The sequence below is a fragment of the Sarcophilus harrisii genome, chromosome 4 (genome assembly GCF_902635505.1).
Source record: "Sarcophilus harrisii chromosome 4, mSarHar1.11, whole genome shotgun sequence".
Classification (NCBI taxonomy): Eukaryota; Metazoa; Chordata; class Mammalia; order Dasyuromorphia; family Dasyuridae; genus Sarcophilus; species Sarcophilus harrisii.
The window spans coordinates 101,308,292-101,376,963 of record NC_045429.1 but is presented as its reverse complement, the minus strand read 5'-3'; the positions used below and the strand labels follow the sequence as shown (position 1 = coordinate 101,376,963).

Below are 68,672 nucleotides of genomic sequence, written 5' to 3'. Positions count from 1 at the left end.
CTTCCTTCTTCCCTTTTTCTCTTTCTTTCCTTCCTCACTTCCTTCCCTTCCCTTCTCTTCCTTCCTTCCTTCCTTCCCTCCTTCCTTCCTCTTCCTTCCTTCCTTCCTTCCTCCTTCCTCTTTCCTTCCTTCTCTTCTCTTCCTTCCTTTTCCTTCCTTCTTCCTTCCTTCCCTCCTTCTTCCATCCTTCCTTCTTCCTTCCTTCATCCTCCTTCCTTCCTTCCTTCCTCTTCCTTCCTTCCTTCCTCTTCCTTCCTTCCTTCCTCCTCTTCCTCTTCCTTCCCCTCCTTCATTCCATCCTTCTTTCCCTCCTTCCTTCTTTTCTTCCTCCCTCCCTCTTTCCTTCCTTCCTCCTTCCTTCCTTTCTTCCTTTTTTCCTTCCTTTCTTCCTTCCTCCTTCCTTCCTTCCTTCCTTCTTCCTTCCTTCCTTCCCTTCTCCTTCCTTCCCTTCTTCCTTCTTCCTTCCTTCCTTCCTTCCTTCCTTCCTTCCCTTCTTCCTTCCTTCCTTCCTTTCTTCCTTCCTTCCTTCCTTCCTTCACCTCTCTTCCTTCACTTCTTCCTTCCTTCCTTCCTATCCTTCCTTCCTTCCATTCCTTCCTTCCTTTCCTTCCTTCCTTCCTTCCCTTTTTCACTTCCTTCCTTCACTTACCTTCCCTCCTTTCCTTCCTTCTTCCTTCCTCTCTTCCTTCCTTCCCTTCCTTCCTTCCTTCATTACCTTCCTCCTTCCTTCCTTCCCTTCTCTTCCTTCCTTCCTTCCTCTTCCTTCCTTCCTCCTTCCTTCCCTCTTCTCCTTCCTTCCCTCCTTCCTCTTCAGGAGCTTCACCATAGCACCACACATCGCTGTCCTTCCTCTTGCTATCCCTCCATTACCTACACCTTGCGCCTTCCTCCTTCCTGAATCCTTCAGACGAGTTCATTCTTCATTCTTACTTCCTTCACTTCCTCCTCTTCCTTCTTGGTTCTCTCCTCCTAAGGGTCATTCAGCTTGCATTCCATCAGCTTCCTTCCTATCCTTCCTATTTCTTGTTCCTTCTCTCACTTCCTTAGCCTCAGACATTTCGGTTCATTCTAGATCATAAATGCAACATGAAATCAACTTCCAATTATTTACATTTCCTTAAGTCAGGACTTGCTTCATCCATGATCGGTACTCCTTCTGTCCTCTAAGATGCTTCAGGCTTCCTATCTTCCTTCCACTTTATATCTTCCTTATTTTCCTGTGCAACTTCCTAAATCAGCCTGTCCTATACATTTCTTCTTACTTCCTCTTGACATATCACTTCACCTCACTTCAACATTAGTTCTTCCTACTCTTAATCAATTCCTTCTACTCCTAGATGGGCTACCTATGATTAGGGGCTAAGAGATGATATCTAACTCAGTGTCTTCTAACTTCTGATGATTGAAACTTACAGAGTCACTCTGTGACAGTCTGAGCCTAGGCTAATACACAGATTTTTCTATGGGTTCTTGATTTCACATTATCATCTTGCATTTTCTTGGTCTAGAACTCATAAGTTCTTCAACTTCCGTTCTCTTTAATTTTTGGGAATTTAATTCTTCTACAAACATTTATAAAATTTCCTAAAATCCTGGATCTGTGAACGTAGAAGCATTAATAACTTTCTCATTTTTCAGAAGAGGAAATTGACTTATCCATGATCAGTACTTTCTTATGTTTAAAGGTGAACTTGAGCTCTTTATCTTATTTCATTTATATCTTTTAATTTTTTATTACCTTTAACTCTAAATATATCCCTGCCCCTTTCACTCCCTCTTAGGAAAAAGAGGGGGAAGAGTTCACCCAAAGCAGCCAACACATCAGCTGTTTTGGAGAGTAAATCAATATACCACACCTAGAGCGCCCCACCTCTGAAAATTGGAGAGAGTGGTACATTTTTTCAATTCTTATCCAGTGCCAAGTTTGGTGACCTTGGATTTTTCAAGGGTGTATTAGTGGAATGTGAAGTTGGGCAGGCTCTACCCAGTTGTATTTCTATTTCTTGTGTTGCTACATGCTCAACATGGTGCTGGGCTCTGGAGAGACTCAGGGAAGTTTAAGACTTGGTTTCTATTGCTAGGGACATTACAATGTCCATACATGAAAAGAACAATAAATATAATGAAAATAATTTTTAAAAAGAATCTGAAGGATCTTGGGTTTGAATGCTATGGAAAGTCAGAAGGGGATATCAATGTGGTTGGAATGAAGAGATGCTATAAGGAATGGGTGAACCTAATTTCTTCAGCATTCAAAGACTTAAAGAAGGAACCAAACAGGACCTGAACCCAGCAAATAGCATGATATCTGCCTGACTTAGAACCCATTTTAACCTCATATGACATAGTGGCTATGTAGAACCTAGCAACAGCAAATTAGAAAGTTTCTCCCCAAGAGAATGAATTCCCTTCATCTAAGGAAATGGGTTTGACCTAGAGGGTTAGTGGGGGAAGAGATGAAGTATCTGAAAACACAAAGAGTCAGCCTAACTTTCTGGATATAGAAATTGGAAGATTATGAGAAGTCAAGCTCTGTGACAGTGAAGGGAGTATTAATGATGATTAGGGTATGGGAAAATTCAAGAAACATCTATTATATACTTGCATTGTGCTAGGTGCTGGGACACAAAATGAAGGATGGAGTCCCTGCTCAAGGACCTTAATATTCTGTAGGTGGGTAAGGGAAATAAAAAAAATATTATACACAAATAAGTAAATATAGGGTATTGGAAAGTAAATCCAGAGTAATTGTTGGGGGAAGGAGGGATTTCTAATACCTGTGAAAGTTCAACCTGAGCCTTGAAGAAAGGAAAGAGAAGAGGAAAGATATAAAGTTTTATGATGTAGCTATGTTCTAGCCACTGTGCTAAGTACTTTACAAATATTATTTAATTTGCTCCTTATGGCAACCTTGGGAAATAAGTGCTATTATTATTCCTATTTTGTAGATGAGGAAACTGAGGTAGTTAAATGAATTGCCCAGAGTTACACAGCTAAGAAATTTTTAAGGCTGGATTTGAACTTGGGCTGGTGCTCTATCTACTGTATCACTTGGATGCCGAGAGTGAAGTTGATTGAGTCAGGAGAATATCATAGACATGAGGAATGTGGGTCAGATGATTAGAATATCACAGGGAACATCAGGTAGCTCAGTTTTGCTATAACATAGAAGGAAAATAACATAAAATAAATCTGAAAAGATGTTATTACTTATTATTCATATGCGACTCTTCATGACTCCATTTGGGGTTTTCTTGGCAAAGGTACTGAAGTGATTTTACATTTCCTTCTCTAGTTCATTTTACAGATGAGGAAATTGAGGCAAATAGAATTAAGTGACTTATCCAGAGTCACACAACTAGTAAGTGTTTGAGGCTGGATTTAAACTTGAGAAGATGAATTTTCCTGTAGGCCTGATTGGAAAGATAGACTGGATCAGAGGTTTTAAGAAATTTAAATGCCATGCAGAGAAATTTGCATTTTATGCTAGAAGTAATAGAGAATCACTGAAGTTCTTGAGCAAAGGTTGCCATGGTCAGATCTGTACTTTAGGAAAATCAATTCAATGTGAAGGAAAGATTGGAAAGAACAGGGAAGCAGGGAGAACAATGAGGATGCTCCTACAAAAATACAGGTGGTCAAATGAGATAATATTCGTAAATCACTCGGCACAGTGCCTGGCATATTGTAGGTACTTAATGAATGCTTACCTCTTCCTTCCCTCTCATAGGTAAGAAGTGATGGAAGTGATGCATGCATGATTGGAGAAAAGGAGACAGATGATGTTCTGGAAAGAGAATTTTCCTTCAGAGAGGGCAGTTCCTATTAATTTCTTACTCATATCAGTCAGTCAGCCAGTCAGTTTTTTAGGCAACAAACATTTATTAGATACTTATTGTATGGCAAGTTGTGATAAGCACTCGAGATGGAAAGACAAAAACACTATTCCTACCCTTATATAGCTCACATTCTTATGGGAGTGTCATTTAAGTAACTACTTACAAACAAGGCACACACACATATATAATACCTATATGTATACACATATATGTAAGTGAGTATGCAGAGTTGGGGAGAGGAAAAAGAGATAGGAAATGGAGAATAACAAATTTCAGAAGAAAACATAAGTGTCTGAGGGTCAGTGGAGCTTTGATCTGAGTCTTGAAGGAAACCAAAGAAACTGAGGCAGAGGTAAAGAGGGAGAATTTTCAGGCATGGAAGACAATTAGGGCAAAAGCATAAAGAAAGAAAGTAGAACAGGAAAGAACGTTTAAGATCATATAATCAGAGGTTCTTGATCTTTGTAGTGTCATGAACAGACACTGGTGAAGCCTAATGATCCCTTCTTGGAATGATTTATAAAATAAAATATAGAGGATTACAAAAGAAATCAATTAGAGTGAAATAGTTATAAAAATCAATTATTATTTTATTAATAATTTAATTATTATTAAAAAATAAGTTCACCTAACCTAGTCCAACCTTGCTGATTTTTAGATGAGGAAAGTGATGTCCAGTGAGGTAAAGAGCTCAGCCCAAATTCACCCATTTGCCTCTTCTCAGGTCACATCACATTTTGTTTGCAATGGTTTTTGCAGGGCACCTATCTCAGAGCAGGATGGAAAATGATTCCTCTCTTCGCCTTATGTTTGCTTCAAGGTAAGTAAAGGAGAGAGCCTGGGGGTGATTTTTAGAATTCTAAAGTATTCAGATGGTCAGGCTGGTAAGACTGGTGATTCCATGTCTCATTCCTGTACCCAAAGACAATCTGTAAAATTTGAGAACTTCTGATGCGCATCATGATCGCAATCAATTCTTGGCCTATGTGAAGAGGGAGAGTAGTACCATGTAGACGTTGCCATTAAAAGTGAATCAAAAAAGATGGTTCTCAGACTACCGGACTCAAAGTGGATGGGCATGTTCCTCCCCTATTGGGAGTCATGAGTCACTGTTTTCAAATATGCCATATACAATTTCTTTATGATCTGTTTTAGAATAGTTCCTAAGTCCTTTTTTCTTATGATTAAAATAGATTTGTTTTACTTGACAATGCACATCTGTTAGAAGATTTTCTTTTCTATTTCCCCCCAGTGAGGGTGTGTGGGGGAGGAAGATAAATTATTTTTAAAATTAGTTTAATTTAAAAACAGTTTTTAAAGAATAGACCTCATCTACTTCCACCCCACCTCCCTTCCCGCAGATATTAGTGCTTTGAAAGGTCCAAGACTGGTGGATGGAGACCCTGGGGGAACAGTTACCATTGAATGCCATTATACTCCCAGCCCAGTCAACAAGTATCAGAGGAAATATTGGTGCCGTCTGTACCCTCCTCAGAGAGTCTGTCATACCATCATCTCCTCCAACTTCTTCATCAACCACCTCTACCAGGGCCGAGCGACTCTTGTGGACTTTCCCAGTCAGGGCAGATTTGTAGTGACCTTGACCCAGTTGATACCTGAAGACTCGGGATACTATCGCTGTGGCATTGGACCTAGAACAGACATGCTCTTCTTCAGCATGAATCTGACCATCTCTACAGGTACAGGCTTACCATACACCGCCATGCTTTATAGTGAAACAAGAAGAATTCAGGGGGTAAAGTACAAGGTCTGGAAACAGCATTTAGATTAAAATGCCGACTTTCCCACTTAGTACCCCAGTGATTGTGCCTGAGGCACTTCATCCCTGTGGATCCTAATTTTCTTGTTCAGAAAAATGAGAACACTGGATTGGATAATCTTTATGGCCCCTCCAGTTATGATTCTGTGATATAGAGGACAGTTAATTCCATAGCAATAGTAGCATAAAGTTACAGTTTTTTAAAAATGTGGTCTATAAAGGCTTAAATTAGGAAAGTGGTCTGAAGAAATTCTATTTTTCAGTAAATCTTTGACCTTTCATAATATCCTCTCCTTTTACTTAGGGAATTCTCCTGGGTTTGTCCAGCAACTGTGTTCTGATTGACCAGATTCTCTACTTTTACCAATCAGAATATGGAGGAGTCCCTGAGAAACTAGGAGGGAGGGACTAGAACATTTAGTAGTCGCCATATCACGATTTGCCTTTTGGTCACAAAGTATAATCTAAATTGGGTGGAATAATATTATATGGGGTATACTTATACTGAATTCGTCAATCAGAAATGAGGGGAGCCCTAAGAAGTAGAGAAGGGACTGAAGAGGGGTCCTTAAAATCTCTGGTTAGTATGGGACAGTAGCATCTGAAGGATAGTGAGCATCTGAAGTGCATGTATGTTATAGCCGAAAGATTCTAAGTGGTAAGTTCTGAGAATTCAACATTTGGGGAAAAAAGTAGTCCCTCCAGAAGAATTTATAGGCTTCCTTTGACCACACAATGGGAGCTCTGTAGTCCAATTTGTTTCCCTTTTTGATTTAATGTGGCAAGGAACCTCAGAGATAAATATAATTAATACTCATCTTAAATTAACTGATGCATCCCAAGTACCCGACATATCTATTATTCCCTGGTTTTTCTAGTTTAGCTACACATTTTCTCTGACATACATACACACACACACACATACACACACACACACACACACACACACACACACATATATATATATATATAATATGCATGTAAACACACACATATTGTACCTGGGATGGTTTGGGAAAACGAGTCTTCCTGATTCCAAATCCAATGCTTTCTCCATTTTATGCTGACTCCTCTCAGATTGCATGATGGAATCTGAGAGTTGGAAGTGATAATTTAGTCCAGTTCAAATGCCAAAGGCAGCCACTATACTCATTATGATCCTGGAAGTAAGCATCATATTCCTCATTCTACAGACAAGGAAAATAAGCCTCAGTCACTGCTCCATAGTCACATACTAGTAAATATCAGAATCTGGATGCAGATCCAAGTGTTTGGACTCAGTCCATCTCTCTTTCCTCTATACCACACATTCCTCACAAGTCTATCAATTATTCATAAATTGAGTTGTAAGTTTGTTTCATCAAGAGCTTTCTTCCCAACAACTAACAGCTGTTGAACTAAGGGAATGGGAATTTTGAATGAGTGATTGGGGAGGAAAAAGGAATAAATTTGAGGAGCAAGGCATTTCTGGGACAGAAAGGTCTGAGGAAGTTCTAAGCTATAGTCTCTGGGAAGCCAAGGGGTATCATTTGGGCAGTGGATGATTGGGGATAGAAGGAATCCTAGAAAATGGGATAAGGGAATAGAAAGAGATGGCTGCTCACTTCCCACTTTTGCTCTATGTGCTGAATTAGAGACTATTGATATTTCTTTAAATTTGTATTTTAGATAGCATGTGTATTAATGTAATAATTAGCTTGATTGTGATCAGTTTACCAATCTTCAGACAACTTAATGTAATTCAAATACATTGTTATTTATTTACACCTGTGTTCTTTCCCAACATCTCAAGCCAATCATTCTTTAGACTCTGCCATCATCACAATTCCCTCAAGCATCACCCCCATGACAACTCTGGCTACCAGAGGTCAGACTATGGAAACACTTGGTACATCAACTTCAGTTATAGGTAGACATGTCCTTGACACATCCTTGGTTGTAAAGAAATGGGAGGCAAGAACTAGCAGAGAAGATACCACTCCAGCTGAAGTCACCCAAGCATCAGGAACTACTAGAGCAACAACTACAGTCGCAGATGGACAGAATCTTGATACAACCCTACTTGTAGAGGGATGGGAGGCAAAAACCAGCAGAAGAGATACCACTCCAATTGAAGTCACCCAAGCACCAGGAACTATTGGAGTAACAACTATAGTCACAGATAGACAGGACCTTAACACGACTGTATTTGCAGAGGGATATGAGACAAGAACCAGAAGAGATGCCTCTTCAGCTGAAGTCACTCAAATACCAGGAGCCATTGGAGTAATGACTACAGTTACAAGTGGACAGGACATTGACACAACCCTACTTGTAGAGGGATGGGAGGCAAAAACCAGCAGAAGAGATACCACTCCAACTGAAATCACCCAAACACCAGGAACTATTGGAGTAATAACTACAGTCACAGGTGGACAGGGCATTGATACAACCCTACTTGCAGAGGGATGGGAGTCAAAAACCAGCAGAAGAGATACCACTCCAACTGAAATCACCCAAACACCAGGAACTATTGGAGTAACAACTACAGTCACAGGTGGACAGGACATTGATACAACCCTACTTGCAGAGGGATGGGAGTCAAAAACCAGAAAAGATACCACTTCAGCTAAAGTTATCCAGGTACCAGAAAGCACTGGAGCAACAACCCCAGTTATAGGTGGACAGGTTCCAAAAACTACTGAAACAATTTCATCTCCTTGCAATCAGGTCATTGATACAACCTTGACTATAAAAGAATGGGGAACAACAACTTACAGAGGAGACATAACTCCAATCAGAGTCACAAAGGCCTCAGGAATCCCTGGAACAATCACCTCAGTTGTGAGTAGAAAGGGTACAGGAACTCTTAGAGAAACAACTCCAATTGCAGGCATCCAGGATCGCAACACAAATCTGGTGGCAAAAGGACAGAAGGCAGAAATTAGTAGAGGAGATCCAACTCTGGTAAGCATCACTCAGCTACCAGCACAAGTTTCAAGCAAAAATATACAGCCTCCAGGAAGCGTTAGAGTAACAATTCCAAATACTGATGTCTGGATTCTGGAAACCGCAAGAGCTGCAGATTCAATTCCAGAGGTACAGACTTCAGGAGCCAAAGTAACATCAAATATAATGGTCTCGAAAACAAGGGCAGAGACAAAAACAATTGTAGGAACCATTAGGGAAAGAAGATCAACTATCAGAAGCACAAATAGGCTAACTAGGGGAACTGTGGATACTAGAACACATCTGATTACCACTAGAAACATCCCAGGAATCATCAGACCTTCAACAATGGTTAGAGACAGTCTTAGAGAAGTAACTCCAGGTATATACCGACAGACTCTGAGAACCACAAGGGCTACAGCCTCAGGTGCGGATATAAGTCCATGGTTCTCAGGAACTATTAGAAAAGGGAAAGCCTCAGCCTTAGGAGGAACAGCTGCTATTGGTAGAGAAAGTCACTCTGAGGAACCACTGAAAAGAATACCAGGAGCAACACTCCTGATTCCTCCCAGCAACAAGCCCTGCATGGAGATGTAAGAGCCTATACATTTCTTTTCCAAAGGTATACTCTTGCCATTCTGCCCCCTTAGGTCTGTTCTCTGGACCCTTCATCTTTGCCTACTCATCTTAAAATTAGATGTAGGACTGATGAGAAGTACCTTGGATTTGTGATTCTTTTCTTCTTTTCTTTCCTCAGTCCACTAACAAAGACAAGGACAATAGTTGTAACAATGTTTCATCTCAATTTGTCACTTCTTTGCCCTACTCCTTCAAGTGTCTCAGTTGAGACCTGTATACTGGAAATTTCCTTGTCTTTTTTTCCTTCTCTTTCTTTCTTTCTTTTCTCTCTCTCTTCCTTCCTTTTTTTTCTTTCTTCCCCTCTCTCTTCTTTCATTCCTCCCTTCCTTTCTTTGTTTCTCCCTTCTTCCCTTCCTCCTTCCTTCTTTCCTTTTTCCTTCCTTCCTCCCTCCCTCCCATCCTCCCTCTTTCCTTCCTCCTTCCCTCCCTTCCTCCTTCCTCCTTTCCTCCTTCTTTCCTTCCTTCCTTCCTTCCTACCTTCTTCCCTTTTCTTTCTCATAGTTTAATTAGAGAGTTTTAATCATAAAATGAAAAAGCCAAAGACAATGAAAATATTTACTCCAAAACCTACAATTTGAAGTATCACTGAGATCTAGAGAGGTATATTATCTTGCTCAAGGTCACAAAACTAGTAATTTTTATGACTGAGAAAGGACTAGAACAGATCTTCAGTTCCTAATCCACTATAATTTCTGACATATAATACAATCTTCCACTTAGGATGTGACTGGGCATCTCCGGCAAAAAGACGTCCTTATACAGGGCAGTATGGGAGAAAGAGCCCTAGACTGACACTGAAGAAACTGGAGTCACTTTCATCCTGACTTTGTGACTAGCAAGCTATGTGACCATAGGCCATTGACTTTGGCTCCCAGTGCCTTAATTTTTTCTTCTGTAAAATGAGGGAGTGAGACTAGATGGTATGCAAGGTCATTTCTAACTCTAAGTTCTAGGATACTCTGATTATAAGCAAGGTCCTTCCTGGGTTCTCCCCATTTCTTATCCTTTCTCAACTCTCCTTCCTCCTTTCTTCCCCAGTTTGTCTCCAGACCAGCAGCGTATCTCCCAGATCCTGATCGCTTTCTCTACTGTGTTGCTTCCAATTGTTCTCCTGGTTCTTTTGCTACTGTTAAGAAAGCTTCGAAAGAGGATCTGTAAGTCCTTATAGAGTGTTGGGAATGGTAATTTTTAATATAATTTTTGATGCTACAAGGGGTACATTTATGGCTGATAGGGTAACAGACTAGGGAATGAGGGAGGGAAGCTCTCCCCTTATATTTTCTGTATTTCTTTAATCAAGTCACTTACTTATCTGATCCTCAGTTTGTCAATCTATACAATGCATACAATCATCCTTTCTCATTTCCTGCTTCCCAGGACTAACAGTGCTAAAGATGAAGTTCTTTGGAAGCTCATAGGAGTCTTAAGATTTCCCTCTTGAAGGAAATTGAGAAATTATTGATTCTAAGTCCCCCACTTTATAGATGAGGAAGTTGAAAACAAGATAAGGGAATTTGTTTTCCAAGGTTATATGAGTAAAAATCACAAAGCTGAGATTGGGATCTCGGCCTGCCAACTCTATCATCTAGTTTGTGATCACAAAATTTGAGATGTCTTAAAGCTCCTTCCTCTTCCATTTTTCAGAGGTATTGGCGTAGGGAGGGAAGATCTATGGATATGAAACATTGTGAAAATTGTCAGATTTTTTTTTCTTTCTTTCTTTTTTTTTTTTTTGTTGAGGCAATTGGGGTTAAGTGACTTGCCCAGGGTCACACAGCTGGGAAGTGTTATGTCTGAGACCAGATCTGAACTCAGGTCCTCCTGACTTCAGGGCTGGTGTTCTAACCACTGCACCACCTAGCTGCCCCAGATTTTTGTAATGTGATGATAAATTTTGCTATTTTTCTCTTATTCTTCTTTTTAAAAAGATTATTTGTTATAAGCAATGTCTCCTCTAGGAGAAGGATTGAGGGTAATTTAGGTTATGTAAAAACAAAACCCATCAATAACATTTTTAAAATATCCTAAAGGAATTGTTAAATGGAAGCTTGAATGGTCTCCAAGTCACTCTATCCCCACTCCCACGTATATACCAGGTAGAGAAAGAAGAACAGAAAAGAAGATGAAAAGATGAATCAGCCAAAGACTATATATTCGGTGTGCTGGGGCTGAAATTTTATTATAAATCAGGTCTTTGCCAGTCTAGGAACCAGAACTAAGTGTTAGCAAGTAAAGGGTCATATAATACCTGGAACTGAGGCTGGGGGGAAGGGCCTAAATGGGGGGCAAAGGAGTGTCCTGAGTCCACAAACTATAGATTCTTTAGTCCTGACCCTCTGCTGAACATTCTTTGTTCTGGGGCCCCAAACTGTTTCTTGGTGCTTTGAGAATAAATTATATCTTCAGGGGAAGAGCTCTAAGGAGAAGGAATTTGCTAGATCCAGTAACCCTCATAAGGTCTTCTGTGTCTATGCAGCTCTTTGGACCCAGAAGCCCACGGTTGGACCCAGAATCCAATTGACTAACTTTCAAGATTTCTCTGAGATGCTGAGCTTGAAAGCACAACCACTTCAGGAAGCCTAATACTTCTCCACAATCGTCACCACACATGGCAATCAGGGTGGGTAGGGGAAATCAGTCTTCCTATCTGTGTTAGTTTGTGCTCCTCAGAGGAAGACCCAGGACCAGTATTTCTTTCCTATGGTCAGAGAAGGAGGCCAAAGGAGCTGGAGTTCAACCTAGCGAAGAAAAAGGTGAGGTTGTGAAGACTTAATTATTCTTAAATCTAGGAAGATGTTAAAATGAAGGATGCTCATTAGTTTTTTTTTTCCTACCACCAAAGAACAAATGAAGATTTTAAATTTCACTGTGATTCCAGAAGGAACTTTGAAACGAAGAGAATTACTGATCCCTGGAAGAGGGTACTAAGGGAGGCCATTTCATCTCTATGCCCAAAGTTTTAACAATTATGATTTCTCCTTCCTTCAAATCTCCTGATTACTTTGTAATTCTCATGTGGTATTTTTTATATCCAAATTTATGCTGTAGCATTTGTGTGAATAGTTAGTCTATCATTCCCCAAAGACAGATTGTTAATCCCCTGAGGATGTCTATTTGACCTTTATATCTGCCATAGTGCCCAGATATACAGTAAATACTCAATAAATACATTATCTTGATCAATCTTGTGTGGGATGAAGTTATTTCTGTTTATTCTAACCTTCACTGATTTCCCCCTTTTCTCAACTCCTCCAAAAATGTGGAATGAAATTATCTCTGAATATTCTAATCTTCACTGATTTCCCCCTTTCCTCAACTCCTTTAATAGTTTTCAAATATATCAATAAAATTTTTTGATATTTTTTATTTATTTGTAAATTATATGCATACTTCTATGCTAATTATTATATGCCTTCTAAAATTTACCAAAAATTTTAAAAATTTAAAAGCTAAGATAAAGGTGAAGCAATATTTGGTCCTGGAATCATTAGGGAGTCTTTAGAGTTTATTGAGAAGTGTGTGTGACATAATCAGACCTACAATTTAGGAAAATCACTTTGGCAGATGTATCTCATCTGGCACGAGAATGCTAGAAGCTGATAGGAGGAGAGAAACAGATCAGAGACTAGCTCAAAAATCCTGATTGAGAGTATTAAATAAGGTGATAACAAAGTGAGTTAAGAAAAGAAACAGATGGGACAGATGTAGAAGAAGAGAAAATAAAATTTGGCAACATATATGGGTTACACATATGGGGTAACAGAAAATAAAGATGACAGTAAGATAATGACTAGAAGGGTAGTCGTGCTCTTAACATCAATGGGCAAATTTGCAAAATGGGTAGGATTGGGAGGAAATGCAATGCAATTATAAGCTTTTGTTGTTATCTGTGCTTGTTCATCTTGTGGGACTCACTTGATTTTTTTGTGTGGTTGCTGTTGTTTTTTTTGTTGTTTTTTTTTTTTTTGCCTAGCTTATTTTTTAAAATGGTATTTTTCCAATTACATGTAAAAATAGTTCTAAACATTCATTTTTATAAGATTTTGAGTTTGAAATGTTTTTCCCTCCTCTTTCCTCTCTAAGACATCAAGCAATCTGATATAAGTTATAAATGTGCAATTATTGAAATGTATTTCCACATTAGACTTATTGTGAAAAAAGAAACAGAACACAAAGGAAAAGACACACAAAAAAAATTCCCAACAAAAAAAGTGAAAATAATATGCTTCAAGATGCAATCAGACTTCTTACTTCTTTTTCTGAATGTGGATAGCATTTTTTATTATGAGTCTTTTGGAATTGCCTTGGGTCAGTGTATCGCTAAGAAGAGCTAAGTCTAATCAAAGTTGATCATTGCACAGTGTTGCTGTCACTGTGTAAAATGTTCTCCTTGTTCTGCTCACTTCACTCAGCATCAGTTCATGTAAATCTTTCCAAGTTTTTCTGAAATCTGCCTACTCATCATTTCTTATAGCACAATAATTTTCCATTATATTCATATACCACAACTTGTTCATCCATTCGCCAGTTGATGGGCATTCCCTCAATTTCCAATTCTCTGCCACAAAAAGATTAGCTGTAAATCTTTTTGTACATGTAGGTCCTTTTCCCTTTTTTGTGATCTCTTTGGGATGCAGACTTAGGAATGATTGATATTCGATTGTCCTTTGGGCATATTTTCAAATTGCTTTCCAGAATGATTGGATCACAAAATCATTAACAATGCATTAGTATTCCAATTTTCCTGTATCTTTTCTAACATTTATCAATTTTCTTTCCCATCATATTAGACAATCTGATAGGTGTATGATACTTAAGAATATTTTAATTTTCATTCTTCTAATGAATAATGATTTAGAGCATTTTTTCATATGACTATAGATAGCTTTAATTTCTTCATCTGAAAACTGTCTGTTCATATCTTTTGGCCATTAATCAGTTGGGGAATGACTTGTATTTTTATAAGTTTGATTCAATCCTCTATATATTTGTGAAATGAGGTATTTATCAGAAACATTGGCTGTGAAAATTGTTTCCCATCTTTTTGCTTTCCTTGTAATCTTGGTTATGTTTGTTTTGCAAAACCTTTTTAATTTAGTGTAATCAAAATTATCCATTTTGCATTTTATAATGCTCTCTATCTGGTCATAAATTCGTCCCTTCTCTATAGATCTGATAGGTACTATTCCTTGTGCTCTTAATTTGTTTATGGTATTACCCTTTATGTCTAAATTATGTACCCATTTAAACTTTATCTTGGCATACAGTGTGTGATGTTGGTCTATAGCTAATTTTTGCCATATTATTTTCCATTTTTTTCCCAGCAGTTTTTGTCAAATAATGAGTCTTTGTGCTTATCAAACAATAGATTTATAGTAGCCATTTACTTCTGTGTCTTGTGTACCTAATCTATTTCACTGATTCACCACTCTATTTCTTAGCCCAAAACAAATAGTTTTGATGATTGCTGCTTTATAATATAGTTTTAGATTTGGTATGATTAAGTCATCTTCCTTTGCATTTTTCTCATTAATTCCCTTAATATTCTTGATCTTTTGCTCCTCCAAATGAATTGTTTTTATTTTTTCTAGCTGTATAAAATAATTTTTGGTAGTTTGATTAGTATGGTAATGAATAAGTATGAAAAATGTTCTTAGCAAATAGACTCCTGAATATTTTATAGTGTCTTCAGTTATTTTAAATGGAATTTTTCTTTTTATCTCTTGCTGCTGAGCTTTGTTGATAATATATAGAAATGCTGATGATTTGTGAGTTTATTTCATGTTCTATGACTTTGCTAAGTTGTTAATTATCTCAAAAAGTTTTTAATTGATTTTCCAGGATTCTCTAAGTATACTATCCTATCCATAATCTGCAAAAAGTGATAGTTTTATCTCCTTGTTGCCTATTTTAATTCCTTCAATTTCTTTTTCTTCTCTTACTGCTAAAGCTAACATTTTTAGTACAATATTGAAGAATAGTGGTAATAACAAGCATCATTGTTTCACCCCTGATCTAATTGGGAAAGTTTCTAACTTATCTTCATTATATATAATGCTTGCTGATGGTTTTAGATAGATACTGCTCATTATTTTAGGGAAAAAAAGCCATTGGTTTCTTTGCTCTCTATTGTTTTTCATAGGAATGGTGCTTTATTTGTCCAAAGTATTTCCCACATCTATTCAGGTAATCATATGATTTCTGTTAGTTTTGTTATTTACCTGGTCATTGATGCCAATAGTTTTCCTAATATTGAATCAGCTTTGCATTTCTGATATAAATCCTATCCAGTCATAATGTATTTTTCTAATGCTAAATTGCTGTAATCTCTTGGCTAATGTTCTATTTATTTTTTGCATAATTATTCATTAAGGAAATTGGTCTATAATTTCCTTTTTCTATTTGAGTTCTTCATGGTTTAGGTATCAGTACCATATTTGTGCCATAAAAGATATATGATAGGACTCCTTCTCCCCCTATTTTTCCAAATAGTTTACATAGTATTGGAATTAATTGTTCTTTAAATATTTGGTAGAATTCACTTGAAAATCCATCTGACCCTGGAGATTTGTTCTTAGGGAGTTCATTGATGGCTTGTTAAATTTCTTTTTTTCTAAAACTGAGTTAAGTATTTTATTTCCTTTTCAACTAATCTGGAAAGCTTATATTTGTATTTATTTTTTACAAATATTCATTCATTTCACTTATATTGTCAGATTTATTAACATACCATTGGGCAAAATAGCTCCTAATTATTGCTTTCATTTCCTTTTCACTGGTGGTCAATTTATCTTTTTCATTTTTGATACTGGTAATTTGGTTTTCTTTTGTTTGTTTATTTGTTTTTTCAATAAAATTAAGCAAAGGAGTATCTGTTTTATTGATTGTTTCCATAAAATCTTCTTTTATTTTTATTTATTAATTCAATAGTTTTCTTACTTTCAAGTTTATTAATCTTTCCTTTGCATTTTAGAATTTCTAATTCGGTTTAATTGGGTATTTCAAATTTGTTCTCTGTTTTTAAAATTGCACATCCAATTTATTGATGTATTCTTTCTCTATTTTATTCATGTAAGCATTTAAGTTGCTTTGGCTATATCCCATAAATCTTGGTATGTTGTCTCGTTCTCTTTGATAAAATTATTGTTTCTATGCTTTATTGTTGACCTACTCATTCTTTAGAATTTGATTATTTAGCTCCAATTAATTTTTAGACTATCTTTTCATGCAATTACATGCAATTTATTACATGCAATTTTATTATATCATGATCTCAAAAGGATGCATTTAATATTTCTGCCTTTCTGCATTTGATTGTGAGGTTTTTATGTCCTAGTACACAATCAATTTTTGTGTTTGTGCCATGTTCCACTGAGAAAAAAGTATATTCTTATCCATTCTCATTCAGTTTTCTCCAAAAGTCTATCATATATAACTTTTCTAAAGCTGTACTCACCTCTTTAATTTCTTTCTTCTTAATTTTATGGTTAGATTATCTAGGTTTGAGAGGGGGAAGTTGAGGAACCCTACTAGTATAGTTTTTCTATCTATTTCTTCCTGTAACTCAACTTCTCTAAGAATTTTGTTGTTATACCACTTGATGCATATATGTTTAATATTGATCTTGCTTCATTGTCTATGGTACCCTTCAGTAAGATGTAGTTTCCTTCTTTGTCTCTTTTAAATAGATCTAGTTTTACTTTTGCCTTGAATGAGATCAGGATTGCCATCCATGCTTTTTTTTAACTTCAGCTGAAGTGTAATATAATCTGCTCCAGCTTTTTACCTTTGCTCTGTGTGTGTCTTTCTGTTTCAATTGTATTTCCTGTAAACAACATATTGTAGGATTCTCTTTTTTAATTCACTTTAATATCTGCTTCTATTTTATGGGAGAGTTCATTCCATTTACATTCAGTTATATTTACTGTGTATTTCCTTCTATCCTGTTTTCCCCCTGTTTATACTGTTTTTTCTCTTCTTCCACTCTATCACTCCTCACCTATCATTCTATCCTATTTTTCCCTGTTTATATCTTTTTCTTCTTTTACCCTATCATACCTCACTGCTGCCTCCCTCAATCTGCCCTATCTTCTATCATTACCCTTCACCCTGTCTTTTCTTCTTCTACTTCCCTATAGAGTAAGATAGATTTCTTTACACAATTGAGTGTGTATTTTATTCTCTTTTAGAACAAAATCTAATGAGAATAAGGTTTGAACTTCTTCTCTCTTCTTTCTTTCTACTATAATAGGTCTTTCATACCTCTTCATGTGAGATAATTTATCCCATTCTGCTTCTCCTTTTCCTCTTCTTCCAGCACAAATTTTCATTCCTTGATTAGTTTACATATATACATATACATCCATCCATATATATTTGTATATATATATATGTCATCACATTAAAGTCAATGTATACCCACAGCCTCTGTCTAAGTATATGCATTCTAACTGCCCTAATAGAACTACAGTTCTTAAGAGTTACAAGCATCAGTTCTTTTTGTAGTGTCAAGGAACTGGAAACTGAGTGGATGCCTAATAATTGCAAATGGCTGAATAAGTTATAGCATATAAATGTTATGAAATATTATTGTTCTATAAGAAATGATCAGCAGGATGATTTCAGAAAAGCCTGGAGAGACTCACATGAAATGATGTTACATCATCATGTATATGTACATGTTAGAAGTGAGTAGAACCAAGAGAACATTGTACACAGCAATGACAAGATTATATGATGACCAATTCTGATGGACATGACTCTTTTCAACCGAGGTGATTCAAACCACTTTCAATGGTCTTGTGATGGACAGAGCCATCTGCATCCAGACACAGGACTGTGGGGACTGTGTGGATCACAACATAGTATTTTCACTTTTGTGTTATTATTTTCTTGCATTTTGTTTTCTTTCTCTTTTTCCCCTTTTTGATCTGATTTTTCTAATGCAGCATCATAATTGTGGAAATATGTATAGAGGAACTGCACATATTTAGCATATATTGTATTACCTGCAGTCTAGGGTAGAGAATGAGGGACAGGGACAGAGAAAAAGTTTGGACCATAATGTTATGCAAGGGTGAATGTTGAAAACTGTCTATGCATATATTTCTTTGTTTAGTTTTTTGCTGAGACAATTAGGGTTAAGTGACAGAGTCATACAACTAGGAAGTATTAAGTGTCTGAGGTCAGATTTGAACTCAGGTTCTCCTGATTTCAGGGCCAGTGCTTTACCCACTATGCCATCTAGCTGCCCTTATGCATATGTTTGAAAATAAAATACTTTAATAAACTTGAAAAAAAAATTTTTAAAGAGTTACAAGCATCATCGTTCTATGTAGGAATGTAAACAGTTTAACCTTATTGTACTGAACTAAAGATTTTTTTCTTTTTCTTTTTCCTTTTTGTGCTTCTCCTGAGTCTTATATTTAAAGATTGAATTTTCTGTTCAGGCCTGGTCTTTTCATCAGGAAGTTTTGAAAGTCCCTTACTTCATTGAATGTCCATCTTTTTCCCTAAAATATTTTGTTAAATTTTGTTGGGTAGTTGATTCTTTGTTCTATTACAAACTCCTTTGCCTTCCTGAATATCCTCTTCCATTTAGAAGCTGCTAAGTCCTGTGAAATACTGAATGTGGTTCCTTTATATTTGAAGTTTCTTTCTGGCTGATTGCAACATATTCTTTTGACTTAATAGTTCTGAAATTTGGCTACAATATTCCTTGGAGCTTTCATTTTGGGATCACTTTTAGGAGGTGATCAGTGAATTCTTTAATTTTAAATTTTACCTGCTGGTTCTAAGATATCAGGGCAATTTTCCTTGACAATTTCTTGAAAGATGCTGCCTGGGCTCCTTTTTTTGATCATGACTTTCAGGTAGACCAAAAATTTTTTCTTAATTCTCTTGCATAATTCTCATTCCTTTTTGTAATTTTTCTTCTTTTACTTGATTTTTAAAATCTTCTTTTGAACTCTTCCAAGAATACTTTTAGGGTTTGAGACCAATTCATATTTCCTTTTGAGGTTTTATATGCAGATATTTTGACACTGTTGTCCTCTTCTGAGTTTGTGTTTTGATCTTCCCTGTTGCCATAGTAGCTTTCTATGGTCAGGATCCTCTTTATTACCCATCATTTTAAAAGTTGAGCTCTGCTCTTGGAGTACAGGGGACATTGTCCTGAGTTCCTTGCACTTGGCGCCAGGAGTTTTGGCCAGTAGCTTTCTGCACCAGAGCCTCTTGGACTGGTGGCTTGCCTGCTGCATGAGGGAGGCCCAATCTAGTTGTGTCTGTTATGCCCTGGGTTCTGGGTTTGGCATTTTGCCTACTATGCTGGTCTGAAGGCCTCAAAAGTTATGCCTCTGGCCTGCTGAACCCATTGTTCATATGTGCTAAGGTTAAGAGCCTCCTACTGGCTTTCCTAGACTCCATCTACACTGGGCTGCACTTCCTTTTATTCCCAAGTGAAACAGACCTTTCACAAAATCCTTCTAAATTATCTTGATCTGGAAAATAGTTTCACTCTATCTTTTTGTGGATTCTGTCCCTCCAGAATTCTTTTAGAGGCTTGATTTAATATTGTTTCTGAAGGAAACGGTGAAAATCTAAGGGAATTTCTTGGCTTCTTTGTATCATCCTGGCCAGGACTCATTTGTTAAATGAAAAGTTAAATGAGATTTTTCTTCATAGATGATGGTCCAAGATCGGAACCCACCATTCAAAGAATTTTTATAGGCAGTGAGAGGTAAGTATGATGAGGGAGAGAGTTCAGAATTTCCCAAATGGTTCCTGTGAAGCTGCTTTTGTGAGGGGTTGAGGAAAAAATTAGTTGCAATTGTGTAAGGGAATGCTGCTGGTTTAGAAAGTATGAGGTTGGAACTTCACACAAAGAGGCAAGAAGTAAAGTGGGAGAATGCTGAGTGAAAAGAGTTGTGTGGTTTGCTGGAGACTAGCTCCGCAATTGACTGTTGTAGGGAGAATGGGATGGGATTCCCCTATGATTAGAACAAACCACTTCCCCTAGAAAACCTATACCCTGACTTTGGGCATCATTGGTGTAAAGTGGTAGTGTCAAACTCAAATAGAAATGGGGTTATTAACCATACATGAGGATCCCTGGAGTTTTAAAATATAATATGGTCTGTTACATTGTATTTTTATTTATTTGTTAATATGGGGTTACTTGTAATTTCATGTTTGATACTTCTGGTCTAAACGACTTTTAAAAATTTAGTAACTATTCAAATATGGTCTGGGATTGACTAATCATAATCTCATGAGATCATGGATCTGGAAGGGACCATAAAGATTTTCCATTCTAACCCTCCAATTTTTACAGGTGAGAAAAGTGGAGCTTAGACTTTGCCAAGGTTGCAATGTTAGAAGTAGGATTCGAACACACTATCCCTGGCTCCATTCAGTGTGATCTTTCTTAGTCTTGTCTCTTTAATTAGAGTGTAAATTCTATAAGGGAAGAGGACTATAGCTTACTTATTTTTGTATCTGTTACAATATCATAATGAGTGTTCAATAATAAGAACATAAGTGCTCAATAAATGCTGATGGTTGGTTAATTGATTGATAGATACAATGCAGAGCCAGGGAATGAAATCAATGCTCCCTAGAGAGTGCTTCCTATTCTGGAGTGCTCTGAACCAAATTGAGTTTTTGCCCATTTACTTATGAGTCCTTTAACCTGACCCCAGAAGTAAATTGTGGTAGAATCTAGGTGAAGTAAAGAAATTTCCTTTCCTCAGCTTCTCCTTCCCCTCTCCTTCTCTTCACCTTCATCACTACAATGACTGGGTGAGCAAGGCCCACTGACCTTCAGTCATGGTAATTCAGTCAAGCTAAATTGAAGTCCCTAGGGTAGTAAAAATGAGCTCAGCAGTCCATCAAGCCAGCCTAAATATTTTGTCCTGGTCATAATTTTCTGGGATTTTCCTAAAAAGAAAAATCCCTGAGTTGGTTGGGAGGCAGGGGGATTTTTGCCTGAGAATCTCAGGATATAATAACTCCCCCTCCACAATGAGCCTGTTGTCCGCTAATAAAGCTTTAACATCAGGGACAAATTAAGGGAGCTGGAAATAATTCTTTTTTGTCAAAAAAGAAAGCATAAAAAAAAGGAAATTCAGTCTGGATTCTGTACATAGTTGTCTGACATAATGTCTGATGGAGGAACACTGCCTTTTCCTTGACCTTGCTACAGTCTCAAATCACATTCTGCCTTTTCTTTTCCTAATATATTGGTAAGCTGCTGAGAGTTCATATGGATAGAGCTGTCCCAGGGCAAGATTTCATACCTTTTTATGTCTTGATCCCCTTGAATAATCTAGTGAAACCTATGTGCCCCTTCTCAGACTAATGTTTTTGAATGTGTAAATAAAATGCATAGGATTAAATATGTACTAAATGTTATATATATGTATATATACATTATCCTATAATATCTATTATATGTGTGATATATATGTATATGTATATATATATATACACACAAAGAGATACATATACATATAATTTCAGTCCAATTGATACATAAAATGCCCTATATAGTGTAATATTCACTCTTTGTCTTTCATTTTTGTTTCCCATCTGAATTCAAGGATCCCCAAAGTCTCCTCTCCTAGAAGTCGAGATTCATAGGAGGAAGGAAAGTTTCTGACTAGTAGCCAGTTTGTTTGAATACAAATGCTCCTAGGGGACATGGCACTATTGGCGACCTTATATCTTCATCAACAACAGGAAACCTGGATTCAGTCCCTTTTCTATGAGGCTCTGAATCAGACACTTTGCCAAGAAAACAAAGGAAGACATACACACAGTGCAAAGTCAATAAATATCAGTCATTTCATCCTGTCTAGTGAAAAGCAGTGGATTGACAGGAATGAAGTACATAACAAATAATAACCCAGATACCTCAGGAGGGCACTTCCTATATCTCCAGATTGCTTTCACAAACATTTTTATCTTATTTGATGCACACAATGGGTTTTTAAGGTACAAAGGAGAAAGGATAGGTGTTATCACCCTCATTTAATAGATAAAGAAAATTACTCTCAGGGAGATTGTCTTAACTTAATTATAAGTATCAGAGTCGAAACTAGGTCTTGAGTCACTTGATTATTAGGCCAATGTTCTTTGATACCACACTGCTGGTGGCCCTGAACTTCTCCCCTTTGCCTTCCTGAGCACAGAACACACTTCAAAGTCCTGTTTAAATCCAACCACATTTCTCGGGCATCTCCAGCCCAAAGTGACATTTCCTTCCTTGGAACTCCTGTAACTTTTTCATTCACTCGCCATTTATCTATCGCCAACACCCTGCCTAGTATTTATTTTAAGCTGCTTAGCTCAGTCTGTCTTGTGTGGAAAACCAAAACTAAATGGCTGTTCTCTTCTGAAGAATAGCTAAACAAACTATACTATATTGATTTAATGGAACAGGTGCTATAAGAAATGATGGAAGGAAATTAGGTGGACAATCTCTGAAATGACGCAGAGTGAAATGAACAGAACCAGAAAAACAACTTGTACAAGGTAGAGAAAAACACCTTGGAAAGACCTGAGAACTTGAGGACTGAAGATGAAACACATCTGCCTTGCTAGAGAGACAATGAGCTTTGCCACAAACTAAGTCACCTTGAGTTTTTCTTTTCTTGAGTTTTTCATTTTCTTCATTTATTTTTTGTAAATGTGTTGGAACAGATAATATCTAAGGGCCCTTTTAGCTGTAAGTCACATGATTCTAGTTCTAGTGACTTGCCTGGGATTAAGTAATGAATTGTTTGGGGAGCTGGGACTCAAAAGTAGGTCTGATGAGTGGGTTTCACAATCATTTCTTTAAATCAAGCTCTCTGTCCCAGATACTACCCATATAATCCTCCATACTCCCTTGCCAATTGACCTCACTCCAAAAAAAAAAAAAAGATGTAATTGATTAAAATTTCTGTTCACATGCTGAAATCTTTGATGTGAGGAAAATCACTGTAGCAAATGTGCAGCCCAGTCCAGTTTGCCTCAACTCTTTCTGCCCACTTCTATACCCTCACCATCTCTTTTAATATCTGCCTCAGCCAAAGAGAATCAGCATACAATTCTGTTATCAAACCATTGCAAATCTAAGTAGAATTGAATTTTAAGAATTATTCATTCTCCTGAATTCTCTTTAGCAGCTATGATAAATGCATATAGCTTATAAATAACTGCACAGTGCCCAGCACATAATAATTGCTTAATAAATTATCTGTCTGTAAAGCTATGTATCTCTCTCTCAATTAGTGTCAAGCTGAAACCAGAGTTTGATCACTTGATTCCTAATAGCCCAGTATTCTTTGATACCATACTGTTGGCAGTCTTGAATTCCTCTATTCTGCCTTCCTGAATGCTACCCACATCTCAAAGTTCTGTTCAAAGATATCTCTCTGTCTCTCTATCTCTGCCTCTCTTTTCTCTGTTTCTGTTTCTTTGTCTCTTTATTTCTCTCTTTGTCTCTGTCTCTTTGTCTCTCTGTTTCTCTTTCTGTCTCTCTTGTCTTCTCTCTCTCTCTATATATATATATATCCACTTTGTTTTTGTTTCTCTCTGTGTCTCTCTATCTCTGCCTCTGTCTCCGTCTCCTCTCTCTGTCTCTCTGTCTCTGTTATTCTCTGTCTCCTTTCTCTATCCTTTTCTTCTCTGTCTCTGTTTCTCTGTGTGTCTCTCTGGCTCTGGCTCCACTCTCTTCTCTCTTTCTCTCCATTTCTTTCTCTCTCTATCTCTCTTTTCTGTCTCTGTTTTTCTCTGTGTCTCTGTGTATTTCTGTCTCTCTTACTCTGTTTCCTTCTGTCTTCTCTGTATATGTATCCTCTCTGTCTCTCTGCGTGTGTCTTTGTCTCTCTCTCTCTCCTATCTCTCTGTCTCTTTCTATCTCTGTCTGTCTCTATGTGTGTGTGTATGTGTGTCTGACTCCTCTTTTTCACTCTCTGTCTCTTTGTCTGTCTGTCTGTCTGTCTGTCTCTCTCTCTCTCTCTCTCTCTCTCTCTCTCTCTCTCTCTCTCTGGGTATGGGTGTGTAAATCCTGGGTCAAAGTCCAAAGGTTTTTTGGTTTCTTTCTTTTTCTTAGCTGACCCAATGACCAGATTGGTCTCCCTCCCAGACCAACGCAATTATTTTCCTAGAGGCAGGAGAGTGATGCCAGATCCCACCCTGGGAATTGAAGGAAGGCAGGATGGAGCTGCCCACCAGCCATGGGAATGAAGGCTGTGCTTGCCAACAAGGACATACAGTATTTGGCATTAGCACTGGGTTGGTGACTGACTAAGTTTGGACAAAAATGTCTCTCTTCATCCCATGACCTCAGTTGAGAATTTTATCTGGGTTGCAATCAGGATTATGTTCTGCTTATTCATACCTAGGGAACCTTTCTTCCCCTTTGCATATATATAATTTCTGTGTAGGTATAAGTGTTCTCATCAGGACGCAAGGGGTCAAGCAAAGGTCTCTCTTTCCCCTGGTATTTTAATCCCAAGGCTTCCCACCTGGACACTCCGGGAGTTTCAGAGGAAGAGCCATCCAGACCCCAAAAAAACCTTTCTTGGATTTAACGTGGCTGTCTTTTCCATTGGGAGAATGGTCTGGGGTCCAGAGATTGACTGGAGGTATGGAGGAGCACTGAAAGGATGAAAAAATCATGCTCTGACCTTTGATTCAACGCAAGAGAATGAGTAGGGGGGGGGGGTCTTGTGAAAATCATGCTAATAATAGTAATAGCTGGCATTTATGATGTACTTTAAGATGTGTAAAGGGTTTTCCGTAGTTTATCTCATTTGATCCTAATAACAACCCAGGAAATTGATATAGTAATAGTCTTATTTTACAGATGAGGAAACTGAGACTGAGCCTTGGCAGGTGAATGCTATTATTAGCCCCATTTTACAGATAAAAACATTTAGACTGAGTGGTGAAGTGACTTTCCAAGGATCACACAGGTGGTAAATATCCATGGAAGGATTTGAATTGAAGCCTCCCTGATGGCAAGCCCAGTGCCCACTAAATTGCCAGATCAATAGTGGCTTGCCTCAGGCTGGTGGTCAGAAGTATTTGGTTCCCTACTAGCCTGTTTTGGGAACATAGACTGAGGGTATCTGAAAAGGGAGAGGAAAAGGGAGACTTCTTTTTTAGTACCTATAAACCATATGAATCTGAGGTTTGAAACAGTTCTGAGACCAGGAACAAGGAAATGCCTCAAGCCCTTTGTGAGACCCCAAAGACTGGTGGGACCAGACTGGGCACTTATCACCTGACACCCCTTCTGTTTTCTTTGGGTGTCAATTGTAAAGTGGCTTCCTCTTTCCATCAGGATGAAGTGGGGGAAGGGGAAGAGGGACAAGTGTGGGGGTTGAGTCACAGACCTTGTTCAAAGTGGCCGAAATGCGTCTGGGGACACCTCTGCTCCACTTGAAATTTTGAAGAAAAGTTTTTTTCTGACCTGATGAATGGGAGCACATTCAGGGCAGTATTTTTAAACTGAATTTTTCGAGTCTAAGTGGACATTTGACCAGATGAAATCGCAACACCTCAGCTTGTCCTCCCAAATTCCTACTTTAGCTTCATTGTGTGGACAAGGAAGAAAGTTGCCAGAAAACTTTTTAACTCCAGCTTGAAAAGGAGGCACGCTGAGGCCAAGATTTCTGTTTCTGAATGAGGTGGCAAGAACACAGACTGTGGAGATGCTCCTAAAGTGTTCCCTGGGAGACTGAGGTTTTCCACCAATGGATAGAGAGAGCAAATTTAAGTATTTGCTTACTCTGCAAAGTATTGCAAGTAAAAATGCAAGCAAGCAAGATAGTCCCCGTCCTCAAAGAACTTATCTTCTAAAGAGGGAAGACAACACATGTGGGGAAGCTGGAAAGAGGAAAGGATGGTTTGGAGAGGGGAATGATTTGGAGATGGCTGGGAAATAAGGTAGCAACCTATATTCTGGCAAGATATTCTGGAAAGCTTTTTTGATCAGAGCTCGACAGGTAGAGCCCAAGTTTTTGATGGGGATGATATCCGAAGAGCAGGCAGCATGGTTTTGAGATGGTCAGAAAAAAGTATAAAGGTATATTATAGAAAGAAGTACTAGATTTGAATTTATTAGATCCTGATCCTGATACTATGTTTTTACTTAATTTTTTTTATTTTACTTAAAGATTCCCAGTTTTGGGAGACTCATTACCTCCTGACAGCCCATTGATTCTATTTCAGGGAAGTTCTAATTATGGCTTACACATACAACAGGCACGTAACATTTGTGGACTGAACTAAACTGAATAAGTAAAACTTACCCCATATTTGGGTAGTTTGGTAGTAGAGTGAATAGAGCACTAGGCCTGTGTTAGGAAGATCTGATTTCAAATATAGCTTCAGAAATTCACTGGCTATGTGATCATTGGCAAATCACTTAATCCTGTTTGCCTCAGTTTCCTCATTTATATAATAAACTGAAGAAGGAAATGGCAAATCACTCCAGTATTTCTATCAAGAAAGTTCTAATGGAATCATGAAGAGTTGGAGACAATTGAAATGAGTGAAAAACAAAAAAATAAGGCTTAACCAGATGCCCCTAATCCTATGCTTTTGCAAATGATTTTTGGCTGAAATGTAGGATTTTGAATATGTATCCCCTCTTAAAGGTTATATAATTTACTCCATAAGCTTAAAGATTTAGATTTGGAAAGGACTTTGGAGATCATACAGTCCAATTCCCAAACTTTACAGATGAAGAAACTGAGAGCTAGATAAATTCAATTCAGACATCATATAGAGATTCAAATCCAAGCTCTCTGACTCCAGATGCACAGGTCCATTCTTTCCCTCTTGATGATCTGATAGTTCTGATAGCTTGCCAAAGTCTTTTTGAAGTTTCAATCTGTCATTCATATGTTTCCAATATTATTTTTTACTATCTACTCCATGGGGCTGTTGTCAGGAAGACATTTACTTTGTAAATGGGAAAAAGAGAAAACAAAACTTAATCTTGTAGAAATAACAACTATTATTTCAGATAGACTAGAGAAATTATGTAATAGTACTGCAAGGCAGTTAGAACTCCTTAAGATAAACCTCCAGGTCAGTTGGGTGGTGTAGTAGAGTCTTGGACCTCAAGTCAGGAAAACTCATCTTCTGAGTTCAAATCTGTCCTCACATACTTGCTAACTGTATGACTCTGGATAAGTCATATAAAGCTGTTTGCCTTAGTTTTCTCATTTGTAAAATGAGCTGGAAAAAGAAATGGCAAACCACTCCAGAAATTTTTCCAGGAAAACTCCAAGAAATGTTGGGCATAGCTGATAAAATGTCTGAACAAGATAAGTCTCAAACTTCTTTCAATTCAGCTTTTTAATCTCCTTACACAAAGGAGTGCCCCATAGACTGGGAAAATGTCAGGAAATGAAGGAACTGAATCTTCTCTTCCTTTTCTCCCCCTCCCCAAAGTTAGACTAGTTCATGTTTCCTGAGGAGTTCTCCTCCTTCCCTCACACACAGTCACCCCTCTCAGTGCCTTTGGTGACTTCTCTCCTTTAAGACTGGCTTTTATGTTGTCATATTTCACTCAAATAGAATTGTCAGAGAGAAGCCATATGATCTCCTGGGACTAATAATAGTAATTAAAATTTCCATTTATATGGTCTTTAAGTTTGATGAAATGCTTTACATGTATGATCTCATTTGATCTTCAAACTGTCAAATGAAGTAATGGTTATTTGTTTTTCAGTCATATCAGTTGTGTCCAATTCTTTGTGATCCCATTTGGAGTTTTCTTGACAGAGATACTGGCGTGGTTTGCCATTTCTTTCTCCAGATCATTTTACAGATTAATAAATAGAGGCTGAGATGTTCCATGATTTGCCCAGAACCACCCAGGATTTAAGTATCTGAGTCAATATTTGAATTCAGATCTTCCATAGCCTAAATCCATGGTATGTTGGAAGGATGAGCTAGTCTTCCAGAACTGTTTGAAGTTGATAGCCTTATTGAAGATTATTATGTAGTTCTACCAAAAGTTCTACTGAAGTTTAACTACTTAGTAATTGTGAATCTGGGCAAATCATATCAGGTGGTATTGCACAGTGGAAAGATCAGAGGCTCCAGTCCTTTTTTTGATGCAGTCCCCTCTCATTTGTATGTCATGGCTTCACTTCCCTTATGTCATGATTCCCTTAGAGAATGAAGGATGAACGACAACAACAACAATAATATATATGGCATTGGGCAAGTCATTTAACCTTGGGTCCAACTGGGAGTGAGGGGGTAAGACTCCCAGCTGTAGATCAACAACCCTACATAAATCTTTAACAATATTTATTCAGCACTTACTGCTAGCAAAGAACCTGTGCTAGGTGTTAGAGGAAGCACAAAGCTTAGTTAGGACTCAACACTATATTGGAACTTACAGTCTTGTAGGCAGCTGACACAAATAGAGATAAATTGTAAAAGCATAATACTATAATAATGTAAATAATATAATAATAGAGCAGAAGTCAATATGGAGTGATATCTTTCCCAACTTTGGGGAAATAAGGTCAAATGTGCTAAAGAAAATAGCATTTGGATTTAGTCATGTGGTACAGTGCACTGGATTTGGAGTCAGGAAGACTCATCTTCCAATCTCAGACACGTACTAGCTGGGTGACTCTGGGCAAGTCACTTAACCCTGTTTACCTCAGTTTCCTCATCTGTTCAATGAGCTGGAGAAGGAAATGGCAAATTACTCCCGTGTATTTGCCAAGAAAATTCCAAATGGGGTCACAAAGAGTGGAACAGGATTGAAACGACTGAACAATAAAATTAAATGTGGAAATGGCAACAACAAAAATGTATACATCAGAGCCCTTTTCACTAACTAATGATGGTATTTATCAAGCAAACACACAGAACATCATTGGTACCTGAGGCTCAGCAAGGTTAATGAATTCTTGATCACACAGCTGGTGATGGGATCTGAAGTGAGGTTTTTCCTGATGTTAGTTCTAGCACTCTCACTGCTCTGTCACACTTATCATCATCATCATAAGCATTTATATATTACTTTAATAATTATAATAATGATTAGCACTTACATAATACTGTATAAGCCCTTATAAATACATTACAAATATTATATCATCCTATTCTTACAATAAGGAGGTAAATGCTATTTACAGATGAGAAAACTGAGGCAGCCAGAAGCTAAATGACTTTCCCAGGATCACAGAGGTACTTAATGTCTGAGGCTACATTTTAACTCAGGTCTTAGTGACTCCATATCTAGCACTCCATTTACTACACCACTTAGCTGCAAAGAGGTAGGGATAGGGATTGTGAACATAATAAGCAGTAGTTTGAGAGAAAAAAAAGAAAACTAGAACCCAGAACTTTCTAGAGGATGATTTTGGACAGCTAAATGGTGCAGTATACACAACACCAGGACTGGATTCAGAAAGATCTGAGTTCAAATCCAGCCTCAGCTATTTACCAGGTGTGTGATCCTGGGCAAATAAAGTCATTTAATCCAATTTACCTCAGTTTCCCTTATATATAAAATAATTTGGAGAAGGAAATAGTAAACTACCTACTATCTCTGTCAAGAAAATCCTAAATAGGGTCATGACTGAAAAATGACTGAACAACAACAACAAAAATGTATCTGTGTAGGTTTATGCATGTATATATGCATAATGTATGCACATATGTTAATGTATGCATATACATATATTCATTATTATTATTATTAGCATTCCAAATAAAGGACTCACTCTTATGTTCAACATTTATTGGTTATCAAAACTAATGCAAACAAGATTAGAAGGGAAGCAACAAACTGGGAAAACATCTTCACAGTTAAAGATTCTAATAAAGGCCTCATTTCCAAAATATATAGAGAATTGACTCTAATTTATAAGAAATCAAGCCGTTCTCCAATTGATAAATGGTCAAAGGATATGAACAGACAATTTTCTGATGATGAAATTGAAATGATTACCACTCATATGAAAGAATGTTCCAAATCACTATTAATCAGAGAAATGCAAATTAAGACAATTCTGAGATACCACTACACACCTGTCAGATTGGCTAAGATGACAGGAAAAAATAACAACGAATGTTGGAGGGGATGCGGGAAAACTGGGACACTGATGCATCGTTGGTACAGTTGTGAATGAATCCAACCATTCTGGAGAACAATCTGGAATTACGCCCCAAAAGTTATCAAACTGTGCATACCCTTTGATCTAGCAGTGCTACTACTGGGCTTATATCCCAAAGAGATACTAAAGAAGGGAAAGGGACCAGTATGTGCCAAAATGTTTGTGGCAGCCCTGTTTGTAGTGGCCAGAAACTGGAAAATGAATGGATGCATCAGTTGGAGAATGGCTGAATAAACTGTGGTATATGAACGTTATGGAATATTACTGTTCTGTAAGAAATGACCAGCAGGATGAATACAGAGAGGCTTGGAGAGACTTACATGAACTGATGCTGAGTGAAATGAGCAGAACCAGGAGATCATTATATACCTCAACAAAAATACTGTATGAGGATATATTCTGATGGAAGTGGATTTCTTTGACAAAGAGAAGATCTAATTCACTTCTAATTGATGGACAGAGTCAACTACACCCAGAGAAGGAACACTGGGAAATGAATATAAACTGTTTGCATTTTTGTTTTTCTTCCCAGGTTATTTTTACCTTCTGAATCCAATTCTTCCTGTACAACAAGAGAACTGTTCAGTTCTGCACACATATATTGTATCTAGGATATACTGCGACATATTCAACATATATAGGATTGCTTGCCATCTAGGGGAGGGGGTGGAGGGAGAGAGGGGAAAAATCGGAACAGAAGTTGGTGCAAGGGATAATGTTGTAAAAATTATCCTGTCATGGGTTCTGTCAATAAAAAGTTATTATAATAATAATAAAAAAGATTATACAATGAAAAAAAAACATTTATTGTTTATTATAGACTAGACCTTAAGCTCTGGTAGAAGGAAGACAAAAAGTGCTCAGGCTGATAATATCTTTTGAAGAGACAATATTTATGCCTGATATAATTAACTATGAACAATGTCAACACAAAGTGATTTGGGAGTAAGGGAACAGTTGGGGAAATCAGTAGAGGCTAGTTTTAAAGGAAATTATCACTTCTCATATATGGAGATGAGGCTCCTTCAGTTCCTGCCCATTTGAACCCAGAAGTGAAAGTGTATTCCAGGCTGGCTAGAAGCAAGTGCAAATGTACCTAGAAGGCAGAAGGGAATATTTGGTGGCAGCCAATAATTCTGTGCATGGGCAGTGTTGAAATGCTAAACAGTCTGCTCTCCATTATCTGCATGACAGCAAGTTGCTGATGTCAGTGAATTAATACAAATAACACTAATCTTTTTGACTTTGGAACACATAGATAGGAACAGTTTCGAGCTGGAAGGCACGTTAGGCTCCTTAGAGGTCCTTCAGACAATCCTCTTATTTTATAGATGGGGAGTCCAGTGAGGTTAATGAGTTTTTCCATAGTCACACAGGAATAATTTACAGAACAAAGCTAACTCTAATTCTGATCTCACTTTTCTTTTCTTTTCTTTCTTTTTTTTTTTTTATCTAGGCAATTGCATTTGAACTCCTGACTCCAGGACCAATGTTCAATCCACTGTGCCATCTAACTGTCCCTAATCACTCACATTTTAAACCCTACATTACATTCCTTTAGCATTTGAAGCTTTACAAAGTATTGTATGTACATTCAGTTCTATTTTAATTGTCATATCAAAATTATGAAATAGATTCTGCAGGTATTTATTAATTATACTCATCTGACAGAAGAGTAAAGGAAGCTTCAAAGAGGTTTGGTGAATAACCCCATGGTCACACAGCTAGTCAAGATCCAAATCATATTGTATGATTGTTTTGTACTGATATCATCCATTCTTGATCCATCATCCATTCTTCCCCTCTCTCCTTCCCTTCCTTCCCTCCCCCATGGCTGATATTCAAATGAATAGGCATGGCCCAACATGTTCATGGGTCCTAAGAAAGTGCCGAATGGAAAAGGAAAATCAGCCTGAGGAGAGCCCATTGGGAAAATGTACAGTGAACAGATTATTAAGAATTGATCACATCATTCTGATGGACGTGGCTCTTTCCAACAATGAGACAATTCAGATGAGTTCCAATGATCTTGTGATGATGAGAGCCATCTGCACCCAGAGAGAGGATTGTGGGAACATAGCATTTTCATGCTTTTTGTTATGGTTTGCTTAAATTTTATTTTCTTTCTCATTTTTATTTTTGCTTTTTGATCTGATTTTTCTTGTGCAGTAAGATAATTATATAAATATGTGTGCCTATATTGCATTACATGCCATCTAAGGGAGGGGGGGAAAGAGGGAAAAATTGGAGCACAAGGTTTTTCAAGGGTCAATGTTATAGGATAGTTTACCTCAAAGATAGATGGAGGAGGAAGAAATTTGTGACCAAAGAAGAACTGGAGATCATTATTGATCACAAAATAGATAATTTTGATTATATTAAGTTAAAAAAGTTTTGTACAAACAAAACTAATGCAGACAAGATTAGAAGGGAAGCAATAAACTGGGAAAACATTTTTATATTCAAGGGTTGCAATAAAGGCCTTATTTCTAAAATATGTAGAGAATTGGCCTAGATTTATAAGAATTCAAGCCATTCTCCAATTGATAAATGGTCAAAGGTTATGAACAGACAATTTTCAGATGAAGAAATTGAAACCATCTCTAGTAATGAAAATGTGCTTTAAATCATTATTGATCAGAGAAATACAAATTAAAACAACTCTGAGATATTACTACATAACTCTCAGACTGGCTAAGTTGACAAGAAAAGATAATGACAAATGTTGGAGGTGATATGGGAAAACTGGAATACTAATACATTATTAGTGGAATTGTAAATGGATCCAACCATTCTAGAGAGCAATTTGAAACTGCCCAAAGAGTTATCAAACTGGGCATACCCTTTGATCCAGCAGTGTTTTTACTGGGCTTATATCCCCCAAAAATCTTAAGTGAGGAAAAGGGACCCACATATACAAAAATGTTTGTGGCAAGAAACATTTGTTATGGCAAGAAACTGGAAACTGAGTGGATGCCCATCAATTGGAGAATGGCTGAATAAGTTATGGTTTATTAATGCTATGGAATGTTATGTTCTATAAGAAATGAACAGCAGGATGATTTCAGAGAGGCTTGGAGAGACTTGCATGAACTGATGCTAAGTGAAGTGAGCAGAACCAGGAGATCATTGTACATGACAACAGCAATATTATAGGATGATCAATTCTGATGAATGTGGCTTTCTTCAACAAGGAGATGATTGATACCAGCTCCAATGGTCTTGTGATCAAAAGAGCCATCTACACCCAGAGAGAAGATTGTGGGAACTGAATATGGTTTACAACATGGCATTCTCACTCTTTTTGTTGTTTGCTTGCATTTTATTTTCTTCATCATTTTCTTTTCTGTTTTGATTTGTTTTTTCTTGTACAGCAAGATAATTGTATAAATATGTATGCATATATTGGATTTAACATATATTTCTAACATGTTTAATATACATTGGAACACTTGCCATCTAGTGAAGGGGATGGGAGAAGAAGGGGAAAAACTGCAACACAAGATTTTTCAAAGGTAATTGTTGCAAAATTATACATGCATATATTTTGAAAAATAAAAAGCTTTAATAAAAAAGGGGTCAATGTTGAAGAATTATCCTTAAATATGTTTTGAAAATAAAAAAACTTTAATAAAAATACATTTTAAAAATTGATCCCACAATAAGATTGTGTGATGATCAACTATGATAGACTTGGTTCTTCTCAACAATTCAGTAATCTGAGGAAATTCCAATAGACCTAGGATGCAAAACATCATCCACATCCAGAGAGAGAATTATAGATACTGAATGCATATCAAAGCATAGTATTTCCATCTTTTTTCTTGTGTGTTTTTTAATGGGCTTTCCCCTTTTGTTCTGATTTTTCTCTCCCAACATGACTCATAGGGAAATATATATATATATATATATATATATAAAAGGTACATGCATTGCCTAAAAATTTTTTTAAAAAAAGAACTGATTACATAATAGGTCCATGGCCTTAGAAGTTTACAATCCTATGGAAGCTCTTCCATATGCACATAGGTATGATGGGCAGCGGGTGCCTATGGCTTTTGAAATCTCCATTTTTTCTTTTTTACTAATGATTAGATTATTTCAGTTGGCAAAAGCATCATGCTAAGACAAATGGGTCAATTTCTTATCTATGACACGTAGCTAGAAAACACTTTAGAGTTCTATTAGTTCAGCACCTTCCTATCTTGGCCAAGCAGCCTGAAGCCCAGATAAATTCATATGCCTAAGGTTACATGAGGAGTAATTGCATTCATTCAGTTTGTCTTTCATTACTTTCTGACTCTGTGACTTCATTTTTGGATTTTCTTGGTAAAGTTACTGGAGTGGTTTGGCATTTCCTTCTTCAACTTATTTTACAGATGAGGAAACTGAGGCAAACAAAATTAAGTGACTAGCTCAGAGTCACACAGCTATTTGAATATCTGTAGTCAGATTTGAACTCTGGAAGTTCAGTCTTTGTCACTCTAGGCAAGGCATTCTATTCACTGTGCCATCTACCTGCTCTACCTAGCTGCCTTTCATCCATTTAAGAAACATTTATTAAGCACCCACTGGATGCTAGGTATCAGTGATAACAAGACAAAACAAAACAGTCCCTGCTCCCAAGGAGCTTACACTCTATGTTAGAGCTAAAATTTGACCCCAGAACCTCTGAATCCAAATGTAGGTTTCCTCTGACACTTCCTAGCTTTGTGATCCTGGCAAAGTCACTTAATTTCTTAATAACCCAAACAATTCTCTAAGACCATAAGTTACAGACCTGGCACATACTAATTTTTATTGATAGAGAGTTTCCTTATCAGGAAAACCTCCTATTTATGGAATTGCAGGTATAGATAAACTGATGATAATAAAGATGATGACAGTTTCTATTGGCATAACATTCTACAATTTGCAAAACATTTTAACATTCACTGGAAAGATAGCTCAGCATTTTAAAAAATCACATAGCTATTAAGGGGCAAGGCCTAAATCTGAATGGAGGGATCCTGACTCCTCAATGAATCCTCTGTTCACTATATCCAGTGTTATCTCAGTCGAGTGGGCATTTTTAGGAAAATTAGTACAGAGAGTCATACTAGATTTTTATCATAAATGGTAAGACAAAAAAAAAAAAAAAAAAAAAAAAAGGAAAGTGCAAGTTTTGCAGATAGACAAAGCACTATCCTTAAAATTAGGAAGACCTGGGGTTCAGTCCTATCTCTGATGCATTCTAGCTACATGACCATAGGCAATTTACTTATTTCTCAACACTCTAAGCCTCAATCTGAATCTAGAAGTTATTGATAGCATAATGAAAGACAATTTCTATATCAGAAGCTCTTGTTACTGATGAAATCATAAACCTGAACCAGAAAAAAATAATAATCCATCATGAAAAGTTATTGTGAGGATTAGTTGAGATTATTATTTTTTAACAAAGCACCTTGCAACTTGAAAGTCTTAGAAAATAATTAGTTTTTATAATTATTATTTTTATACCACAGGGTACTTTCAGGGCATTACAATCATAGATCTAGAACTAGAAGAACCTCCTAGCTTATTCCAACTCTTTGTTCTACAAGGAGGGGAACTGAGGTTCAAGGAGGATAAGCATTTTTCCTAGGTCATGTCAGTAATGAGTGTCCAAAGTGAGATTTGACTCCAGGTCCTCTGACTCCAGAACCAGGGTTCTCTATGCTGTGACATTAATGAGTTCAAATTAGAAAGAACCTCAGTATGGGCTTTGAAAAACTTGACTTCTGAAGCTGGTCCTGTCACTTGCCAGTTGCCACCTTAGGCAAAACGCTTAACTTTTCCATGGATCAGTTTCCTTATCTGTCAAATAGGATACTTACTGTCAGATAGGACTCAAAATCTGATCTTCCTTCTCTGAAGTTATATAGGTTTTGTTTTTATTACGTTAACGATCTGAGGTGTCTTTGTGCATATTTGGGGGGAATTTATGTTGGAAAATTGTCTTTAATACTTCTGCTATGGTATGTATGTTTCCCTCTTAGGGGAGGGAAGAAATGAAGGAGTTGATAGATAAGCAGTCAATGATTATTGAGGAAAGTGTGGGTGGAGTACCAAAGCCCAATTAGCTACTGGTAGTCATTTCCAATTTATCTAGGATGTTGTGTGGATTATTAAAGAGATCAATAGGTCAAAGTCTAGGGAATTGACCCAGCATGGGGGGAGGAGAATGGCAACTAGGAGGGTAAAAACCCCGCAATTCCTGGATAGGCAGATGGACAGTGTAGAGATATGACTCTAGAGGTCATGACAGAAGTCTTTTGACCAAATTTAGGGAGGAGGACCTAGGGTCTTCTCAGGCTAGAATAGATTTTTGAATTTTACAAGATACTGATATTGGTCTAAGCATTCCTTGACTTTCACTGGCATCCTAAGATTCTTGTTCCCATTGCAGACCATAAGTATAGATCTTTTCTTTTTCTTCCTGAATAAATATCCCATAATTAGAGGGCAAGACACTCTGTCCTCAGGGCAAATAGATATGAGATTTGGTAGTTCAGAGAAATAGAGTATTTTGCCCTAGTCCTGGAATTCTTGCCTTTTTAATTACTAATTTAACAACTACATACATTTCCTAGGTCTGTTAGCTAAATGATTATCTTTCCCCATAGATTATAAGTTCCCAGAGGGTCTTGGTATACTGTGGGATCTCTCCCAACATCTGGTAAAGGGCCAGGTACATAGTAGGTGCTCAATATATGCTTACTGAAGGAATCCCTGCTTGAGGGAGCTACAGTAAGAATTGAATAGATCAAAAATATCATTCCTGTATCTACCAATCACCCCATGGGTATTATATCACTAGATATAATATCTAGTGAATTGATATAATATGTAGTGAATTTGAATCTGTTATTTTTCATGTGATAATTAGAGAATCATGATTCTCTGATTTTCAGCATATTCTTCTGTAAAATGTAGGGTTTGCGCTAGATGACCTGAGAAGCCTTTTTTAGCTCTGGATTTATCATCTTATGATTCCCCATTACTCTGGAATTGGCAATTTTTGTAGATATCAAGGTCAAATGTTGTAAAATATCTGGGTCTTAAGGTGGCCAAGATCAGCAAAGATGAAGTAGCCTGATGGGGAAAAGAAGGCTCAAATCAAATTTGCTTATCTGTCTATCTAGCTATCTATCATCTATCCTGTCATAGTTAGCATTTATATAGTACTTACTCTATGCTAAACACTTTATAATTAATATAACATTTGATCCTCACAATAACCCTACTTGATAAGTACTATTATTTTCACCATTTTACAGTCAATTAATCAATTTTACAGACATGGAAACTGAGGCAAACAGAGATTAAGTGACTTGCCCCGTGTCATTCATCTAGCCATCTGGCTACCTTCTAGTTCATCTATCTATCTACTTACATATTTATCTATATGTGTGTATATATATATATATATATATATATACACATATACATAGCACTTATATATATATATACACACAAAGTTTACAAAGCATTATATATATATATACACATATATCTCATCTATATATGACATGCATATACAGATTTAGCACTATGTTACATACAAACATACAACATAATGCTTTGTAGAGCATTTACATAGCACTTTAAAGTTACACTATCAATATAATTATATGTTATATAATGTTTTTATATAATACTTTAAAGTAAAATATATAATATTTTGTAGATAACAGTACATTATAAATTTTAAAATGTTATAAAATATATAATATTTTGTGGATAATAAAGTGCTTTGTAAACTTTAAAGTACTATTATACATGAAATATAGTGCTTTGCAAACTTTAAGGTTCTATATAACATTATATACATATAGATAGTAGAGCGCTTTGTAAACTTTAAAGTGCCATGTATTTTATATGAAATATAGTGCTTTGCAAATTTTAGTGCTATATAATATACATAATATATATGATACAGTGCTTTGCGAACTTTAAAGTGCGATGTAAATATCATCTATTACATAGTTGATTATCCTCTTTTTATAGAGATGATGAATGAAACTGAGAGGAGAGGTAATCTGTCTCAGGCTGTAAATAACAAAGTTCAGGCACTCTGACTTTAATTCTGGGGTGGATTTTGCTAAGCCATCCTACTTTCCTTCCGCATGAAAAAGTCAAACTTTAGGAAGGGAGAGCTGCATACTCCTCAAGCATATCCCCCAATGTGGCTGGATCCAAAATAAGATCCAGGGCTGTGACTGCCTGGTCGTTCCCTCTAGATTCACTTCTCCTTTCTTTCTTCCCCTTCTGGGGTTAAGTCTTTGGGTCAGTGTTAGACTGGAGACACTACATCAGCCTTGCCTGGGTGGGCTGTGTGGGCTTCGGGGGGGGGGGGGGGTGAAGAATGTGTGTTTGTGTGTGTGTCTGTGTGTCTGTGCAGTACTGGATGGACATAGGTGTGCCTACCTGTGTGGGGTGAGGGGAAGGTGAGCCTAAGACCAATCGGGGGTCACTTACATCAGGACAAGTTCAAGCTATGTGGAAAAATCCTAGAAGAATATAGCTCTGAGGTAAGCCCCTAACGCCCTAAAGTTGGCTTTAACTTAGTTACAGGGAGGGTCCCAAAGTGCAGCAAAGACTCTAGACTTAGCTGTGTAGAGGAGCACACTTGAACCCTTTATACTCCAGGCAGGGAGGGTGGGAAGCAGCTGGCACCTGAAATCGTAGAAGTTCTGTCCAGTACTGACTTAGAAACAAAGAATTTATTTAAAACTAGAAAGAAACTCAGAGGCCATCTTTCCCACAACCTCCCCCAGTTTTACAGATGATGAAACTGGACTTCAGAGACATTTTGTCCCTTGATCAAGGTTATGCAGGTGGTAAACATCAGAGGTGGAATTTGAACCCAGGGCCTGTGACTTGAGTCAGTATTTTCTCCACTAGCTGGAAATCTGGAATAAGTTTTCTTGGGGATCAGATCTCAGGGACCCTTATTGTTGCTGATTGGGAGTAGTTGCTGGAGCTGGGTGGGTTGAGGTTAAGAAATCCAGTCCTGACAAAGCATCCAGGTACGGTGGAAAGAAAGCTACAAAGGTAGTCAGGACTCTATGCTTGAGTCTTTGTTCTCTCGGTCATCTACGTGACCTTCCAAAAGCCAATTCCTTTCTCTGTGTTTCACATTCATTATCGACAAAAAAGAGGGTGTCAGAGCATATGAACTGGAGGGTCCCTTTCAGCTCTGATGCTTTGATTCTGCTTGCAATGCTTCTCTATAAGGCTGTCATGAGGAGAGGGCTTTCCATTTTGCAAAAGATGTGGAAATATGAATTACCATCAATTATTACCAGCTGGGTGACATTGGGCAAGTCATATAATCTAAACCTCAGTTTTGCTTTCTGTAAAATAGAGATAATAATGTTTCTATTACTCACCTTATAGGATTCTTGTGAGAAAAGTGCTTTGCAAAAATACTCATTACTGTAATCTTTTTCATTTTTAAGCAATCCAGCAGTTAGTTTGGTTCTCTGCTTGTATGTGGGCAACCCTACCGATATAACTCACAGTTAATCTGATTCCCAGTTAATAGGGCTTCCCCAAAGTTTAGACAGAGTCAACTGATAGGACCAGTTGGAGAAGCCAACAGGAAAAAGACCCATGGGAATTGGTAGGAGTCACGTGCCCTCATTTGGCCAGTGTAGCCATGGGAGAGTGTCTCTTTAAGAACCCAAGACAGGTGTAGGTCCAGACTTCATACAGTTTCAGTTTTGGCAGCATCCAGTGCCCTGCTGGCAGCCTCCAGAGGAGGCAGGGACAACACCTTCGGAGTTCAGGAAGCTGGAATGGTAACAGGGCAGGATCCCTGAAGGTATGAACAGAGAAGAGAAGAGTCAAGAGTGAGTTTCATTTCTTTGGGGTCCACTAGAAGAGGGCACCAGCTAGACCAGGATGTTCAGAGATAGGGGGCTGAGAGATTGACAGGTCTGGTGGAAGGGACTGGGGCAGTGTCAATTCCCAAAGAGTGGGAATGGGATGGGGCTGTGTGAGGATAGTCCAGGGGGTAAAAATATGGGAGGGAGGGTCAGTGAGTCCGATGATCAGCCTTCTCACTGCTACCCCAATCCTCTATCCTGGAGGAGAAGAATAGCAGGATAGCAGGGCAGATGGGTGCTCAGTACTCCTCTGCTAGTATTTGATTTTGGTAGTTATTAAGATTAGCTTGTGACATACTTTTGTTCTTTCTCCCAAACCCCCGTGTCTTGTATACTATTCCCCAATCTTTTCTGCCTCCATGATATTCCATTCAATTAGAAGCCCAATCTTGTTCCATAATTTCTTATAACCACCAGGACACAAGCATTTTGTTGTAATAAAAAGAATCGGTAATAGGAGTTTTGAAGTCAAAAGACCTGGGTTCAAGTCTCCATGCTGCAATTTAACAGCTGCTTTATTCCTCTAAGTCTTGGTTTCTTTATCTGTAAAATGGGAATAATAATATTCACCCCACCTACCTCACCTTGTTGTTACTATCAAACATTAACTGAGGGCTTTTTTAAGCTTAAAGCTTAAGGTGAATATGTTATCATCACATGGAGATAAAGTGAAGTGGGAAGAACACTCATTTTGGATTCTAAAGAGCTGACTTCAAATTCCAGTTTACTGTTATTATTGTTATCCAATCCTTTCTCAATCATGTCTGATTCTTCAGGATCCCATTTGGGGATTTCTTGGCACAGAAATTGAAGTGTTTTGCCATTTCTTTCTCCAGGTCATTTTACAGACAAGGAAATTAAGGCAAAATAGAATTAGACGACTTGCCTAAGGTCACACAGCTAGTATCTGAGGCTGGATTTAAGCTTACTAGGTAGGTGATATTGGGAAAATATCTTAATCCATCTGAGCCCCTTTCATCATTTTCAAAATGGAGGGAACAGGCACACCAAGTATGAGGATCAAATGAGAGAATAGTATCTTAGCTGTGATACTTTGAAGCATTTCAGCTCTTACAGAGGGGTCCGCTGGGATGAGTGCTCTTAGTCAGAGGATATGGCTTCTTCATATCTGGCCTCTGGTACTTGCTATTTGTGCGTCTTTGGCTAAATGTTTTTACCTTCTGAGGCCTCAGTTTCTCTATTTGTAAATGAGAAGCTTGAACTAGATGATCTCTGAAGTCCCTTCTAATTAGGATCTTTGATCATGGAAGTATTCTTGGCCACTCCCTTATGGATGGAAAAATTCAAGTTTGGAGAGTAACTCGCTCAGGAACTTTTCACACTGTGAGGAGAAGCAGTACTATTTTCTAATTGACCATTAGCATTTCTAGACCATTTGAGGGCCTATTGGGTTTCTGGGCTTTATAACTTTAAGTTTTTTTTTTAAATCTTTTCTGAGGGTCAGACACCCCCTTTGTAGAAGAAGGTAGCATTTACTGCTTGCTTCTCAGAGAGGGCAGGTCCTTGAAGACAAGAAACTGGATTATTGTTGGTCTTTGACTCCCTGTAAATCTTTTTTTTTTTAAAAGTGTGTTGAATTGAATTAAATTGAAATTACTGACTGTATCATACCTTTCCCCACCAGAGGACCCAGAGGGCAAATTCCATACCACACATGGTTCTCCTTGGGGTCACAGGGAGAATGAAAGACTGGCCACATTCAACCCTACTGCTGCCACCACATGCAAAGAAGCAAGACACTAAGTAGGAAGGGGGATCAGCAGAAGCCAACCCAACCTGGGGTTTCGGGTCTGTCTCTGTCTGTCTCATGGTGAGCAAGGGAGAAGGAAGAAGGTGAACTGGATCGAAGGATTCACATCCCAACAGTTCTGAGGTTCCAGAAAGTAAAAAAAATGGAGCCAGGGAGAAAGAAGAGGAGGGAAAGAGGTCTCAATTTCCAGGTTGGCTTGGATGTGGCCAGTCCCTTTTGCTCCCAAAGGTCCTGTTTTTGTTTTTGTTGGATTTCCTGAGCCGCAACTGTTTCTAGTTTGGTCTGACTTGCTCAGACCTCAGTTTACACAGACCTCAATTTAAAGGTCACCTTTCTCCCTTGACAAGGGAAGTTCTGGGTTCTCTCCACTTCACGTGGCCATATTTAGAGACACAGGTTGGGGAAGGAGGGAGGAATGGGGGAAGTTTAGGTCAAATATGACTTAAAGTTCTCTCCTCCCTCCTCCTCTTTATCTTCCTTTTCCCTTCATCTCCTCTTCTCTGGAAATAAAGTACAGTAGAAAGAGTAGTGACAAAAAATCCAGGATCTAATATTTGCCCCCTAAACCTCACCACACACACACACACACACACACACACACACACACAACTAGCTGAGTGCGAACTAGACTGTGTCACTCAATATCCATGTGAAAAGAAACAATGATAATAATGCCTTATCTGTTTTAAGTTAGGTGCTGAACCAGCTGTTCACATTAGCACTTTGAACTATTTAATGGCAGATCTACTTTTTCCACTATACCAGGTTCCTCTTAAGGGTAGAGGGAGGCTGAATCTCTGTATCACTGCCATTAAGGAAAGGTTGCTCTACTAAGGTCTCCCTTTAGTAAAAGTAAAACTAGGGTGGAATAATTGGGGATTGTCTCTAGGGTACCCCTATTTGAGAGGGGCATTTCCTCCCCTTGCTGGTCCCCTGATCAATTGTTCTTATGCCTTTGTGGATGGTCCTGTTGCTGTCTCAAAACTTCCAGGGCCTGCCTTTTCCTACCATTGTAGCCACTGCTACCTTCTTGACCCTAAGGTCAAGGATTAAGAGTCAAGGGTTGCTAGCTGTGTCATGGAAATCTGAATCCAGTTTTCTAGGGGAATGGGCTACCCCATCTTCTGTCATAAGAGCACCCTGAGAAGAGATGTATTATGTAGCTTCTGAACTTGGGAACATATGCCATGTCTCTGTAATAGTGATATAAGAGTGTTCTAGCTAAGGTGGGCTCCCACAGCCTTGGATTTCAGATGACTACCTTCCAATCCATATTTAAGTGAAATTGTTCCATGTGAATCCCTAGTTATAACTCTGATCATTGCACTGCTTATGAATGCTTAGAGTAGTAGTAAATCAAATCAAAGTATCATAGTAGCAACCCCCTAATGTCATTCTTCCTGGGGTGTTGATCTGAAGGAGCGGAATGCCAAGTCTTTCTAACTTCTCAAACGAAATTTTCTCTAAATTAGAAGCATGATATTTGTGAGGTAGAAAGGACTTTACCCTTTACCTAATCCAATTCACATAGAAAAGAATTTCTAACATGACATACCCAACATGGAGCCATCCAGCGATTGCTCCAGATTTCCAAGGAGAGGAATCTGTTCTCTCTAGATATAGCCCATAGCTCTAATTACTTGGGAGTTTTTCTAGATGTCAAGCCTAAATTTGAATCTTTGCCACTTCCACTGATTGCTCCTGATTATAGCTTCTAGAGCCAAAATAAAACTAATTTCTTTTCCATATGCCAGTCCTTCAGCTACTTTGACAGCTATTATGTGCCCCATGAACTTTCCTCTGAGATAAGAACCACCAATTCCTTTCAAGGCTTTTCAATCTCAGTAGACGCTTCTGTATTCCCTCCAGTTTATAAATGTCCATCTTAAATTATAGAACCCAAAGTTGAACAAAATATTACAGATAAGTAAATCTATGATTTACAATGTGCCACTATGTGGCAATTACCTCCTTATTACTGAAAATGATACCTCTCTGAATTCAGCACAAGAACAAATTAGCTATCATTGATTCCTATTGAGCTTGAAATCCATTAAAACCCTCACAACTTTTTCAGAACCACTGCTGTTTAAGGCCTCCGCTGTCCTGGACATGTGAAGTTGATTTAAAAAAAAAAAAAACTCAAATGAAAGATCTTACATTTGTTCCTTTTAAATTTCATCTTATTCAATTCAATCCATTCTCTAGCCTGTCAATATCTTTTCAGAACCTGACTTTGTCATCCATTATGTTAATTATCCCCCCTAGCTTTGGGTGGCTTCCAAATTAGATAAAGATATCATTCATGACTTTAAGTCACTGATCATACTTTATCTCCCATGAAAAGCAGGTGGAGTAAAGAAGAGTGATCTTTAGACTAATAAATAATAGGCCTAGTTCTAGTCTCCTTTTGCTACTCAAATTTAAATACTAGAACTGAGAAGACCTTAGAGGTTGTTGAGATTTTAAGTCTAGACCTAGATTGGGATCTAGAGAGATTAGAAGAATTATCAAGCCAGGTCTTCTGACTCCCAATCTAGCACACTTTTTAACACATTGCTACTTGAATGACTTTTGGCAAATTACTTTTGTGGACTGTAATCTCTTCATCTGTATAAACCAAAGAGTCAACAAGCATTTTTTAAACTTGTAGACAGCACATCAGGTTAAACGCTGAGCCTTGAATCAGGAAGATCTGCTTTCAAATCCAGCTGGGTGACTCTGGACACATCATCTAGCTTCTGTCTGCTTCAGTTTCCTCAACTATAAAATGAGGATTATAATTGCATTTATATGCCAAGATTATTGCAACTATCAATGAGATAATATTTGCAAAGCTCTTAATACAGTGCCTGACAAATAGTAGGTGCTACATAATTGTTTTTTTTCTTCCTTCCTCCTGTATTAGGCAATGAGGATATGAGTATAAACAGTAATAGTAATTTTAGAAATTAAAGAATGAGATTCTGTGGTGTCTCCTATCTATAACTCGTGATTCATCCTCTTCCTAATCTCTGACTTTCCTCCTAACTTTCCCTAAATACACATGATTCTTGCTTTCTTCTTCAGCTTACCCTGATCAAAGCCAGGATTGGCAAAGCAGAGGCATTTAATCCTTGTGGGGTGGAGGCAGATTCTGCAAAAAATAGCCTTTTGTTCCTCTTTCAGTATCTAACAGGGAAGAGGGAAAATTGGACTTATGCTTTGGAGGCCAATATTCATGACCAAATCTATGAGCCCTGCAACCACAAACATACTCCTAACTACTTTAAAAGTTCATATTAGCCAAGAGGAAGGGTGGCTTGGACCTGGTGCGGCCATTAAATTGCTGTTTGACTGTCTATAAGCCATTTTCCATCCTTGATAAAGCAGCTTAAGCATCTAAAAAATGAAACCATTGGGCTAGACCTTCTCCAACGTCCCTTCTGCTATTCTCAGCTGGTTTTCTAAGAGCTATCATGTAAAGAAGGGCCAGGAGGAGCTGATTCTTCCTCTGGGGCTGGGACTCAGACAGTTTAAATTCCATATTGAAATTCAACTCAGATTCGCAATTTTTCTACGCTGTGCCCTCCTGGGACAAAATGTGTAAATAGAAATGAGTCCAAGTAGATAAAATACTTTGCAACCATAAAGTACTTTATATATAATCAATTCATCAATAAGCATTTATTAAGCAACTACTGTAGTCAGCATTGAGGTAGGTATTAGGGGTATACATAAGAAGATTCAACAAACTCTGCTCTCAAAGAGAATGCTCTCTGTCTCTGATACACACACGTACATGCATATATTCACATAAACTTATATGTGTGTACATATAGGCACACATACATAGTTTATTGTACACACATTTATATGTGTATGTATATATACACACAAACATATATGTATGCACATATATACACACACATACATAGTTTGTTGTTTGTTCAGTCATTTCAATCATATCCAATTTTTTGTGACCCCATTTAGGGTTTTGTAGTTTGCCATTTCCTTCTCCAGCTCATTTTACTGATGAGAAAACTGAGGCAAACAGGGTGAAACTGAGACTTGCCCAGAGTCACACAACTTGTAAGTGTATGAGGCCAGATTTGAACTTGGGAAGAGGAATCTTCCTGAATGTAGACTCATCATTCTATCTACTGATTCTTCTAGCTACCCTTATATGTATATATAAATATATCCACACATCTAAATTATATATATACACACACACACACACACACACACACACACACACATATATATAAAATCATATAGTAATGTAATTTTACATACTAAAACAAGTTGGTGGCACAGTTGTAGGTAAAAGTCCAGGCCTGGAGTCAGGAAGATCTGAATTTAAGTCCAGTCTCAAATATTTACTAGCTTTATGACCTCTGGCAAATCACTTAACCTGTTTATCTCAGTTTCTTCTCTATAAAATGGGATGGTATCACAGTACTTACCTTGAAGAAACAAATAAGATAATATTTGTAAAGCACTTAGCTTAGTGTAAAGCACAACCCAAGTTGGTGCAATAAAAATGTTTATTACCTTTCCTTTCTTTCTCTTTTCTCTGGAGGTATGGAAAAGAAGATCTAAGGTAGAAACTTTCACTAGCAATACAGATCACCATCTCAGTTGTCACTTAAATTCTTAAAGCGTAATATAGGGCCACCAAGAAGTCAAGGGAATTGCCAGGATCACACAGTAGGCATAGTAGAAAAGTGCTATTTTTTTATCAAAAGACCCAAGTTTGAGTCCCAGCTTGACCACATTCAAGGGATATGCTTTTAGGTCTTTGTATTTAAAAAAAAAATTTATATGGAAATCCAAGGGGCTCCTTTGATTCCTGTGCAGGAGAAGGTCACCCAAAGGCTAGTTTTTTGTTCCTGTGACAGTAGTGGCAGGTCTGGTTCCAGCTCACTAAGGAGGTGTTCTCATCTGACCTTACCTCCCTCCTCCCCCCATTATACTCTATTTCCTGAAAACCTATTGAGATTCCAGAAACAGGACTTTATAGACTCGTACACAAATTTCCTTAATCTCCCTCATGCCACTCATAGGTGCAGAGACTACTGAATCCAGATTGTAGCTCATTCCTGATTTCAACCTTCCTTGCTATCCACAAATGAATAAAAAAGCTTTTGTCAGACCATGAATATGGAATCTAAAAATGGCTCCTTAAACTCACAGAGTCTGAGACTTCTGGCTACAGAACAGAACCTGTCTTTTGTCCACCAATTAAGAGGAATGTTTGTTTTAAGTCAACAATCTTTGCTGAGTTTTCAACTCACTTGTCCTTCCAGCTATTAAGTCAATCAATATACACTTATTTATTAGAAGCCTCCAAGGTGACAGGTACTGTTCTAGGGGACAGGGGTTCATAGTCCCTGTCCTTAAGGATCATACATTCTATCAGAGGAGACAAGATATTTGCATCAAGCTCCCTGTCACCAGCAAAATATAATGTGTAAGCCCCAAAACACACAGAATTACCTCAATACTTTGTGCACATTATAAGCACTTAATAAATACTTGTTGATTTGATAGATCCAAACTGTATAAGCCCAGGAGAGCTACTGAACCTCTGTGACCCAGTCCTCTCTCTGCTCCTATCCCACAATAATTGTTCAGTACTCCAATCACTGTCTTATTGGAATATTAGAAGAATAATTTAAAATGTGGAGAACATGGGGAAAATCATATCAGGTTTATAATCTATAAAGCATTCTGGTTCACCCTTCAACTACAATGATGCCTTCAATGAGCTGTTCTGTAATCAGCTCTCCCTCTCCCAACTCTTCACCAAAACCATTTTCCCTAGTAGGTGTCTGATCTCCAAACTAGGCAGGGGAAAATGCTATGTTCCATCAGATAGAGAAAGGGGAATCAGCTAGACCTGTCCCGGTTCTTCTAGATAAAAAAAATAGTCTCATTCCCAGAATCCCCAGTATTGGGTAAATCTCACTCCACCTACCTCTCCCTTGTTTTGTAGGTATATTTTCCTAGCTCTTCAAGTCAATGAGTTAATCATTGCCCTAGTGCAAAGAGTTTGGGACCAATTAACTGGTGCAATAAGTGTCCAAAAGAGCCATTCCACAACCCCATTTGTTTTTCCTCTCCTTTTCAAGAAAAAGAAGTTCTTTATCTTAACAAGGAAATAAAATGCTTCCTTGATGGGAAATCCCCAAAAGAAAAAAAATTAAGATTAGGAACAATTCTATTTATTGGTAGCCAGGCTTAGCCTTTAAGAGGACTGGGAAAGGCTTCTCATATTAAAGAAAAAGCCAGTAGACAATGCCAAAGGGACTGTTTACCTCTGGTTTTGGGTCCTCCCTTCCTCTCCCATTCTTACTAATAAATTGGCAACCTCTTTATCTTTATAGGACACCCAAAACTGAAGGTAAGTCAGATCTTCTTCCTCCTTCACAACTCAATTTTTCCCCCAACATTTTTTTCCTTAACAAACTAGTTTCCAATGCAAATCCAAGCAAAGTCCCATGAGAAAAGTCCTTCCTTACTCCTCTGGATTGGGATCAGAAGCTAAAGGAAGAGGAGGGGACTTTCAATGGGCTTGAATTCTTATTCTCCACTCTCTTTCTCCCTTCTTCACCCCGCCAATGTAGTAATGGGTTTCTAGTCTCATGTATCTGGTCCTTGAACCATCTATGAAGGAGAAGCTCATAGATATAGAACAGGAAGAGACAGACCCTAATTGGAGGTTATCTAAGTCAATCATTTTACAGATTAAGGCCCAGGGATGTAAAATCACTTCAGATCTGGTATTTAAATACGGCTCCTCTCATTCAAAATCCATTATACCATGGCTGGAGGAAATAGCTTAGTGGTTAAAATGCTAGATGTGGAGTCAGGATGAGCTAAGTTTATGTTTGATTTCAAACACTAGCTGTGTGACTTTAGACAAGTCACTTAATCTCTGCCTCAGTTTCTTCAAATGCAAAATAAGGAGAATACAAGAATCTATTTTTAAGAGAAAATATGAGGATCAAATGAAAAGAGAAAGAACATAGTGTTTATATAGCCCCTACGATGTGCTGCTATTCCCTTCTCTTCATGTTGCTTCAATAAATAAGCCTATGGCAGCATCCACATTAAATTCCATCTTATAGTTTCTTTTCCTAGCTTCATGTTGGCTCTTACTTTCAGTAAATTACTGAAAGCCTCTGGGTCGCGATTTTTTTCTCTTTAAAATGAGTTAACGGTCAACAGATAGGAACTAGCACTTCCTAGTGGTGGGATCCTGAATAAACCATTTAATCTCTGAATCTGTTTCCTTTCCTGTAAAATGGAGGTAATGATTCTTGCTTTATCTTACAGGGTTGTTGATTTGTAAGTCTTAACGTGATATATAAAGGTAAACTGTTTATTGTCTTCTACCAAATTTCTACTTGGATAATGGTAGTGCATGTGTGACCCTGGGGTATTTCAAAATGGACCTTCAGAGGACCAGCTCAGCATTTTCTTACCAGATTGAGAAAGCTTTGATCACCAGCCAAGTGATGGCTGATATATCTATTGTCTAAAGATTGGTTTAGCCAAGATTAATCAATCTCATCACCTATTTGATTCTATGCTTTAGTTATTTTTGTATTCCTAGCGGACTTTTAGAAAAACAAGTCGTTTACTTCTATAAGGTGCTCAGCATTGGACTACACACTTTGGAGACCTAAGAAGAACATAAGACACAGTTTTTACCCTCAAAACACTTAAGGTGTTTTTCTTAGGGCCATGTAGTCCTATTTCTATATTTTACTCACAAGATATTCCAAGAAATTAAGTGATTCATCCAAAGCAGTTGAGTGACAAAAGTAAGATTTGAACCCAGATTCCTTGCCTCAGAACCTACACTCTTTCCATCATATCATGCCTTTGCCAGAGTTAGGAAGACAGAAGACATTTATACAGAATGCTTCATTACTTACAGAGAGCTATGATTTCATTGATATGGGTGCCCTTCACCTATACAACCAGCATCTGTCCCAACTTTGGTCAACAGTTATCTTCATGATTTGCTCTGGCCAAAATGATTCATTCCCTCGGTTGCCAATCTGCTGCTTGCTGAGGTTCTGCTTTTATCTAGGTTGGTTCTCTGATTAGGAAGATATCGCCCATCTCTAAACTACTAGTGACCTCAAACTCTACCTGGAAAATTGATCCAGGTCAATTCCATTCCCAAAGCATCTATTAGTTGCCTACTATGTGCTAGCCAAGGCAATTAAATGGGACAGTGGATGGGATACTAAACCTAGAGTCAGAAACCTTGGAGTTCAAATCAGACATTGGTAGCTATATGACTCTGGACAAGTCAATTAACTGCTTATCTTGATTTCCTAATCTGTAAAAATGAACTGGAGAAGGAAATGGCAAATCACTATAGTATCTTTGCCAAGAAAACCCCAAGTGGGATCATGAAGAGTCAGACACAAGTGAAAAATAACTGAACAATAACAACATATCCCAGCCATCGTGCTAAGTGCTAAGGATATAATGGGGGGGGGGAAGGGAGCAAAAGGAACATATTCCATCCTCAAGGGCTTTAAATTCTATTAGGGAAAACTATGTCTATATCAATAAGCCAATACATAATATACGTATATATATGATAAATCCGAAATCATTTTGGGGGAATACTAACAATTGGGACAATTTGGAAAGGTCTCATTGAGAAAGAGAAAGAAAACATTTCATGTGTAGTAGACAGTGCCAAGACAAGGTGTTAGAGTTAAACTCCACATATGGACAACAGCCAGTCTACTCCCTGGAGTAGAGAATACTTAAGGGGGTAAGGAGAATAATTGAATGTTTCTGACAACATTAGTTGGGTCCAGATTATGAAAAGCTTCAAATACTAAATGTCTTAGAGACAATAGACATTGAAACATCTTGAGCAGGAGAATGGCATACTATCAGTTTGGAAACTATGTGTAGGTTGGTTTGAAGAGAGACCAACTATCTACTACAAGTTAAAGCTGATGAAACTTTGAAATAGGATTATGGCTGTGCCAAGGGAGAGAAGAAAATAGATCTGAGAGACACTGTGGAGATAGACTCAAGAGTCTTCAGAATAGGACTTAAATTGAGGGATATCCGGATAATTCAGGCAGTCAAATGGCAAAGTAGAAGGAATGAAGGTTCTAGAGTTAGAGAAACTTCAGTTCAACTTTGGTCACAAACACATGATAGCTGTATAATCTTGGTCGAGGCATTTAACTTTGTCTCAGTTTCCTCACTTGTAAAAGCAGCTAGAGAAGGAAATGACAAAGCACTCCAGTATTTTTTTTTGGCAAAAGGAAGGTTTATTTAGGAGAAGAGATTATAGACAAAATGAAGATATCCAGTAAACACCAGAAATGACAAATATGAAATAAGATGGGAGAGCATAGCAAGAAAAGGGGTACAATAAATGATGGGAAAAGCAAGTTTCCTAGTGGAACTTGCAGTTAGCCAGGAGAAAGAAAACATCCCATGAGACTGGAGTGTGCCCTTAGCAGGTGGACTAAATCCTAAAAGGGATTTAACACCCTAAAAGAGTTAGTTAGCTAAAGGAGAAGTGGGGTTTGATAGGAGAGTCCCAATAAGGCATGGTGGGGTTAGGAGAGACACTACATGGCATGGGGGAGGGGTAAGGAGAAAGACACCTTGAGGCAGAGTTACCATGGCAGACTGATCCAAAGGTCACTCCGGTAATTTTGCCAGGAAAACCCCAAATGAGGTCATGAAATGTTCGACATGACTGAACAACAAAAATCTAAATAATTAAATAGTAACCCAACATGTTAAATAAAGTGATTTGAGACTTCTACCAAGAAAAAAAAAGTGCTATCAAAATCAGAAGTTATTTGTAGCAGTCAGTCAACATTAAGAACCTATTATGTGCCATAAGATCTGGGGATACAAATAATAAAAAGAAAGATAATCCTTGCCTTCAACAAGCTTACAATCTAATGAGGGGACACAACATCAAAAAAAAAAAAAAAAAAGGGGGCAGAAAAGGGAGAGGGGCAGGGAATGAAGAGATTCCAGTTCTGAGAATTCCCTCCATTAAGTGGAGATTCTGGGAGGAAATAAGGATGTCACCACAGAAACACTCCTGATATCTCCTCAAATCCTCGTTCCCACCAGCAAAGATCTCTAGAACTAAGGACATTGCTTATTCTTGGAACAATTGTCTTCCAGGTTCTCAGATCAGAAGTGAAATCTCAATAGCAGCTGCGATGGCTTTCTTCCTAGCCTGCCTGCTTGCTCTCCTCCCTGGTGAGTATGGGAAAAACCCATGTCCTGGGCACAGTTACCTTCCAACCTTGAAAGTAGATACTTTCCCATGTACACTTTGTCAAACGTCATGCAAACATCCTGATTGGTCATACTGGAAAGACACAGAGAAGCCACTTTTATCCTCTCCTTCTAAAATAAAGGCCATACCTAGAGCAGACTTTGCATGCATAAGAATTAATGGAAACTAAAAAGGTCTTTTTTTGGAGGGGGGAATAGAGAGGGAATGTAATGGAGGGGGTGGGAATGGCAGTGGGGCTTCAGAGCAGGGTGCTCAGGTTGAGAACAGGGACCAGAATTAACCAGTTCCAAAGTCACAAGGTCTAGTGAAGAATCTTAGCTGAACATCAGGAGACTAAGCTTTCCTGTAGTCAATTAACAATCAATTAACACGGATTTATTAAGTATTACTCTGTGCTAGGCACTGAGGTGGTACTGGTAACACAGACAGAAAATGAAATAGTCTCAGTTCTTAGGAAAGTTATATTCTATCAGGGGAGTGAGCATGTAGGGAGTTAAATCAAAATAGTTTGGGAGTCAGGGAATCAAGTACTTGGCAAGTGCTGAAAGGGTTTCTTATAAGCTAATGGGAAATATGTTTTGTATAAATTAACATATGTAATGAATATTCTATTTCTTGCCTTATCAATGGAAAGGAGAGAGGGTGGAGGGAGAAAGAGAATTTGGAACTGAAAATAAAATTAAATAAATTTAAAAGCAAAGGAAGGTTTCCTTAGAAGGTAGTACTTGAGTCTCAAAAAGGCAAAGATCCCAATTCTACCACCTTTGTAATCATGGGTTAGTTATTGGTTCTCCATGATTCTCATTTTTCTCATCTGTGAAATAGGAATAGCCTGTTTTATCCAGCAGACAATGATTTTCTAGGGATGAAATAAAATAATCAAGAATGGAGTGCTATGAAAGCTAAACAATACATTCAAAGGGTACTAGTACTTATTTTGTCAATTGTTACCAGCAAGTCATTTTGCATGGGGTTAGGCTGATAGAAGTAATAAGTTATATAACTGTGAAAAATTAGAACTTGCTTCTTATTCACTTGGAAGAGAGGCTGGTTTCATCCCTGATGCTTGCTACCACACATAGACTTCACTTTCTATAGTTCTCAATATATCCCTCTCCTTTTTTTCTCCACAGTGGTTTCTATGAAAAGTCCCATATTTGGCCCAAAAGAGGTGACAAGTATGCCAGGCGGATCCGTCTCCATCCAGTGCTTCTACCCATCCACTTCAGTCAATCGCCATGACCGCAAATATTTTTGTATTCAGAATCGAAGGGGCTCCTGTGAAACCATAGTCTCTACAAATGGCTTTGTCTCAGAGAAATATATGGGGAGAGCCAACATTACCAATTTCCCAAAGAATAGCTCCTTTTTAATAGAGCTTTCACAGCTGGTGGAGGAAGACAGCGGGCTCTACAAGTGTGGCGTGGGCATAAGTAGTCGAGGCCTGTCCTTTGACATCAAGTTGAAGGTGGGACAGGGTAAGCACCAAGATTTCTTCTGCTTCTAGGGCACAGAACTGGGGAAACCAATTTAGGTTACAACAGTACAGATTTAGGTGAAAAACAAGTAATTTCCAGAGAAAGCAGTATATAAAACACTCTCATGGATGTCTTTCCAAGGACAGCTATGAAATCTCCTTCTAAGAGATTTCTTAAAAAGAAGATAAGGGGGGTGGGTCAAGTGTGATCCTGCCTGAACACAAAGGGATGGAGAAGAGAGCCTTTCTAGTTTCCTCTCAAGCCTATGAGATTACTGTACAAGTTTCAGTCATCTAAAATAATTTGGCATAATACACCTCTCCTTCTTGCTTCCTCTTCATTGTATTTCCCAAGGTCACCATAACTAAGAACGTCAGAGGTACACGAGCCTTGTTCTTGTCTTAGACAGGCATCATGGAATAATGGGAAAACACGTTACTTTAGTCAAAGGATCATACTGTGCAGGTCTTAATTTCTTGAAAATTTGGTGACTTCATATATAAAGAGAGGATGAGAACATTTATATCACTTACTTCACTTATTGTGAACTAAGAACTTTACAAATCTGAAACCACAGTAACCATATGAATTTCCATTCTAGTTGTCTGTGGGACTTTGAAGAAGGCATTAATATTTTTGCTATTTAATTTCCCTTTGGTTTAAGATCTTATATGTCCAGAAAGCAATTATAGAATTCACATGTCACATGCCATCCATTAATGTGTATTGGTCCCCTCCTAGAATTCTAGGTGGTGAAAGATAGGATATAGAAAAGGATATTTGGGGCTAGAATGATGGAGAAGGAAAGACAGAAAAGGGTATGTCTGGAACTTGGAGCATTGCTATAGAAAGCAGGTCAAGCTGGAATGCTCACATGAAGGTTCTTGGACAGGCTGAGGATATTGTCTGATGAGGTGAGGGAGATGGAAGAGGGTTTATAGGCGACTCAGAGACAAACTTTACCTATTTTAGAATCTGCCTTGGAATCTGTCCTTTCTGCAAACAATTTTCTAGTATGGTCCTGGTTACAGTGTGATCTAGAGTAGGTTATATTAGAATTTCAATTTTATCAGTTATTAGCAGGTGACTTTGGCAACTTACTTTGCCTTTATGACCCTCAGGCTCTTTATCTATAAAATAAGGAGCAGGGATTCAAAGCATGTCTTTTAGAACCTTTCTATTTTAAATATTGGGATTCTATTTAGCAGAGGTGAGATTTTGGGTAACCTTCGAAACAGCAGTTTCTAGAGAATGTTGGGATGAGAAGCAAGACTGCTAGAGATCAGAGAGTAAATGAATGGGGACGAAGTTGAATTAATAACTGAAGATGACTTTTTGTAAAAGATATATAAAACAATAAGTTGCATGCATATAACTTGTAAATAAAAAGCTATAATAAAAAAAAACAATAGGTTGAGGAAATGGAAAGATCAGGTGAAATCTTTTCTTTTCTTTCTTTTGCTACAAGGCAATTGGGGTTAAACAACTTGCCCAGAATCACATAACTAGTAAGTATTAAGTGTCTGGATTAGGATTTGAACTCAGGCTCTTCTGATTTGAGGGCTGGTGCTCTATCCACTGTGCCATCTAGCTACCCTGAGGTAAAAGCTTTATGAGGACAGGTAAGCCCCCACTACAGGCACTTAAGCAGTACAGTGAATAAAGTGCTAGGCATGGACTCAGAAATGTTCATTTTCCCAAGTTCAAATCTGGTCTGAGACATTTATTAGTTGTGTGGCTCTAGTGAAGTTAGTTAACCCTATCTGCCTCAGTTTTCTCATCTGTAAAATGAGCTGGAAAAGAAAATGGCAAACCACTTCAATATCTTTGCCAAGAAAACCCCCAAGTGGGGAAACAAAGAGTCAGACATGACTGAAAAAAATAACTAAACCAAAGCCCTCAGTAGGTTTCTTTGGTTTTTTTAGGAAGCAGTATAGAGGAAGAATCAGCAGATGGGGAGAAAAGGAAGTTCTTAGTTATTGGAGGTCCCTAACCATAGGTATATTGGAGATGTAGTAGAGAGGAGTAATGCTTTGAACAAGAGTTGAACCAGATGATCTCAAAAGTTCTTTCTAACTCTCAAATTCTACAATTATTTGAGAGGACGGTAAGGGGTTGTGTCAAAATTTGATTAGACATATGCTCTTCTCATTCCTTTCTGGACCCCTACCCAATTCTGTCCTATAGATCCTGATCGCCCTAATAATACTGATGTCATCGTCACTGAAGTGGACAAAACAGTTACCATCAACTGCCCTTTCAGCAAAGAGCATACACAGGACAGGAAGTTCTTATGCAAGAAGGATGGCGAGAGCTGTTCACTGGTTATTGATTCTCTAAATCAAAAGGGCCCTGACTATGAAGAAAGAGTCCGCTTCAAGATCAGTGGTACCGGCAGTGAGGTCTTTGCGGTCATCATCAGCCAGATCAAGAGGCGAGATGTTGGGATGTATATCTGTGGAGTCGGGGAGGAGACAGTCGCTGGATTCCAGAAGAATGTTGAGTTAAAGTTGCTGGAACCTGAGCCTGAACTGGTCTATGCTGAGCAACGAGGGTCAGTGACTCTGAACTGTAAGCTGGGAAGCACAGTGGCAAACGTGCCTAAGTTTCTGTGCCGGATGAGGGCAGATAAGACATGTGACTTGGTCATCAACAGCAAGGGATTTGTAAGTAATGCCACTCATGGAAGAATCCTACTTAGCCCTACAAATGAGGCTGGATCCTTCAGCATCATGATTATGCAAGTGAGGAAAGAAGATGCAGGTCTATACCAGTGTGGAGCCCAGAAAGATGGTCAACCTTCTGAAGAAGGGCCAGTTCAAACTCTACAGCTCTTCGTCTCTGAAGGTGAGACAGGAGAATTAGGGGTGGAAGAGGCCAGACAATTGATAATTGTTCTCAATCTTTCATGCACCAAAGTTTAGACTTTACAGGGCCCAAGACATAGAAGGCTTGGTTCCTGTCTTCAGGGAGCCTCTAAGCCTCCCTCTATTTTCCCAATATCCTTGCTTAGTTTCCTCAGCACAAATAATTGGAAAAGGGAGAGGTCAAGGCAAAATTTAAGCCTTCCTATTTTATTCCTCATTTGTGGTTGTGGTAAGAAATTTGGAAACAAAGAAAAAGTCCCTGGCTGAAACAGACTTTGTGTATTATGTATGATTTCATTTGTCTGGGTCCTCCCTTTCCCCAATGGCAGAAACATCAAAAGTGCCAATCTGAGAATCCTAAAACCACATCAAGGCCCAGTGGACTCCATCCTATTTCTCTCCCTACTTCCTAGACTAGACTGTATCTTCTCTCTCTTATACATGTGTGTCCAGGTTGAGAATGATGGGAAAGAATGAGTATGTGGTGGAGGGGAAAAAAGTAAGCTTATTTTACCTGCATACTTTTCCTGAGAAGTTGATTAATTTTCTGTATTTTAATATCTCTCACCTCTCTCAGTCAGAGTTATTCCTTCTTAATAATAAGAATAATTTACAGGAAGTCAGAAGTCACATTAAAATAAAATATGAATTTCATTTTCTGGCTTCCTGTAAAATATTCTTCTCTTATTTTAATGTGACTTTCAAATGCCTCTAAAATCTGAGGATGGATGGGCTGAGGGAGGGAAACTTTAGTTTTCTCCTATAGTAAGTGGATCTAGGAGTAATCGTTGCAATTCTCATTCTGCTTAGGGATTGGTGAGGGGAAAACAGAAAGAGGACACTAGCAATAAGTCAGCCGAGATCATGGGAAGAAAAGCTCTGGGTGTGAAAGATTATGACTATACCAAGATCTCTCTGGCCAATCTCTGTCTTGCTTTCAGAGACCACTGTCCCAAAGACTCCCTTGGTGGTGAAAGGTCCATCTGGTGGCTCTGTGTCAGTAACTTGTCACTACAATCCCAAAGAGAACAACACCCTGAAATACTGGTGCAGATGGAAGAGCAGCAGTCATTGCACTAAGCTGATAGACAATCTGGGAATGGTGAATGATTCCTATGAGGGAAGAGTGGCCCTGTTGGACCAGCCACAGAATGGCACCTTCACTGTTATACTCAATCAGCTGACCCCTCAAGATGCAGGTTACTATTGGTGTCTCAGCAACGGAGAGCACAACAGGAAATCTACTGTGAAGATTGAGATCACTGAAGGTAGGAAATGGGTCAAGGGCAAAGGGAGAGGTAATCTGGAGTCTGTGGACAGGCCCTATCCAGGGACTCCCCAGGTGAAGAGCTCCAGGCACTTATGTTCAGAATTATACCACATTGGCTATTTTCCCTTCCACATATATTTTGACAACTTCCCCCAATCAAAATTCCAAATTAGTTTTTTCCCCTTCAATTCCATTACAAAATAATCCTGAGTAGGATAAAAGGTTAGGGAAATCTAAATTTCCAGACAATGTCACTGTATAAGACACAGTCATCTTCTACACATTGAGGCTCAATACCTAAGTATCTCCCTAAACCAGCATTCTTCCCCATTCTTTCTACAAGAACCTTTCCCCAATCCCTATCAATGCCAGTGACTTTCCCCTGCTGATAATCTCCAGTCTGTAGATGTCTTGTTTGTACATAGTTGTTTATATATTATCTCCTCTATTAGATTATGAAATCCTTGAGAACAGGGTCTGGTTTTTTGTTTTGTTTTGCCTTTTTATGTATTTCTAGTGCTTGGCGTAGTTCCTGGAAGGTAGAAGATACTTAATAAATGTCTGGTGATTGGCTGGCTGACAAATAGAGTCATGATTTTTATTCAAACAGACCAACCAGTCTTCTATACTAACTAAAAATCTGAAAGGGAGCAAAAGCACATTGATGTCAATGCATCCATCCCTTTTTGACTCAGTCCTATGGATGTCCAGGAAGTCAATGTCAGTGGCAACAAAATACTAGAATATCATTATTATTTAAATAGAGGCAATTCATTGTAGTGCCAGGATTGTTAAGTCTGGTGAAAAATTACATACATGTCCGCCATTGGAGGGCCAACCTTGTTAAGTGTTAAGAAGCTCATCTCTAGAAAACTGGCCACTTAGATAAGGTTTGTAGGGATGAGGTGGGGATTTGGCCATAGCAACTAATGAAAAAAAAAACATTTATTAAGATTTAGAGGGGTCCTATTTGATTATTAGCTGAAGATATACCTATACTCAAGCAAACATCCTTGAAATATCAAAGTTATTTTATTTGAACATCTATTACATGTTATATATAATTCTCCCCTAACTCCATGACTCATTATGGCTTAAAGGTGATCCTGGAGGTTGTTTCACAGACTGTTTCAGGAGAGCACCTTCAAATGCATCAATCATGACTAGGCTCAGTTGCACACATGAGATGGTTCAATTCTTTTAGTGCCCACTGATTACATCCATGGTCTTTGTTGTTGTAGGTGTCCTCTTCTTTTTTTGAGGAGAAGAGGCCAAGTCTGAGCAGGGCTCCTCAATAATAAACAGTATATTCATCTGAATAATATTGATTTTGTCACTTCTTAGCTATGTAAGATGTTTAATCCCTATGAACTTCAGTTTCCTTATTCATAAAACAATAATAATAATAATAATACCTTCCTGCATACTTCATAATAGGATTGGAGTGAGGAAGAATTACCCAGCCAGTGAGAATTTATTAAGCATATATTATGTGCCATGCCCTGTACCACTGGGGGTAATCTGCCCCCTGAGCAGCTCAAATTGACTTTCCATTCCTCTTTGGTAAAAGCAAGAGTCTGGGTTCTTACTCCAAAAAATATTCAAAAAAATAAAACAATTTCAATTTCTTGAGGACTTTCTTTTCTTTTACATTTTCAATAGTATTTTATTTTTCCAAATATATGTAAAGATAGTTTTCAATATTCATTTTTGTAAGACTTTGTGTTCCAATTTTTCTTTTTTCTCTCTTATTGTCCCCTGCCCCAAGACAGCAAGCAATCTAAAATAGGTTAAATTTGTGCATTGCTTTTAAGTTTTTTCCATATTTGTCATGTTATACAAGAAAAATCAAACCCAAAGGGAACAAAATCTGAGAAAGAAAAAAGAAAACAAACAAAAGTAAAAATACTGTGCTTTGATCTATATTCAGTCTCCACAAGTCTCCCTTTAGATATAGATGGCATTTAAGGAATTTATTTTCTATGGAAATGAAATAAAAAATGTAAAAACAATACTTAACCTGAAAGTATGCTAATAAATCTAAGCTCTTGTTAATGTAACTAGCCTAGTTCAGTAAATCAGTTAACAAGTATTTTTTAAAGAAGTTATGTTAAAACTCTGTGCTATATGTGAGGGACACAAAGAAAGGCAAAACTACAGTCCCTACCATTAGGAAGCTTACATTCTTTTTTTTAAAATGTATTTTATTTTTCCTCGGTTAAAGTCAAGAAAATTTTTAGTATTAATTTTTTAAAAAAGATTTGAATTCTAAATGTTTCTCCCTCCCTCCTGCCCTTCTCTTTTCTGAAGATAGTAGGTAATTTGAATATCATTTTTACATATGCTATTATGTAAGACATCTCCATATTAATCACAGTTGTAAAAGAAGAAACTGATCAAAATGGGAAAAAAGAACCATGAGAAAGAATAAAGTAAGTGAAAAAAATATGCTTTGATCTACATTCAGAGTACATCAGTTCTTTATCTGGATAAGGATAACATTTTCCTTTGTGAGTCCTTTGTATTTATCTTGGATTATTGCGTGGCTGAGAAGGTCTGAATCATTCATAGCTGATCATCACATGGCATTGCCGATAATGTGTAGAATGTTTTCCTGCTTCTGATCATTTCCCTCAGTTCATATTAGTCTTTCCAGGTTTTTCTGAAATCTTCCTGTTCATTTCTTATTGCATAATAGGATTCCAATAGGGACCTTGCATTCTAACAGAAGAGACAACATACAAATGACTCTGTGCATTTAAGATATATCGAATATAGGTAGACAGTAATCACAGAGAGAAGACACTAACAATTATGGGAGAAGAAAGAGACTAAGAAAGCTCTCCTGATGAGTATAAGATTTGAGCTGAGTCTTGAAGGAAGCCAAAAGAAACTAAAAGCAAGTGGTGAGAGGGCAAGGGCATACCAGCTATGGATGATAACTAGTGAAAGGCAAGAAGTCTAGAGAATGAAAAAAAGCCCCATGTCATTGGATTACAGAATATACAGAGAGAAGAAGATTGAAAAGATAGAAAGGGGCCAAGTTGAAACAAACTTTAAAAGCCAAACAGAATTTTCTGTTTGATCCAGGAGAGCCACTAGAATTTATTGAGTAGGAGGGTAACATGGTTAACCCATTCTTTAGCTCATCACAATCATGAGCAGGAGGAATCTTAGATACTTCTGAATGGACCTTCCTTCTGACACCCTTCCTCTCACTACCTCATCATCACCTTAGCCTTCTTCTCCTTTGTTCCCAGGTCAACCACTCTTAATAGAGCCAAAGACTGTCACAGGCCAGCTGGGGAAGCCTCTCAACATTGCCTGCCACTTCCCCTGCAAGTTTTATTCCTATGAGAAATACTGGTGCAAATGGAGCAACCAGGGATGTAAGACCCTGGCCAGTCAGGAGGAGGGTAACAGCAATGCCTTTGTGGACTGTAATCAAAGCAGCAAGATTGTTTCTCTCTCCCTGAACCCTGTCACAAGAGCCCATGAAGGATGGTATTGGTGTGGGGTGAAGAAGGGCCAGCAATATGGACAGACAGCTGCAGTCTATGTGTCTGTGGAAGAGGGTAAGCCTTGTCTGGAGAGTAGAATCCAGGCAACAGCCTGACTTCTAATCTGGGGCCAGTCCTTTATCTCTTGTAGTGCCCTCTTCTCTCTGTCTCTCTCTGTCTCTCTCTCTCTCTCTTTCTTTCTGTTTCTGCCTGTCTCTGTCTCTGTCTCTGTGTCTCTGTCTCTGTGTCTCTGTCTCTCTCTCTCTCTCTCTTTCTCTTTCCCTCTCATTTGTTTGTATCATTCATTCATTCAACACTTATGATGTATCAAATACACTCAAGGTACTTTGATAGATGCTTGATTATCAGTGTAATGAAAAGAGTACTGTATATGAAGCCAGAAACACGAGTTCAAATCTTAGCCCAGGAATTTATTACCTGGGTGACATTGGACAAGTTATTTTTTCTGTCTAGACTTCCATCTTCCATCATCATCTATAGAATGAAGAGGATAGAAATAGAGGACTTTTGAGGATATTTCTAGTCCCTAATCTTTACCCCACAAAATTCTTTTGTCAACAATGTGATGCGAAAGTAAGAGTTTAGCGTAGGAACATGGAGGTGGAGGTGGAGTTTGCTCTTTAAGGTCTGATGTCTCAGGTGTACCACCTGGTAAAGGCACTGACTGGATCCCTGGCTCTCCCCCGAGGCACTCCTTAGGAGCCATTTCAAGCATGTGCTATTGTCAGATTACCAGCAGAGGGCAACATTTCCAGATTTAGTCAACCCTACTTCCCTATGATAGGTAGTAGAACTTTGTGGTTTGAATGGGATGTCTTCTTTCTTTGAAGAAACCAGCCTCAACATATACATAGGAAGACACTTAAGGGGGGCTTTGAGGATGATAATGTAGTAAACCTTAATAGAAAGAGACAGTTTCAAAGAAGCAGAAGGGAGCTTCTTATTCCTCTTTGGCTTCTCTTCCACTATAGTGGATAATCCTTTGTGGAAAGAGTACAGGTTTTGGGGTCATAGGTTTTGGCTTCAACTTATTGTCAGGATATAATATGTGCCCCTTACTCCAGCTGAGAAAGTTACATGTGCAATTTTTGAGCAAATCATTGAATTTCTCTGGCTCCCAGTCTCATCTTAAGATGAGGGAGTTGAACTAGATGGACTCTGAGGTCCCTTTGAAGTCCAGATGTATGATCCCACAATCCCTCTGCTCCAGTATTCATTGACTGAGGTACCTCAAGGACTTTGGATAGGTTCCCTGACACCTGAAACTCAAATGTTTCTTTTCCCCAACTTTGAGGTAAATCCTTCCAGGACTATCCTATCCACAAGTAGATCCCCAAGATTGAGAAGAGAACACTGCTGTTAACTGATCTTCAAATCAAGGACCACTCAGCAAACATTTCTTAAGCACCTGGTCCCATGTGTCAGGCACTATGCTAGGCACTCTGGGTATACAAAGATGAAGATAGCTCCTTCAAGAAACTCTACCTACATGAGCCCAAATAAATATAGGCCAAGATACAGTGTGAGGAAAGGCAAAAGAGGGATCTCCAGGTCTAGGAACTCTGAAAAAATTAGAGAATGGAGAGAGCACTTCTAGGCAGAGGGAAATCAGGGAAGGCTTCCAAGAGGAAGTGACATCTAAGCTGGACTCTGAAGGAAAAGGAGGAGTTTAACAAGTGAAGATGACTAACTGGAATGAGCTGAGAAATCAGGAATACACAGTCAGATGGGGAATGGTTAGCAATCTGGTTCACCTGAAGCATGGTAGAGAAATCTAAAGAGAAGCAGAAGAAAGTGAGACTGCGTAGGGAAGATGGAACTCAGTATGAAATGTCTTCAAAGCCAGACTGAAAAATATGTATTTTACTCTGTAGGCAATTAAAATCCACTAAAGAGTCCCTAATTTCTCTTAATCTTCTTCCTCATTGATAAAATGAGGAGATTGGATCCTAAATAATTTGTCAGGTCTCTTCCAGCTCTTCTAGTCTTGAGTCCATGATCTTACCACTAGGTTTTTTTCAAGCTGAAAGTGGCTATTCTTTTTCTTCTGTATAACCTATAACTTATGCTCTGTTCTGCCCAGGCTCCAAGGATGTTGTCCAGCCAGTCAATGCTGTGTTAAATGAAGATGCTGTGCAGCCTGAAGTCAGAGGCAAAGGAATTGAGGAGCCTACAGTTGAGGGGAGGTTAGAAAGTTCACTCCTTTTGCTAGGGACGAGTTATTCCGGAGCAGATCCCAGGCAGGGTTACACGAAGGCACCAAGTTTACTTGAGAAATTCCTCAACTTCTTGGCTTGAATATGCAAAAGGTTGAAGCTATATCCATAGTCTTATTTCTTGCTTTAGAGGCTCCTTTTCCTTTTCTTTTTCTTTTTTTTTAAAGAAGGTCCTTTTTTGAAAGCATAGAAGTTCTAATTATGTCCCATTGGTACTCTATCCCTATGGGAAATGTTTTAGAATTCAAATCATTTCAATTCTAGGGAGAAGGAAGGAATTCAGAATGTAGAGACAGTACAACTCCTATTCAAGCCAAACCTTCAAGGAAAAGAGTTCCAGAATTAAAATAAGAACTCTGGAATATTAATTGGCTGGATAAGAAGGAGCACTCATTTTGGAGTTTAAACATCTGGCTTTGGTTTCCACTTATACCGTTACCTATATGTATGACCTAGAGTTCAGTATTCTCTAAAAGTAAAAGGGTTGGACCAGGGAAATCCCTTAGATTCTTTCTGGCTTTTATGATCTATTTAATATGCTCTCAAAGTTTTAACAGGCACTGGGACATAGAAAAGTCTGACCTCCCACTTGTCTTTTAGTCAGCATGGAGCACCTTTTATTTTTGCCATTTCACCCTCCCTATTGCTAGCCTTCTTCCATCACCTTATGTCTCATTCCAGCACCGAGGAACACAGCGGAAGCTCAAGAATTCTGGTCTCAACCCTAGTGCCTGTGGCCCTGGTGTTAATCGTGGGTGCAGTAGCATTAGGAGTAGTCAGAGCCCGTTATCGGAGGTTCAGTGGTGAGTTTACTATGTCATTCTCCAACACCCTAACACACAAACTCTTTAACTAAATAATAAAATCACATTTGGAGGGAGGATGGGATATTCTTCCCATAAAAGGTGGCATTTGAACTGGAATTTAAAGGAAGTTAGGGATTCTGAGTTGGAAGTGAAGGTGGAGAACATTTCAAGTAGGGGATGCAGCCTATACAAAGGCTAAGAGGTGAGAAATGGGACATCAATGTTTAAAGAAGAGCAAAAACGTCACTTTAGCTGGACCCTAGATAATCAAAATCACATGTCAGGACCACTCTTCCTTAAAAAAAAAAAAAAAGTCTACTTACAGAGAGGAAAGAGATGCAATTATCATGCAAAGGTAATTTTTGTTCAGCTTTAGAAAATAATCAGACCCTCAATTCATCCTAGGCTGTGGTATAGAGTTCTCAAAGTTCTTCTTTTGAATTTCCAAGGGTTTTTGAAGCAACATTCAAGGTGACTCATGGATACAGTCCTGGACATAGAGTCAGGAAAACCCGAGTACAAATCTGGCTTCAGAAATTTATTTAGCTAAGGGACACTGGACAAGTAATTTAATGTCTGTTTAACTCAATTTCCCCAACTGTAAAAATGGGGATAATAATAGCACCTTACAGGTGGTTGTGAGGATGATATTTAGTAAGTGCTTTGGAAACTTTATTATTATTCCCCTTCTTCTCTTCCTCCCTATACCTAATTTCTCTTCCTCGCACAGATCGAATTTCGGTTGGAAGCTACAGAACTGACATCAGTATGTCAGAATTAGAGAATCCCAGGAAGTTTGGAGCCAATGAGAACACTGGAGCTTCTGTTCAAGAGACTACTTTAGGAGAAGATGGTATGATCTTCCACTCAAGGGAGTCTTCAGGAGTGTGCTTTAGGACTCTATGGGGAGAACAGAGTCTGGAGGGGAGTGTGTAAAAAAGGCAACCTGGTCTAAGACAAAATGGTATTGTGGTATTCTGAAGCAGAGGACCCGGGCTTTGAACAACAATTCTGTCACTGAGTATTTGTGTCACCACTGCCAAGTCACTTAACTCCTCTGGGCTCCAACTCTAGATGGGAATGTTTCTCAGTTATAACATGAAAGGATTGAGTTAGATGATTTCTGAGCTAATGATTTCTGGCTCTAAAATAGGGCAGCAATATTAGGCTTGGGGAGAGAGACTTTTTTGCCTGGGAATTTCTAATTGGTCTTTCACTCTTTCCATAGAATTCATCACTCAGACTGAAAACCCTGAGGAAATCCAAGAACCTAAGCAAGTCAAAAGGGTAAGAAAAGAAACTGGTGATTTTACCAAACGAAGATGAGAAATTAATCATTGAGCATTGAATAAAATTTTTAGTTCTTCCTTTGTGGGCTATAAGACACCAGTATAGTGCAAAAACCTCTTCATAAAATATTAGTCTTATCTTGTTTCTGAGGGTAATGGAGTGATGCTGTGTGTGCAGGGGAGGGGAGAGGAAGGAAAGGGAGGGGTGCCAGGTGGGCTGCATTTACAGCTAGCTCTTCCCTTTTGAGTAGGAGGTAGGAAAAAGCTGTGAAAATGCAGTATAATAATAGATATCAAGTGATCAGGTGGTATATTTTTCCCCTGAGTATTGGACCAGATTGGCTGTGCCATTTAAAGGTGCTACTCAACACATTTTTAAGTATAGATAGTTTCCAATAAAGAGAGAGTTGAGGATGCCCACTCAGATGCTACAATACCTTTAATCATGAATGAATCTGATAATTAGGCAGTCACTAAGATTCAAGTACAGTATGAGCACTGGGGTACAAATACAAAAATGAGACAGTTCCTGCCCTTAAGAACTTAAATTCTAATAAGAAAAACAATTCGTAGTCTTGCCAATAATGTTGCATTTCCTTGGATTAGGTATGACTCTCTTTTGGCTTTTCTATGCAAGAAAAATACTCTCCCTCTCTCTTTTCTTTCTCTGTCTATATGCCTGTTTCACTTTCTGCCTCTGTGTCTCTCTGGGCCCTGCTTCCCTCCCCTCCCTGTTTCTTTCCTTCCCCATCTCCATCTCTTTGTCTTTCCATCTCTTCTCTGTGTTTCTGTCTCTCTGTCTCCCTCTCTGTCTCCCCCTCTCCTTTTGTGTGTGTCTCTCTGTCTCTTTGTCTGTGTGTGTTTGTGTCTACCTGCCTCTGTCTTTCTCTATCTCTGTCTCTCCCCCTCTGTGTGTGCATTTCTTTGTGTCTCTGTCTCTGTGTCTCTCTGTCTCTCTCTTTCTCTCTCTGTCTCCCTCTATCTCCCGCTCTTTTTCTCCTCTCTCTCTCTCTTTCTTTTCTTCTTCCCTTCATCCCTCTCCCTTCCTCCCTCTTTCTCTCTTTCCCTCCTTTCTTCCTTCTCTGTCTCTCCCTCCCTTTCTCTCTCCATCTCCCCCCACTTTGTCTCTCTTTGTCCCTCTCCTTGTCTCTCTATGTCTCTCTCTTTCTCTCCTCTCCCTCTTTTTCCCTCTTCTTTCTCTCCCTCTCCTTCTCCTTCTCTCCCTCTTTCTCCCTCCCCCCTCTCTTCTTCTTCTCTTTCTCCCTCTCATTCTCTCCCTTCATCCTCTCTTTCTTCATCCTCTCTTTCTTCATCCTCTCTCTCCTTCTTCCTCCCTCCCTTCATCCCTCTCCTTTCCTCCTTTTTCCTCTCCATCCCTCTTTCCTCTTTCTCTGTCCCTTCCACTCCCTTTGTCTTCCCCATCTCTCTCTGTCTTTCTGTCTATGTGTCTCTTTTTCTCTCTCTTCTTTCTCTCTCCTTCTTCTTTCTCTCCCTCTCCTTCTCCTTTTCTGTCTCCCTTCCTCCCCTCTCTTTCTCTCCCTTCCCCCTCTCTATCTCCCTCTCTCTCTCTCCCTCCCTCCTTTTCTATCCCCCCTCTGTCTGTCTCTCTTTCTATCTCCTTTTCTTTCTCCCTTCCTTTCCACATGGTCATGCATGCATGTCTGTCTGGCCATACCTACCCATACTGAGGGCAAAAGGCAAATGCTCTGGTTGTATTGAACTGTTTTTTCTATATCCATCATGGATAAAGGCTAACAGGATCTGTTCCACACCATGAGTTAAAAGAATATAGTAAGACCAGGGCAGGGATTTTTAGGGGTTTCTATGTTTTAATCCTCAGAATAGCTCCATCCCTCTCTATCTGTATTCCTTCCTCCATCACCTATCTGCAAGAATAGTGGGAAAGATGACAACTATAAATGGGTTTAATGGGGGGGGGGGTCATGGCTCAATAAAGCAGGCAATGGTTATGCCTCTTGTGTACTTTGGAAGTGGGGGCAATGATTTTAGAAGATTTTAGAAGAATCCTGTTCACTCCTCATTCTTCCCTCCCGACTGACACAAAAAGAACTGAAACCTGTTGTTTCTCCTCTAGTCTTCCAAGGAAGAGGCAGATATGGCCTACACCGCCTTCCTGCTGCAGTCGAACAACATGGCCAATGAAATTCCCTTGGATGGCCCCAGTGATGCTTAACCAGATTCCCCTGTCTGCATCCTGTCTCACATCACCCTCCTTCTCTGGCTCAATCATTTGCATGACTTCCAGAATCACCTTTTTTAGACCCTGTCAGCACTCCCTCTGCACGACTGCCCTCCTCCCCTTCCCTTGATTTTGTTGGCTCCTTTCCCAGAGTTTGTGGCTAGGGTGACTTTACTAATTTTCTCCCTCATCTTCTTCTCTGAGAAGGCAGGGGATCCAAAAATTCATCAGCTTAATTTCCACTGAGTTGTCCCACCAACAGCAATGTATGGGAGGGACCTTATAGAAACTGCTTTGCTTTTAGAGGGATTGGGAATTAAAACATTTCTTTGCACTTCTAGCCAGAAGAAGTCAATGGGATCTAAGATCTTCCTGTCAATCATCATTCCATACTTAGCTGATTAAAGGGACTTTTTCCTCCCTTCTGTGGAAACTTCAATCTTTACTGTAGAAAGAAGTTGCTTGTTATGCGACAAAACCCTAATATCTTACATGGATACTCTTACATAGTTTATATTTCTATTGGAATTCAGAGAAATCTTGACTATCAGAGCTAGAAAGAACTATAGCGATAGTGCAGTCCACCCAACAAATTTTACAGAAAAGGGAACTTTGGTTCATGAGGGAAATTCCTTTTCTTAGGGAAAGAAAGCTGAGTTAGGACTAGAAGCTACATGTAGTTCTTCCCACTCTATCATTGCTGGAAGG

At 38.4% G+C, this 68,672-nt stretch overlaps 2 protein-coding genes across 4 annotated transcripts in view; both read left to right on the top strand.

The window, feature by feature from the left end:
- The window catches only part of FCAMR (Fc fragment of IgA and IgM receptor), an 18,789-nt gene extending 6,314 nt beyond the window's left edge, over positions 1–12,475 (top strand). The window contains exons 2-6 of the mRNA XM_031937263.1: positions 4,599–4,659; positions 5,201–5,539; positions 7,412–9,140; positions 10,225–10,340; positions 11,663–12,475. Coding sequence (XP_031793123.1) covers positions 4,599–4,659; positions 5,201–5,539; positions 7,412–9,140; positions 10,225–10,340; positions 11,663–11,769 — 2,352 coding nt within the window. The 3' untranslated portion in view covers positions 11,770–12,475. The remainder of the gene's footprint in view (positions 1–4,598; positions 4,660–5,200; positions 5,540–7,411; positions 9,141–10,224; positions 10,341–11,662) is intronic.
- A 27,580-nt stretch (positions 12,476–40,055) lies between these two features.
- On the top strand, positions 40,056–68,403 carry PIGR (polymeric immunoglobulin receptor). 3 transcript variants are annotated; one of them, XM_012547831.3, is made up of 12 exons: positions 40,056–40,210; positions 49,341–49,377; positions 52,200–52,277; positions 53,451–53,795; positions 55,983–56,642; positions 57,604–57,930; positions 61,193–61,507; positions 63,537–63,639; positions 64,351–64,472; positions 65,206–65,328; positions 65,704–65,762; positions 67,860–68,403. In XM_012547831.3, the coding sequence occupies exons 3-12, from the start codon at positions 52,238–52,240 to the stop codon at positions 67,956–67,958; spliced, it is 2,193 nt and encodes a 730-aa protein (XP_012403285.1). In that variant the 5' UTR covers positions 40,056–40,210; positions 49,341–49,377; positions 52,200–52,237; the 3' UTR covers positions 67,959–68,403. The 3 variants fall into 3 exon arrangements, with proteins under 3 accessions (XP_012403285.1, XP_012403286.1, XP_012403284.1); XM_012547832.3 differs by lacking the exon at positions 49,341–49,377 and having other exon boundaries at positions 40,056–40,182; XM_012547830.3 differs by lacking the exon at positions 49,341–49,377.
- Positions 68,404–68,672: the final 269 nt, after the last annotated feature.

Bases quoted from the DNA above. Each gene is read 5' to 3' on its own strand.
- PIGR (XM_012547832.3), top strand. From the start codon at position 52,238: ATGGCTTTCTTCCTAGCCTGCCTGCTTGCTCTCCTCCCTG. The intron at 63,640-64,350 runs GTTAGAAAGTTC...GTCTCATTCCAG, and splicing joins GAGCCTACAGTTGAGGGGAG to CACCGAGGAACACAGCGGAA. The intron at 64,473-65,205 runs GTGAGTTTACTA...TTCCTCGCACAG, and splicing joins CCGTTATCGGAGGTTCAGTG to ATCGAATTTCGGTTGGAAGC.